Source organism: Rhopilema esculentum, chromosome 3 (assembly GCF_057945365.1).
Source record: "Rhopilema esculentum isolate cy_ngs chromosome 3, ASM5794536v1, whole genome shotgun sequence".
In the NCBI taxonomy this organism is placed as follows: Eukaryota; Metazoa; Cnidaria; class Scyphozoa; order Rhizostomeae; family Rhizostomatidae; genus Rhopilema; species Rhopilema esculentum.
In genome coordinates, this window is record NC_142817.1 from 7,122,996 (window position 1) to 7,179,608 (window position 56,613).

General features: G+C 34.7%; 1 protein-coding gene across 1 annotated transcript; it reads right to left on the minus strand.

The window, feature by feature from the left end:
* Positions 1-21,086: 21,086 nt before the first annotated feature.
* Positions 21,087-51,303, minus strand: LOC135692582 (uncharacterized). Its single transcript, XM_065210767.2, has 11 exons — positions 51,163-51,303; positions 50,910-51,062; positions 50,522-50,594; positions 37,209-37,248; positions 30,484-30,686; positions 29,477-29,511; positions 27,851-29,071; positions 26,168-26,289; positions 25,464-25,686; positions 24,905-25,133; positions 21,087-24,016 (listed from the first exon to the last, which is right to left on the minus strand). The coding sequence occupies exons 2-11, from the start codon at positions 50,936-50,938 to the stop codon at positions 22,694-22,696; spliced, it is 3,498 nt and encodes a 1,165-aa protein (XP_065066839.2). The 5' UTR covers positions 50,939-51,062; positions 51,163-51,303; the 3' UTR covers positions 21,087-22,693.
* Between the last annotated feature and the right edge of the window lie 5,310 nt (positions 51,304-56,613).

Sequence of the window (56,613 nt, forward strand, 5' to 3'; positions counted from 1 at the left end):
GCCTTAGATTTTCCTGAAAAACCGGTCCCTCAAATATTTCTCTTTACCTCTAAATATTCGAATTTTCACTACAATCTCTATTTACATTTGTTCCTTCTAGTCGTATAAAACCTAATAGACTTATTTTTAGACTAATATTTTTCGAATATTTTGTCAATTTTCCTAGGCCTACAGCCATAGGTTTCCTTAAAAGATTGGCCCCCAAAAAGTTTTTTCTTTACCTCCAAATATTCGACTTTTCAATGCAATCTCTATTTACATTTGTTCCTTCTAGTCGTATAAAACATAATAGACTTATTTTTAGACTAACATTTTTCGCAAAACTTTGTAAATTTTCCTAAGCCTATAGCCTTAGATTTCCCTCAAAAATTGGCCCCTCAAGTGTTTCTTTTTACTTCCAAAAAATTCAACAATCCTCCCTAGCATATAGCCTTAGATTTTCCTCAAAAATTGGCCACTCAAGTGTTTCTTTTCCGTTTCAAAAATTTGTCCATTTTCCAAAGCCTACAGCCTTAGGTTTCCTTAAAAAATTGGCCCCTCAAAAGTTTTTCTTTCTCTCGAGATATTCGTCTTTTCACTGCATTCCTGCATTACCTTTTTTGCTTTCTAATCACATAGAAGCTAATAAACGTATTTTTAGAATAAAACTTTTCGAAAACTTTCTTAATTTTCCTAAGCCTATAGCCTTAGATTTCCCTCAAAAATTGGCCCCTCAAGTGTTTCTTTTCAGTTTCAAAACTTTGTAAATTTTCTAAGCCTATAGCTATAGATTTCCCTCAAAAATTGGCCCCTCAAGTGTTTCTTTTTACTTCCAAAAATTCAACAATCCTCCCTAGCCTATAGCCTTAGATTTTCCTCAAAAATTGGCCACTCAAGTGTTTCTTTTCAGTTTCAAAACTTTGTAAAATTTCCTAAGCCTATAGCTATAGATTTTCCTCAAAAATTGGCCCCTCAAGTGTTTCTTTTTACTTCCAAAAAATTCGACAATTATCCCTAGCCTATAGCCTTAGATTTTCCTCAAAAATTGGCCTCTCAAATATTTCTTTTTTTTCCAAAAAATTCGACAATCCTCCCTAGCCTATAGCCTTAGATTTTCCTCAAAAATTGGCCTCTCAAAAGTTTTTCTTTTCCTTCAAATATTCGACTTTTCACTGCAATCCTGATTTACCTTTATTTCCATTTAATCTCATATCAGCTAATAAAGGTATTCTTTGATTAAAATTTTTTGAAAACTTTGTCAATTTTTCTAAACCTATAGCCTTAGATTTCCCTCAAAAATTGGCCCCTCAAGTGTTTCTTTTTACTTCCAAAAATTCAACAATCCTCCCTAGCCTATAGCCTTAGATTTTCCTCAAAAATTGGCCACTCAAGTGTTTCTTTTCCGTTTCAAAAATTTGTCCATTTTCCAAAGCCTACAGCCTTAGGTTTCCTTAAAAAATTGGCCCCTCAAAAGTTTTTCTTTCTCTCGAAATATTCGTCTTTTCACTGCATTCCTGCATTACCTTTTTTGCTTTCTAATCACATAGAAGCTAATAAACGTATTTTTAGAATAAAACTTTTCGAAAACTTTCTTAATTTTCCTAAGCCTATAGCCTTAGATTTCCCTCAAAAATTGGCCCCTCAAGTGTTTCTTTTCCTTAAAATATTCGACTTTTCACTGCAATCCTGATTTACCTTTATTTCCATTTAATCTCATATCAGCTAATAAACGTATTTTTAGAATAAAATATTTCGATAACTTTCTCAATTTTCTTAAGCCTATAGCCTTAGATTTTCCTGAAAAACCGGTCCCTCAAATATTTCTCTTTACCTCTAAATATTCGAATTTTCACTACAATCTCTATTTACATTTGTTCCTTCTAGTCGTATAAAACCTAATAGACTTATTTTTAGACTAATATTTTTCGAATATTTTGTCAATTTTCCTAGGCCTACAGCCATAGGTTTCCTTAAAAGATTGGCCCCCAAAAAGTTTTTTCTTTACCTCCAAATATTCGACTTTTCAATGCAATCTCTATTTACATTTGTTCCTTCTAGTCGTATAAAACATAATAGACTTATTTTTAGACTAACATTTTTCGCAAAACTTTGTAAATTTTCCTAAGCCTATAGCCTTAGATTTCCCTCAAAAATTGGCCCCTCAAGTGTTTCTTTTTACTTCCAAAAAATTCAACAATCCTCCCTAGCATATAGCCTTAGATTTTCCTCAAAAATTGGCCACTCAAGTGTTTCTTTTCCGTTTCAAAAATTTGTCCATTTTCCAAAGCCTACAGCCTTAGGTTTCCTTAAAAAATTGGCCCCTCAAAAGTTTTTCTTTCTCTCGAGATATTCGTCTTTTCACTGCATTCCTGCATTACCTTTTTTGCTTTCTAATCACATAGAAGCTAATAAACGTATTTTTAGAATAAAACTTTTCGAAAACTTTCTTAATTTTCCTAAGCCTATAGCCTTAGATTTCCCTCAAAAATTGGCCCCTCAAGTGTTTCTTTTCAGTTTCAAAACTTTGTAAATTTTCTAAGCCTATAGCTATAGATTTCCCTCAAAAATTGGCCCCTCAAGTGTTTCTTTTTACTTCCAAAAATTCAACAATCCTCCCTAGCCTATAGCCTTAGATTTTCCTCAAAAATTGGCCACTCAAGTGTTTCTTTTCAGTTTCAAAACTTTGTAAAATTTCCTAAGCCTATAGCTATAGATTTTCCTCAAAAATTGGCCCCTCAAGTGTTTCTTTTTACTTCCAAAAATTCAACAATCCTCCCTAGCCTATAGCCTTAGATTTTCCTCACAAATTGGCCACCCAAGTGTTTCTTTTCCGTTTCAAAAATTTGTCCATTTTCCAAAGCCTACAGCCTTAGGTTTCCTTAAAAAATTGGCCCCTCAAAAGTTTTTCTTTCTCTCGAAATATTCGTCTTTTCACTGCATTCCTGCATTACCTTTTTTGCTTTCTAATCACATAGAAGCTAATAAATGTATTTTTAGAATAAAACTTTTCGAAAACTTTCTTAATTTTCCTAAGCCTATAACCTTAGATTTTCCTGAAAAACCGGTCCCTCAAATATTTTTCTTTACCTCCAAATATTCGAATTTTCACTATAATATCTATTTACATTTGTTCCTTCCAGTCGTATAAAACCTAATAGACTTATTTTTAGTCTAACATTTTTCGAAAACTTTGTCAATTTCCTAAGACTATAGCCTTAGATTTCCCTCAAAAATTGGCCCCTCAAGTGTTTCTTTTTACTTCCAAAAATTCAACAATCCTCCCTAGCCTATAGCCTTAGATTTCCCTCAAAAATTGGCCCCTCAAGTGTTTCTTTTTACTTCCAAAAATTCAACAATCCTCCCTAGCCTATAGCCTTAGATTTTCCTCAAAAATTGGCCACTCAAGTGTTTCTTTTCAGTTTCGAAAATTTGTCCATTTTCCTTAGCCTACAGCCTTAGATTTCCTTAAAAAATTGGCCCCTCAAAAGTTTTTCTTTATCTCCAAATATTCGTCTTTTCACTGCATTCCTGCATTACCTTTTTTGCTTTCTAATCACATAGAAGCTAATAAACGTATTTTTAGAATAAAATTTTTCGAAAACTTTCTTAATTTTTCTAAGCCTATAACCTTAGATTTTCCTGAAAAACCGGTCCCTCAAATATTTCTCTTTACCTCCAAATATTCGACTTTTCACTGCAATCCTGATTTACCTTTATTTCCATTTAATCTCATATCAGCTAATAAAGGTATTCTTTGATTAAAATTTTTTGAAAACTTTGTCAATTTTCCTAAGCCTATAGCCTTAGATTTCCCTCAAAAATTGGCCCCTCAAGTGTTTCTTTTTACTTCCAAAAAATTCGACAATTTTCCTAAGCCTATAACATTAGATTTTCTTCAAAAATTGGCCCCTCAAATGTTTTTCTTTACCTACAAATATTCGACTATTCACTGCAATATTCAATTACATTTGTTCCTTTTAGTCGTATAAAAGCTAATAGACGTATTTTTAGAAAAAAGTAATCCAAAAAATTCGACAATTTTCCTAAGCCTATAACATTAGATTTTCCTCAAAAACTCGCCCCTTAAAAGTTTCTCTATACCTCCAAATATTCGACTTTTCACTGCATTCTTAATTTACATTAGTTTTTTCTAGTCGTATTAAAGATAATAGACGTAATTTTAGAAAAAAGTGTTCCAAAAAATTCGACAATCCTCCCTTGCCTATAGCCTTAGATTTTCCTCAAAAATTGGCCCCTCAAGTGTTTCTTTTTACTTCCAAAAAATTCGACAATTTTCCTAAGCCTATAACATTAGATTTTCTTCAAAAATTGGCCCCTCAAATGTTTTTCTTTACCTACAAATATTCGACTATTCACTGCAATATTCAATTACATTTGTTCCTTTTAGTCGTATAAAAGCTAATAGACGTATTTTTAGAAAAAAGTAATCCAAAAAATTCGACAATTTTCCTAAGCCTATAACATTAGATTTTCCTCAAAAACTCGCCCCTTAAAAGTTTCTCTATACCTCCAAATATTCGACTTTTCACTGCATTCTTAATTTACATTAGTTTTTTCTAGTCGTATTAAAGATAATAGACGTAATTTTAGAAAAAAGTGTTCCAAAAAATTCGACAATCCTCCCTTGCCTATAGCCTTAGATTTTCCTCAAAAATTGGCCCCTCAAGTGTTTCTTTTTACTTCCAAAAAATTCGACAATTATCCCTAGCCTATAGCCTTAGATTTTCCTCAAAAATTGGCCTCTCAAATATTTCTTTTTTTTCCAAAAAATTCGACAATCCTCCCTAGCCTATAGCCTTAGATTTTCCTCAAAAATTGGCCTCTCAAAAGTTTTTCTTTTCCTTCAAATATTCGACTTTTCACTGCAATCCTGATTTACCTTTATTTCCATTTAATCTCATATCAGCTAATAAAGGTATTCTTTGATTAAAATTTTTTGAAAACTTTGTCAATTTTTCTAAACCTATAGCCTTAGATTTCCCTCAAAAATTGGCCCCTCAAGTGTTTCTTTTTACTTCCAAAAATTCAACAATCCTCCCTAGCCTATAGCCTTAGATTTTCCTCAAAAATTGGCCACTCAAGTGTTTCTTTTCCGTTTCAAAAATTTGTCCATTTTCCAAAGCCTACAGCCTTAGGTTTCCTTAAAAAATTGGCCCCTCAAAAGTTTTTCTTTCTCTCGAAATATTCGTCTTTTCACTGCATTCCTGCATTACCTTTTTTGCTTTCTAATCACATAGAAGCTAATAAACGTATTTTTAGAATAAAACTTTTCGAAAACTTTCTTAATTTTCCTAAGCCTATAGCCTTAGATTTCCCTCAAAAATTGGCCCCTCAAGTGTTTCTTTTCCTTAAAATATTCGACTTTTCACTGCAATCCTGATTTACCTTTATTTCCATTTAATCTCATATCAGCTAATAAACGTATTTTTAGAATAAAATTTTTCGATAACTTTCTCAATTTTCTTAAGCCTATAGCCTTAGATTTTCCTGAAAAACCGGTCCCTCAAATATTTCTCTTTACCTCTAAATATTCGAATTTTCACTACAATCTCTATTTACATTTGTTCCTTCTAGTCGTATAAAACCTAATAGACTTATTTTTAGACTAATATTTTTCGAATATTTTGTCAATTTTCCTAGGCCTACAGCCATAGGTTTCCTTAAAAGATTGGCCCCCAAAAAGTTTTTTCTTTACCTCCAAATATTCGACTTTTCAATGCAATCTCTATTTACATTTGTTCCTTCTAGTCGTATAAAACATAATAGACTTATTTTTAGACTAACATTTTTCGCAAAACTTTGTAAATTTTCCTAAGCCTATAGCCTTAGATTTCCCTCAAAAATTGGCCCCTCAAGTGTTTCTTTTTACTTCCAAAAAATTCAACAATCCTCCCTAGCATATAGCCTTAGATTTTCCTCAAAAATTGGCCACTCAAGTGTTTCTTTTCCGTTTCAAAAATTTGTCCATTTTCCAAAGCCTACAGCCTTAGGTTTCCTTAAAAAATTGGCCCCTCAAAAGTTTTTCTTTCTCTCGAGATATTCGTCTTTTCACTGCATTCCTGCATTACCTTTTTTGCTTTCTAATCACATAGAAGCTAATAAACGTATTTTTAGAATAAAACTTTTCGAAAACTTTCTTAATTTTCCTAAGCCTATAGCCTTAGATTTCCCTCAAAAATTGGCCCCTCAAGTGTTTCTTTTCAGTTTCAAAACTTTGTAAATTTTCTAAGCCTATAGCTATAGATTTCCCTCAAAAATTGGCCCCTCAAGTGTTTCTTTTTACTTCCAAAAATTCAACAATCCTCCCTAGCCTATAGCCTTAGATTTTCCTCAAAAATTGGCCACTCAAGTGTTTCTTTTCAGTTTCAAAACTTTGTAAAATTTCCTAAGCCTATAGCTATAGATTTTCCTCAAAAATTGGCCCCTCAAGTGTTTCTTTTTACTTCCAAAAAATTCGACAATTATCCCTAGCCTATAGCCTTAGATTTTCCTCAAAAATTGGCCTCTCAAATATTTCTTTTTTTTCCAAAAAATTCGACAATCCTCCCTAGCCTATAGCCTTAGATTTTCCTCAAAAATTGGCCTCTCAAAAGTTTTTCTTTTCCTTCAAATATTCGACTTTTCACTGCAATCCTGATTTACCTTTATTTCCATTTAATCTCATATCAGCTAATAAAGGTATTCTTTGATTAAAATTTTTTGAAAACTTTGTCAATTTTTCTAAACCTATAGCCTTAGATTTCCCTCAAAAATTGGCCCCTCAAGTGTTTCTTTTTACTTCCAAAAATTCAACAATCCTCCCTAGCCTATAGCCTTAGATTTTCCTCAAAAATTGGCCACTCAAGTGTTTCTTTTCCGTTTCAAAAATTTGTCCATTTTCCAAAGCCTACAGCCTTAGGTTTCCTTAAAAAATTGGCCCCTCAAAAGTTTTTCTTTCTCTCGAAATATTCGTCTTTTCACTGCATTCCTGCATTACCTTTTTTGCTTTCTAATCACATAGAAGCTAATAAACGTATTTTTAGAATAAAACTTTTCGAAAACTTTCTTAATTTTCCTAAGCCTATAGCCTTAGATTTCCCTCAAAAATTGGCCCCTCAAGTGTTTCTTTTCCTTAAAATATTCGACTTTTCACTGCAATCCTGATTTACCTTTATTTCCATTTAATCTCATATCAGCTAATAAACGTATTTTTAGAATAAAATATTTCGATAACTTTCTCAATTTTCTTAAGCCTATAGCCTTAGATTTTCCTGAAAAACCGGTCCCTCAAATATTTCTCTTTACCTCTAAATATTCGAATTTTCACTACAATCTCTATTTACATTTGTTCCTTCTAGTCGTATAAAACCTAATAGACTTATTTTTAGACTAATATTTTTCGAATATTTTGTCAATTTTCCTAGGCCTACAGCCATAGGTTTCCTTAAAAGATTGGCCCCCAAAAAGTTTTTTCTTTACCTCCAAATATTCGACTTTTCAATGCAATCTCTATTTACATTTGTTCCTTCTAGTCGTATAAAACATAATAGACTTATTTTTAGACTAACATTTTTCGCAAAACTTTGTAAATTTTCCTAAGCCTATAGCCTTAGATTTCCCTCAAAAATTGGCCCCTCAAGTGTTTCTTTTTACTTCCAAAAAATTCAACAATCCTCCCTAGCATATAGCCTTAGATTTTCCTCAAAAATTGGCCACTCAAGTGTTTCTTTTCCGTTTCAAAAATTTGTCCATTTTCCAAAGCCTACAGCCTTAGGTTTCCTTAAAAAATTGGCCCCTCAAAAGTTTTTCTTTCTCTCGAGATATTCGTCTTTTCACTGCATTCCTGCATTACCTTTTTTGCTTTCTAATCACATAGAAGCTAATAAACGTATTTTTAGAATAAAACTTTTCGAAAACTTTCTTAATTTTCCTAAGCCTATAGCCTTAGATTTCCCTCAAAAATTGGCCCCTCAAGTGTTTCTTTTCAGTTTCAAAACTTTGTAAATTTTCTAAGCCTATAGCTATAGATTTCCCTCAAAAATTGGCCCCTCAAGTGTTTCTTTTTACTTCCAAAAATTCAACAATCCTCCCTAGCCTATAGCCTTAGATTTTCCTCAAAAATTGGCCACTCAAGTGTTTCTTTTCAGTTTCAAAACTTTGTAAAATTTCCTAAGCCTATAGCTATAGATTTTCCTCAAAAATTGGCCCCTCAAGTGTTTCTTTTTACTTCCAAAAATTCAACAATCCTCCCTAGCCTATAGCCTTAGATTTTCCTCACAAATTGGCCACCCAAGTGTTTCTTTTCCGTTTCAAAAATTTGTCCATTTTCCAAAGCCTACAGCCTTAGGTTTCCTTAAAAAATTGGCCCCTCAAAAGTTTTTCTTTCTCTCGAAATATTCGTCTTTTCACTGCATTCCTGCATTACCTTTTTTGCTTTCTAATCACATAGAAGCTAATAAATGTATTTTTAGAATAAAACTTTTCGAAAACTTTCTTAATTTTCCTAAGCCTATAACCTTAGATTTTCCTGAAAAACCGGTCCCTCAAATATTTTTCTTTACCTCCAAATATTCGAATTTTCACTATAATATCTATTTACATTTGTTCCTTCCAGTCGTATAAAACCTAATAGACTTATTTTTAGTCTAACATTTTTCGAAAACTTTGTCAATTTCCTAAGACTATAGCCTTAGATTTCCCTCAAAAATTGGCCCCTCAAGTGTTTCTTTTTACTTCCAAAAATTCAACAATCCTCCCTAGCCTATAGCCTTAGATTTCCCTCAAAAATTGGCCCCTCAAGTGTTTCTTTTTACTTCCAAAAATTCAACAATCCTCCCTAGCCTATAGCCTTAGATTTTCCTCAAAAATTGGCCACTCAAGTGTTTCTTTTCAGTTTCGAAAATTTGTCCATTTTCCTTAGCCTACAGCCTTAGATTTCCTTAAAAAATTGGCCCCTCAAAAGTTTTTCTTTATCTCCAAATATTCGTCTTTTCACTGCATTCCTGCATTACCTTTTTTGCTTTCTAATCACATAGAAGCTAATAAACGTATTTTTAGAATAAAACTTTTCGAAAACTTTCTTAATTTTCCTAAGCCTATAGCCTTAGATTTCCCTCAAAAATTGGCCCCTCAAGTGTTTCTTTTCAGTTTCAAAACTTTGTAAATTTTCTAAGCCTATAGCTATAGATTTCCCTCAAAAATTGGCCCCTCAAGTGTTTCTTTTTACTTCCAAAAATTCAACAATCCTCCCTAGCCTATAGCCTTAGATTTTCCTCAAAAATTGGCCACTCAAGTGTTTCTTTTCAGTTTCAAAACTTTGTAAAATTTCCTAAGCCTATAGCTATAGATTTTCCTCAAAAATTGGCCCCTCAAGTGTTTCTTTTTACTTCCAAAAATTCAACAATCCTCCCTAGCCTATAGCCTTAGATTTTCCTCACAAATTGGCCACCCAAGTGTTTCTTTTCCGTTTCAAAAATTTGTCCATTTTCCAAAGCCTACAGCCTTAGGTTTCCTTAAAAAATTGGCCCCTCAAAAGTTTTTCTTTCTCTCGAAATATTCGTCTTTTCACTGCATTCCTGCATTACCTTTTTTGCTTTCTAATCACATAGAAGCTAATAAATGTATTTTTAGAATAAAACTTTTCGAAAACTTTCTTAATTTTCCTAAGCCTATAACCTTAGATTTTCCTGAAAAACCGGTCCCTCAAATATTTTTCTTTACCTCCAAATATTCGAATTTTCACTATAATATCTATTTACATTTGTTCCTTCCAGTCGTATAAAACCTAATAGACTTATTTTTAGTCTAACATTTTTCGAAAACTTTGTCAATTTCCTAAGACTATAGCCTTAGATTTCCCTCAAAAATTGGCCCCTCAAGTGTTTCTTTTTACTTCCAAAAATTCAACAATCCTCCCTAGCCTATAGCCTTAGATTTCCCTCAAAAATTGGCCCCTCAAGTGTTTCTTTTTACTTCCAAAAATTCAACAATCCTCCCTAGCCTATAGCCTTAGATTTTCCTCAAAAATTGGCCACTCAAGTGTTTCTTTTCAGTTTCGAAAATTTGTCCATTTTCCTTAGCCTACAGCCTTAGATTTCCTTAAAAAATTGGCCCCTCAAAAGTTTTTCTTTATCTCCAAATATTCGTCTTTTCACTGCATTCCTGCATTACCTTTTTTGCTTTCTAATCACATAGAAGCTAATAAACGTATTTTTAGAATAAAATTTTTCGAAAACTTTCTTAATTTTTCTAAGCCTATAACCTTAGATTTTCCTGAAAAACCGGTCCCTCAAATATTTCTCTTTACCTCCAAATATTCGACTTTTCACTGCAATCCTGATTTACCTTTATTTCCATTTAATCTCATATCAGCTAATAAAGGTATTCTTTGATTAAAATTTTTTGAAAACTTTGTCAATTTTCCTAAGCCTATAGCCTTAGATTTCCCTCAAAAATTGGCCCCTCAAGTGTTTCTTTTTACTTCCAAAAAATTCGACAATTTTCCTAAGCCTATAACATTAGATTTTCTTCAAAAATTGGCCCCTCAAATGTTTTTCTTTACCTACAAATATTCGACTATTCACTGCAATATTCAATTACATTTGTTCCTTTTAGTCGTATAAAAGCTAATAGACGTATTTTTAGAAAAAAGTAATCCAAAAAATTCGACAATTTTCCTAAGCCTATAACATTAGATTTTCCTCAAAAACTCGCCCCTTAAAAGTTTCTCTATACCTCCAAATATTCGACTTTTCACTGCATTCTTAATTTACATTAGTTTTTTCTAGTCGTATTAAAGATAATAGACGTAATTTTAGAAAAAAGTGTTCCAAAAAATTCGACAATCCTCCCTTGCCTATAGCCTTAGATTTTCCTCAAAAATTGGCCCCTCAAGTGTTTCTTTTTACTTCCAAAAAATTCGACAATTTTCCTAAGCCTATAACATTAGATTTTCTTCAAAAATTGGCCCCTCAAATGTTTTTCTTTACCTACAAATATTCGACTATTCACTGCAATATTCAATTACATTTGTTCCTTTTAGTCGTATAAAAGCTAATAGACGTATTTTTAGAAAAAAGTAATCCAAAAAATTCGACAATTTTCCTAAGCCTATAACATTAGATTTTCCTCAAAAACTCGCCCCTTAAAAGTTTCTCTATACCTCCAAATATTCGACTTTTCACTGCATTCTTAATTTACATTAGTTTTTTCTAGTCGTATTAAAGATAATAGACGTAATTTTAGAAAAAAGTGTTCCAAAAAATTCGACAATCCTCCCTTGCCTATAGCCTTAGATTTTCCTCAAAAATTGGCCCCTCAAGTGTTTCTTTTTACTTCCAAAAAATTCGACAATTTTCCTAAGCCTATAACATTAGATTTTCTTCAAAAATTGGCCCCTCAAATGTTTTTCTTTACCTACAAATATTCGACTATTCACTGCAATATTCAATTACATTTGTTCCTTTTAGTCGTATAAAAGCTAATAGACGTATTTTTAGAAAAAAGTAATCCAAAAAATTCGACAATTTTCCTAAGCCTATAACATTAGATTTTCCTCAAAAACTCGCCCCTTAAAAGTTTCTCTATACCTCCAAATATTCGACTTTTCACTGCATTCTTAATTTACATTAGTTTTTTCTAGTCGTATTAAAGATAATAGACGTAATTTTAGAAAAAAGTGTTCCAAAAAATTCGACAATCCTCCCTTGCCTATAGCCTTAGATTTTCCTCAAAAATTGGCCCCTCAAGTGTTTCTTTTTACTTCCAAAAAATTCGACAATTATCCCTAGCCTATAGCCTTAGATTTTCCTCAAAAATTGGCCTCTCAAATATTTCTTTTTTTTCCAAAAAATTCGACAATCCTCCCTAGCCTATAGCCTTAGATTTTCCTCAAAAATTGGCCTCTCAAAAGTTTTTCTTTTCCTTCAAATATTCGACTTTTCACTGCAATCCTGATTTACCTTTATTTCCATTTAATCTCATATCAGCTAATAAAGGTATTCTTTGATTAAAATTTTTTGAAAACTTTGTCAATTTTTCTAAACCTATAGCCTTAGATTTCCCTCAAAAATTGGCCCCTCAAGTGTTTCTTTTTACTTCCAAAAATTCAACAATCCTCCCTAGCCTATAGCCTTAGATTTTCCTCAAAAATTGGCCACTCAAGTGTTTCTTTTCCGTTTCAAAAATTTGTCCATTTTCCAAAGCCTACAGCCTTAGGTTTCCTTAAAAAATTGGCCCCTCAAAAGTTTTTCTTTCTCTCGAAATATTCGTCTTTTCACTGCATTCCTGCATTACCTTTTTTGCTTTCTAATCACATAGAAGCTAATAAACGTATTTTTAGAATAAAACTTTTCGAAAACTTTCTTAATTTTCCTAAGCCTATAGCCTTAGATTTCCCTCAAAAATTGGCCCCTCAAGTGTTTCTTTTCCTTAAAATATTCGACTTTTCACTGCAATCCTGATTTACCTTTATTTCCATTTAATCTCATATCAGCTAATAAACGTATTTTTAGAATAAAATTTTTCGATAACTTTCTCAATTTTCTTAAGCCTATAGCCTTAGATTTTCCTGAAAAACCGGTCCCTCAAATATTTCTCTTTACCTCTAAATATTCGAATTTTCACTACAATCTCTATTTACATTTGTTCCTTCTAGTCGTATAAAACCTAATAGACTTATTTTTAGACTAATATTTTTCGAATATTTTGTCAATTTTCCTAGGCCTACAGCCATAGGTTTCCTTAAAAGATTGGCCCCCAAAAAGTTTTTTCTTTACCTCCAAATATTCGACTTTTCAATGCAATCTCTATTTACATTTGTTCCTTCTAGTCGTATAAAACATAATAGACTTATTTTTAGACTAACATTTTTCGCAAAACTTTGTAAATTTTCCTAAGCCTATAGCCTTAGATTTCCCTCAAAAATTGGCCCCTCAAGTGTTTCTTTTTACTTCCAAAAAATTCAACAATCCTCCCTAGCATATAGCCTTAGATTTTCCTCAAAAATTGGCCACTCAAGTGTTTCTTTTCCGTTTCAAAAATTTGTCCATTTTCCAAAGCCTACAGCCTTAGGTTTCCTTAAAAAATTGGCCCCTCAAAAGTTTTTCTTTCTCTCGAGATATTCGTCTTTTCACTGCATTCCTGCATTACCTTTTTTGCTTTCTAATCACATAGAAGCTAATAAACGTATTTTTAGAATAAAACTTTTCGAAAACTTTCTTAATTTTCCTAAGCCTATAGCCTTAGATTTCCCTCAAAAATTGGCCCCTCAAGTGTTTCTTTTCAGTTTCAAAACTTTGTAAATTTTCTAAGCCTATAGCTATAGATTTCCCTCAAAAATTGGCCCCTCAAGTGTTTCTTTTTACTTCCAAAAATTCAACAATCCTCCCTAGCCTATAGCCTTAGATTTTCCTCAAAAATTGGCCACTCAAGTGTTTCTTTTCAGTTTCAAAACTTTGTAAAATTTCCTAAGCCTATAGCTATAGATTTCCCTCAAAAATTGGCCCCTCAAGTGTTTCTTTTTACTTCCAAAAATTCAACAATCCTCCCTAGCCTATAGCCTTAGATTTTCCTCACAAATTGGCCACCCAAGTGTTTCTTTTCCGTTTCAAAAATTTGTCCATTTTCCAAAGCCTACAGCCTTAGGTTTCCTTAAAAAATTGGCCCCTCAAAAGTTTTTCTTTCTCTCGAAATATTCGTCTTTTCACTGCATTCCTGCATTACCTTTTTTGCTTTCTAATCACATAGAAGCTAATAAATGTATTTTTAGAATAAAACTTTTCGAAAACTTTCTTAATTTTCCTAAGCCTATAACCTTAGATTTTCCTGAAAAACCGGTCCCTCAAATATTTTTCTTTACCTCCAAATATTCGAATTTTCACTATAATATCTATTTACATTTGTTCCTTCCAGTCGTATAAAACCTAATAGACTTATTTTTAGTCTAACATTTTTCGAAAACTTTGTCAATTTCCTAAGACTATAGCCTTAGATTTCCCTCAAAAATTGGCCCCTCAAGTGTTTCTTTTTACTTCCAAAAATTCAACAATCCTCCCTAGCCTATAGCCTTAGATTTCCCTCAAAAATTGGCCCCTCAAGTGTTTCTTTTTACTTCCAAAAATTCAACAATCCTCCCTAGCCTATAGCCTTAGATTTTCCTCAAAAATTGGCCACTCAAGTGTTTCTTTTCAGTTTCGAAAATTTGTCCATTTTCCTTAGCCTACAGCCTTAGATTTCCTTAAAAAATTGGCCCCTCAAAAGTTTTTCTTTATCTCCAAATATTCGTCTTTTCACTGCATTCCTGCATTACCTTTTTTGCTTTCTAATCACATAGAAGCTAATAAACGTATTTTTAGAATAAAATTTTTCGAAAACTTTCTTAATTTTTCTAAGCCTATAACCTTAGATTTTCCTGAAAAACCGGTCCCTCAAATATTTCTCTTTACCTCCAAATATTCGACTTTTCACTGCAATCCTGATTTACCTTTATTTCCATTTAATCTCATATCAGCTAATAAAGGTATTCTTTGATTAAAATTTTTTGAAAACTTTGTCAATTTTCCTAAGCCTATAGCCTTAGATTTCCCTCAAAAATTGGCCCCTCAAGTGTTTCTTTTTACTTCCAAAAAATTCGACAATTTTCCTAAGCCTATAACATTAGATTTTCTTCAAAAATTGGCCCCTCAAATGTTTTTCTTTACCTACAAATATTCGACTATTCACTGCAATATTCAATTACATTTGTTCCTTTTAGTCGTATAAAAGCTAATAGACGTATTTTTAGAAAAAAGTAATCCAAAAAATTCGACAATTTTCCTAAGCCTATAACATTAGATTTTCCTCAAAAACTCGCCCCTTAAAAGTTTCTCTATACCTCCAAATATTCGACTTTTCACTGCATTCTTAATTTACATTAGTTTTTTCTAGTCGTATTAAAGATAATAGACGTAATTTTAGAAAAAAGTGTTCCAAAAAATTCGACAATCCTCCCTTGCCTATAGCCTTAGATTTTCCTCAAAAATTGGCCCCTCAAGTGTTTCTTTTTACTTCCAAAAAATTCGACAATTTTCCTAAGCCTATAACATTAGATTTTCTTCAAAAATTGGCCCCTCAAATGTTTTTCTTTACCTACAAATATTCGACTATTCACTGCAATATTCAATTACATTTGTTCCTTTTAGTCGTATAAAAGCTAATAGACGTATTTTTAGAAAAAAGTAATCCAAAAAATTCGACAATTTTCCTAAGCCTATAACATTAGATTTTCCTCAAAAACTCGCCCCTTAAAAGTTTCTCTATACCTCCAAATATTCGACTTTTCACTGCATTCTTAATTTACATTAGTTTTTTCTAGTCGTATTAAAGATAATAGACGTAATTTTAGAAAAAAGTGTTCCAAAAAATTCGACAATCCTCCCTTGCCTATAGCCTTAGATTTTCCTCAAAAATTGGCCCCTCAAGTGTTTCTTTTTACTTCCAAAAAATTCGACAATTATCCCTAGCCTATAGCCTTAGATTTTCCTCAAAAATTGGCCTCTCAAATATTTCTTTTTTTTCCAAAAAATTCGACAATCCTCCCTAGCCTATAGCCTTAGATTTTCCTCAAAAATTGGCCTCTCAAAAGTTTTTCTTTTCCTTCAAATATTCGACTTTTCACTGCAATCCTGATTTACCTTTATTTCCATTTAATCTCATATCAGCTAATAAAGGTATTCTTTGATTAAAATTTTTTGAAAACTTTGTCAATTTTTCTAAACCTATAGCCTTAGATTTCCCTCAAAAATTGGCCCCTCAAGTGTTTCTTTTTACTTCCAAAAAATTCGACAATTTTCCTAAGCCTATAACATTAGATTTTCTTCAAAAATTGGCCCCTCAAATGTTTTTCTTTACCTACAAATATTCGACTATTCACTGCAATATTCAATTACATTTGTTCCTTCTAGTCGTATAAAAGCTAATAGACGTGTTTTTAGAAAAAAAAATTTCTAAAAAATTCGACAATTTTCCCTAGCCTATAGCCTTGGATTGCTCTGAAAAAGAATCCCTCAAAAATTTCTCTTTACCTCCAAATATTCGAATTTTTACTGCAATCCTGGTGTACCTTTTTTTCTCTCTAATCTCAAAGAAGCTAATAAACGTATTTTTAGAATAAATTTTTTTAATACTTTGTCAATTTTCTTAAGCCTTTAGCCTTAGATTTCCATCAAAAATTGGCCCCTGAAAATTTTTCTTTATCTCCAAATATTCGTCTTTTCACTGCATTCCTAAACTACCTCTTTTTCTTTCTAATCACATAGAAGCTAATAAACTTATTTTTAGAATAAAATTTTTCGAAAAATGTCTTAATTTTTCTAAGCCTATAGCCTTAGATTTTCCTGAAAAACCGGTCCCTCAAATATTTCTATTTACCTGCAAATATTCGACTTTTCACTGCAATCTTCATTTACATTTGTTCTTTCTATTTGTATAAAAGCTAATAGACGTTTTTTTAGAAAATGATCGATCCTCCTAATATTCGATTTTGTTCCGAAATCTTGATTTATTTTTTATTCTTTCTAATTCCACAGAAGCTAATAAACCTGTCTTTAGAAACTAATTAATGTCAGATAAGGGAATTCTTTCAGAAAAATTGATTAAATTCTTGTTCTTTGTAATCACCCAGAAGCCAATAAACGTATTTCTAAAAGAAAACAATTTTTCTATAAAATTTGGCTTTTTTAAAAGCCTATTGCCTTTTATTTCTATCAAAAAGTGGCTGGTCTGAAATGTTACTATATCTTTAAAAAACGACCTTTTCTCTAAAAACTTGATTTAATTCTTAATCATTCTAATCCAACAGAAATCAATAAAAGAGTTTTTGGAAGAAAAAAATTTGCAAAAACATGTGAAAATGTTTTTTAAGCCTATAGCATGACATTTCCACTACTGATGACCATATAAATTTTCTCTTTATCTTCAAATTTCCACTTTTTCCCTAAAACTTGATTTCTTTCTTGCTCTTTCTAATCTCATAGAAAGAAATAAATGGCAAAAAAATAATTGCAAAACAATTCAACAATTTTCTAAAGCCTATAGCCTGAAATTTCTATCTAAAATGGCCATTTATTGCATCATATCACTTAGTGAAGTTAAACTTACTAAGTTTTAATTCGTCCAATCAATTTTGCTTCCGGGAATGAAGACAAATTTCCTAATCGAAAGGGATGCTTAATCGAACTTTTAAAGGCAATCTATCACGACGTTGATTGATTATAAGAACAAAGGAATTTTTTATTGTTTCCGGCCCCCCTTTAATTTATCGCTTTGTAAAAAATATGGCGGAGCGCTGGAATCGTGTTTAGGTTATTGTTCCAGCTATTGTTCACGTTAACCAGTCCACAACGAGACAGATTGCCTTTAAGAAGTAAAGGTGCAAAGTGACCCCATAACATTTGATGAATATGGCAAACGAGACAAATTGCTCAAAGTCAAAATTGCTCTCCATTTTATGAGAAAAATATGAAATATTATTTTGACTTCAAAAGAAAGAGATGGTAAAACACATGGACGAGGACAGTAAAAACCTGATTTTGTCTTTGTTTCTGGATTGAAAGATATGACCTGCCTACACTAAGAAGAAAGTATTCGAGAAGATTTATTGATGCAACTAACATAATAAAAGATTTGATACAAAAAAGATATTTGATCAAATAAAAGGTGCAAAGCTGTTCTCGATCGAGATGGATACAACCCAAGACGTATCTTGCAAAGATCAATGCTCTATTGTTGTCCGGTATGCATACCAGGGTCTTATTTTCGAGAGGTTGCTGATTCTTGTTCAAGCAACGCCAAACAACAGCACAACAGCACAAACCTAAAACGCTTCAACATTGGTATTAAAGATTGCATTGAAGACAGTTTTAATGGAGCAGCCAATATGTCAGGCCAATACAATGGCGTACGGGCAAAAACCAAACTAGTTGCAGACATGCATATTAATGTGTGGTGCTATGCACATACCTTAAATCTTGTCCTGGGAGACACTAAATCTGCTACCACTCCTGCGATGAGTTTATTCGCCGTTTTAAATTCAGTTGCTACCTTCTTCAGAGAGCCACACAAGCGAATGAATCAGTGGAATGACTATCTTGCAGCTAAAGTTGGAACACAAAAACTGAAGAAGTTAAACACGATTGGTAAGAAACGCTGGTGGGCAAAAGCTGGGGCCATTCAGAGGGTCTTTGGAGATTTCGATTTCATTCACACCGAACAAAACACCGTGTATATTGAATTGTTGATTATTTTATCTGGTATAGCTCACAATAACAAGTTTAACACATCTGCATCTAGGGATGATACAAGAACATTAATAGGAAAACTCTTGACATTTGAGAAGATTTTAACAGCCACTGTTTTTCATGCAATTTTCGCTATCACCACACCATTGTCAGAGTATTTTCAGATAAGAGGTCTTGACCTCTTGTAAGCTTAGAGAATGGTAGGCTCTGCAACAGAAAGATTTGAAAAAATTAGCAGAGACTTTGAGAACGTTTTAAAGATTGCCACAAACTTTTCAAAGAATGCAAACAGGAAGCTTGCGGAACTCCATGTCAACTTTGTTGTAGAGGAAAGGCTGTCTACATAAAGGATACGAAAACGAAAGTCACCTTTTGATGAGCGCACTGGTAATGCTGACGATTCTGTCTCTCGTGAACCAAATGAATCCTGAAGTCTTCAACGTAATTATGGATCAAGTATTGGAAAGCATAAAAAGTAGGTTTTTCAATCTTAGAGAGCTGTACCAAGACTTTTCATGTATAGACCCTTGCCGCTTTGAAGAATTTAAAAAAGAAGGCCTGCCTAAAGGGGCTGTGGAAAGCATTTGCAAAAGGATGGGATTGGATAGCATCGTTTTGAGGGAACAGCTCTTGGATTTCCACGAATCATTTCCAAGGCTAATGAAGACAGTTGGAGAGGATTATGGAGTCGATGACGAAAAAGGCTTTGCAAGTACTTCATCTGAGGACGAATCATTGAATGCTCTAGATTCAGATGATGATTTACGTCAAGCAGGTGGCGAGGGAAAGTCCCATTGTTGCTTTTCATGTGTTTTCAAGCTTCTATACCATTTTTACATGCAACCCTCTGCATATTCAGAGCTTTATAAAGCTCATAGATACCTGGTAGCTTTGGCTGTGACAAAAGTGGAGTGTGAAAGAAGCTTTTCCACTTCAAAATATATAAAGAACAGATTACGTAGTAGTATTTCTCAGCCAAACCTGGAGTCCTTTATGTTAATGTTCTTAGAAAAATGCCTGTTAGATGACATCTAGAATGAACACGTTATCAACATATTTGCAAATTCATCAACAGAGCTCCAACGTCTCTTACTGCTGTGATTGCATATATGAAGTTACTGCATTTAGAGACAAAGTCAAACCAATGAGTTAAAATGTTTGTTTATTTACTGTTTAGTTAGCAAATGACGTTTCTACCATGTTCTGTTAACCATGTCCTGTCAACTATGTTCTGTTAAGCATGTTCTGTTAACCAGGTTCTGTTAACCAGGTTCTGTTAACCATGTTCTGTTAACCATGTCCTGTTAACTATGTTCTGTTTAGCATGTTCTGTTAACCAGGTTCTGTTAACCATGTCCTGTTAACTATGCTCTGTTAACCAGGTTCTGTTAACCAGGTTCTGTTAACCAGGTTCTGTTAACCATGTTCTGTTAACCATGTCCTGTTAACTATGTTCTGTTAACCAGGTTCTGTTAACCAGGTTCTGTTAACCATGTCCTGTTAACCATATTCTGTTAGCCATGTTCTTTTAAGCATGTTCTGTTAACCACGTTCTGTTAACCATGTCCTGTTAACCATGTTCTGTTAAGCATTCATCCATGCACAAAATTACTTAACTTAAAAACATTTTTCCCTTACAGACTAACATTCACTAGCATTTTCCGAGGATTCTTTTATTTGCTATTATTATGGGCCGGTTTGATCAAAATGCGCCCGGCCGAAAAAATTAGCCAGTCCGCTCCTGAACAAGGGACTTTTTAGTCGGCTATACACTTTAAACGGCTCCTTCAGATAAGGTACTAGTAGTCAGACCACAGCTTTAAGCATCAATAAAAAAGTGTCTCTATATTGTCACTTGAACTCCATATACAATACATAGTATTAAGCAATTATTCTCAGTGCACAAAGCCACCATCCTGGTTTCGTGGCCGCCAAGTGTTTGAATTTAAACACGAGGATCATTGTTACGTCATTGGTATCATAAGCAATAAGAGAGAAATTTTTTACTAGACTTAGAAAAAGAAATCTTGCCTTTTTCACATTAAACTTGATGCAGCTCGCATTTATCTGCAATTTAGTCAGAAAAGTTTAACTTTATGAATCATATTCTGAGAGGCATCGAAACTATAAAGGTGAATTTCCCTCGTCCATTAAGAGAAAATTTGTTTAAATTCAGTGTTTCAACAATATTGAAGGTTTATGCTAAAAGGAAACAGGGGAAACTTCAAAGTCAACAAAAAGGGCATTAAGAGAATGTTCTTTAAAAAGGAGGTATTTTCAACATGGAGAAGGGTTGGCGGTGAATCTTCGGATACAAATTTTTCAAAATTGGCTGCAAACGATTTCAACAAAAAGTAACAGAAATCATGATGTTATTAAATGTTTTTAATGAGCAAATTTTCATCACGGTTAATTAGTGAAACTGGCTAGTGGTGAAAACTACGGAATGAAACCAGGATGGGGAACAAATGGTGGCTTTGAGCACGGAGTTATACAAGAAATACATCATTCTAAGTAAAGGCTTTAACGTGGCGGTGTACACAAACCACATGACACAGAATACATAATTCCAAACGAGCTATTGATAACTACTCATACGATACTAACGCTAAATTGAAAAAGAATTTAAACACGCTTACAAATCGAGAAGCGATCGTATCGCGTAAAAAGACGATGCAAGCGTGTATTGCATTTAAATGAAATCGTGCAATTTAAGACTAATCAGCCTCAAATTTTGCAAGTTATTTGTTAAAGTTTAAAGATATCATAAGGGCACAAATTCGAGAACAACATTTTTTTGGCAGGGTTTTCAAGGCAGAGGATCAACAATAGTTTAAGTTAGACCGATTCTTTTTAAATATCTGCAGGCAAATCTCTGAGCTACGAATATGCTGTAGGTTTAGCTAATGCTGACGAAGCTTGTCGTCATAGCCAATGAAAGCTTATCTAACATATAGGCGATTTCTATTTAAAATAAAAGGCTGCTGCTAATCTAGTGTTAAGAAAGGCAAGCGGAAAAGGTGAAACTTTGAAATAAATTTAAAGAATTCTATTCCTAATAACGAAAAATTTCTGTTTTACTTTAATATATCCTTACAACCAATTATAAACAAACTAAAACATGGCGTGCATGATATGGTATAAAGGAGATATTTGCTTGAGAATCTACACCATCGTTTGGCCGAATGACTTTTTAATAATTCGCTGGATCAATTAGAACAGTCATATATTTTCTTGAGAATATAAATATGAGTACTATTTTGACATTGCTGTTCAATCATGGGAAAACAAATATGGGGAATCTATATCGTCCCATAACTTTCTATGATGAAAATCAATTAAAGCTAATTGTCACTTCAGCTTGAGCTGTATAACTTTTTCAATCAAATCATTAAGGATTGATTGAGTGATTTCGAGTTTGATTGGCCAAATGCCGATGAATGATTGTTTGGGATTCAAGATTCATATTTCTTCATGATTGCAGCTTAAGGATGTCATTTTTAAAAGGCCGGGATTTTACAAGTGTAATCTAGTAGCAGATATGGTTGAAACGAATAAAGGGAGGGCGGGTTTTAAAATGAAATATAACTCCAATCTTGGCTAGCTAGTTGCCTTAAAATAGTTATAATTTACAGTGTTAAATCTCCATAAAAACATATTGATTAATTAAAAAAATAACAATAAATAAACTTTCACGGTTTACTTTCAACTTTCATAGACCCTGCTTGATAAAATGCCTATTTTTGAAATCATGTTGCCGATAGATACGTGCGTCAGTTTAGCACCCAATGAGGGTTTTTCCTGAAAATTTATGACGTCGTCGTTTGGTAAAATTAAAGCAATGTTGTGCAATCTTTCAATGAAATTTTTTCTTTGCTTTATCGAAATTAACTAGTTGGCACTAGTCCCTCATAGCAAAGAAAACTTTCACTAATTGGTAAAACTGAGCCACACGTATCTATCTACAAAAAATCTTAAAAGGGATACATTTATTTGTTTATATGATTTAATTAATTAAATTTGTGATTTTAATAAATACGAAAAGATTATGAACACATGATTGAGGGTAAAACTGTCATAACAGGTACAACAACTGACGAATCATTCTAGAACAAGGCAGTTCACAGCGAGCTCCATTCTAACCATCAAGATGCTCGTTAATGCTGATCCATTGATCTTGTTATAATCATCGATTATATATCAAGTTGCTCATATAGCATGAGAAGAAAAGGTGGATATCTCAATGGCTTATTTGCCTAAGAGACCTGTTGAGGAGACGCTAAAACTGCACTGCAAAAGACTGTCAGTGTGTCAATTTGATATATATATATTATAACATTATTACCCATTGAAACCATATATACAGGCGAGATGTTCCATCCTCGACTCATTGTTTATGCTATACTAAACATTCTAATATTGCTACCGTATACTAAAGACTAGCTAGGTGCCGCAGTCATTTCCTCCACCTTAGTCCTATATCCATTTGTTTTCTCGCTTGGACTTTCATTCTTTGGTTTTATAAAACTGTCAGCAGTTGGGGAGCCAGCGTTTAACGTACTGTGGTCTTTATTATTTAAGTCGTATCCTCTCCAGCTATCCTGCACACGCAGGTGCAATCTACTTTCTCCAGAGTAAGGGGGAGCAATGGACGACGAATTGCGTTCTTCAACATGCATGATAGAACGTTCGTCAGGCTCCATATGACGACCAATTGATTGTGGACCGCTGGTAGGAGCATAAGATCTTTGAGGGGAAATATTAAATCTCTCGTCACCTGAAAAAGGAGGTCTTTCATCGGGACCTCTAGGAATCCTGTCTTCGCTTACATGGTTCGGTGAATGATGTCGAGGCGATGATTCACTAGGAGGTTTTAATATGTCCTCGGCAGGACGAGCTCTTTCCTGTGCAAAACGACCACGCTCGTCAAGAATATGAACAGTTCTTTCTTCTGCAATATGCTGACCTCTCTCTTCGGGTGGATAAATTGGTCTTCCGCTGGAACTTCGATGAAACATATCAGGAGGTCCAGGAGGTAAACTCTTGGTTGGACCGTTGTTAGCATCATCTGGTAATGGTCCTAGCCTCTCTGGCTCTCCTCGCCCTGGTATTGGCAAAGGACTATCCGCTGTTCGCATGTCATTTGATGAACACATTGAATACTTTTCATCGTTTCTTGAAACCGGCAGCGGCCTTTCATGCTTCATCATATCATCTCTAGTTTCAAACACACTAGAGGCACTTTCGGAGGCATCACTTTTGAACCGCTCCCGAGCCTGCACATGGGGAGGCAATTCACCATGCGAGATCATCGTGTGTCTGGGTTGTGATGCCCAGTACATCGAAGGCACATCACCAGATGGCCTTCCAAAGTATGGTCTCTCCATAAATCTATCGGTTCGCGGCTGAAACACCATAGAGCCAGGGTGATACCTTGGTGGATGCGGAAGCCTAGGTGGGGGAGACCCTCTGTCGTGCATTCCAGGGTCATACATATCCGAAGGCATTCTTGGGAACGGGGGCATCCCCGGTCCATGAGGGGGGAAGCCCATTGTAGGTGGCCCAACAGGATACTGATGTGAAGGTACTGTGCCCATGGTTGGTCTGGAGAATGCTTCGTTCGATTGATCTGAGCGTCTTTCTTCGTCATCTACCGACGGCATCCTATCTTTGCGCGCAGTACGACTGCCACGGTTGCCAGCACGACCAAGAACGCGCCCGCCGTTCTTTTCCGTCTCGTTGATTGCCATTGCGATTGCAACCTGCAGTAGATTTTGTCATAATTAGCAACCACAGACAGCGGTACATTTATGATTCAACTACGCCATTTTGCTTTGAAACGGGAGTGAGGCACAGTTATGGTTCAGCGTTTCTCCAGGGTCACGTGCTAAGATTTCAAAGTCTGTAGGTGTCTGCTAACCTAAGCATGGGTAAATGACCTAATCTCGGTAAAAAAAACCTACCATCAACGGTGGTCTTGCTTACGGAAGCCTATCGTCTACAGTCCAGGGCCTGTACCACACATTCATGACTAGGGGACCAGCATGTGAAACATTTTTCCTCGTATCTCCCTTAATTTTTATCCTTTCATTTGATGGCCCTTTCTCAAAACGATTAGGTTATGAAGGTTCACCTTTGTACCAAAACAAATCTCCGGGTTTATTAATTTGAAAATTCGGGCTAATTTAAATTTCGCGAGCACTGGAAGACATTTTAGCATAGACATCAGCTTAAAATTCAGCGAATTGCTAGCAACTTTTTGCTCCAATCTTTAGCATAGACATCTCCAATTCATTTAATCATTGAAGCATAAACATTTGATAATATTTTGATAGATTTTTATCAGTTATTCACTATATGAACTTTAGCTTTGAAGAAAAAGTTAAAGAGATATTGTAATAAGATATCAAAATTAAAATGGCAGTGAAGGGCAAAGTGAGGTAGGATAGGGTACTCTGTTTCATTGTATTTAGACCTGTTGTAATTTTTGAGCTTATTTGTAATTATTTAGACCTATTAAAATTATTTGTTTTGCATATTAGGTACATAGACTGTTGACTAGCATTGTGGAATGGGCTACCGTGCTTAAATAAATTACGATGAATTTCCATATGTGATACAATGTTATGAATTCAATAAAAGGGATATACCTCCAAAGGTGGCAATACGGTGTCACTGCCAGTTGTTTTCCGTCTGCGTTTTCGAATAGGCTCTTCGATATTGACAAAATGTGTATCTTTAGCATGCTTCCTGAGGTTGTCAGCCCTGATGAACTGCGCTTTGCACAAATGACATTTGAAGGGTTTTTCTCCTGTATGTCTTGTGAGGTGACGTTGCAAGTCTATTTGCTGTGTAAATCCACGACCGCAAACATTACATCTAGAACAGAGTATTCAGTTCAGTTATTAGAAAAAGTAAACGATGAGTACATGAAATGGTAGCATAACAACAGATCGGAATTTCGACATTCAGGCAACAGGCTTGGTTAACTGTGTGTCACAGAGGGGTGAAAAGAATTTGTCACCGGTGTTTATTCAAATATTAGACACATTTAGCGACAGTATATAATTGACATATATGCTTGCTTCCTTAGGCCTAATTTTTGTATTTACCCGACCAATGAGATTCTGAAGCTGCTTAAAAATGCTACCTTTTAAGAATTTTAAGAAATTCTGAATACTTTGGCATTCAGCTAAAATTGTAACCTACTTGTATGGTTTAATTCCAGTATGAACAAGAACGTGTCGCTGAAGCTTGCTTTTGAATGGGAATATCTTAGCACAAAGCGGACATCGATAAACCTGCTTAGAATGGCGCCATGATGGATCATTTGGAGGCGATGTGTCCCCTTGAAAGGCTTCTGCTGGTCTCTCGAATGACGGGAGCTCGGCTGAATTTTTTCTTTTCGTTTGAATAAATGACGGTCGCATATCTGAAGAAAAATTAAATAATGTATAAAATGGGCTGAGACTTAAAAAGTAGTAGGAATTTCGGTATATGCCAAAAAATTTCAAGTCCAGTAGTGACAAATAAAGATATGATCAATGTAAAGTCAATTATAAAAGTGCGTAAGATATGATCCACATGTCAAGGCAACTTTGCATAAAGTTTAAGAGTTAAAAGTACACTTTGAAACGGTAAAATATCTAAAATATCCAGATCATTAATATTAAAAGTAACTGATTATGTTGGGATGTTTTTTTTAAAGTTAGCGATAACTCTATTCTCTCATATAAGCACTTTGCCTCATCTGTCAACGTTGAGAGTAAGTCTTAAGTTGTTTGTTAGATACGTAACAACATGTCTATTGTATAGTCCAGCCAATGGGAATTTAAATGGACATCGAAATATGTCGGGACATAGTACCTTTAAAGCTTAAAATCTAATAATACTTAAAAAGGTAGATCACTGACCTTGTGGAGTTATGTTTTCGCTGCCTCTTAGTGCAGGGTCACTTGAACTCTGTTTAGCCCTGGGCGACGAAACATCACAATCCGCACCAGAGATTGAACGGATCGGAGACTCGGGTTCTGCACTGTTTGAGCAAAGCAAGAATAATCGTTTTAGAACAAATGGCCTAGGCTTCAACACAGGTTTGAAGATGGTGGGGCCAAGGAAAAATTAAATGCTGATGAAAAGATTTGGCAGAAGGCTTTTATTTTGCAACAAAGTTTGGCCCTATCTATGATGCAAGTTAGGAGTGAATGGGGTACAGCTTTTCCTTCCTCATAAATTCAGCTTCAAACTAAATATGACTTCCTTCCATTATTCCTAAAATCCTAATTTTCAGCCTTTTCTAAAATTCCATATCTACTCGCCTCCTCATTACCCCAGATATATTCTGTCATGTTCCCTCAATTCATAATTCCTCCTCTCATTTAATTGTTCATATCTCGCTCGTTCCCTCACTGACTCATTCTAACCCTGTGTCACCCAAACTATTTCTCCCTCATTCCCTCTGTCCCTTATCTCGCCTTCTGTCTTCCATATAATCCGTCTTCCTTTTTCTCTGTTTTCCCCTCCCTCCAGCTTTCTCTCTTTCCAGCATCACTCCCACCCGCTTCCCTCTCTCCATCTTCCCGTCTCTCCATCACCCTATCCTATGTAGAGCAACGAGACGGTGGCAATTGAAGAAAGCGAGATCGTGTAACTGTGTCAACATTAAATCTTTACTTAAATATAAGTTTTCTAAGCACCGGCAAACCAGAGCACGTGGTACGAATACCACCGATTCAATTACTAACACTCAAAGGACGTATTCACACGGTCACGTGATACTTTTGCTAAATTGCGTCCACAGCCCCCTTTAAATGAAATTTTTGTCGTCGGAAAACTTTGAAATATTTAGTTTTGACCTTTGTTCACCGAATTTGTCAATAAAATGACAGGGTAGAAAAGGTGGCAAAAATCCCTTAATGCGTTTACACGGGTTCTCAACACTATAAAGGATTTTCTACTATAGAAAATTGGTTCTGCATTGTAAACCTAGCATATTGCAATTATAACTAGCTTTGGACATTTTGTAAATCATTTCGGCAAGCGTGTATGCCAAGAGGCATTCATCTATTCACTCGTCATCAAACATTGGAAGCATGATTCACTGGTAACGTGTGGTGCATTGTGTTCAGATCAAAAAGTTTTACGGTTATGTTTGCATTGAGAAAGCTTGCGTTCTTAGATATCTGGCGCTTGGGATAATATTTAAGGAAATCTTGCGTCTAAGGTTTACAACGGCATTGTTTTGGGTAAATGATTACGCAACTTCATAACTGTATTCTTTGAAGGAAATCTTGAAACTGAACCTTTTATTGAAGTTCCAGTAGAGAAATTTTAAGTTTACGGATCTAGATTCAGTATTAGAGATCTTTTGACGATGAATTGATAGCTTTGTTCCACAATACCAAAGAAGGATAATTTATTTTCATCTTTGAACTGCAAAGCGCTTTAACCTTAAATTGTAAACAACTCTGCATGTTCATTGGGTTTAGAAGCTTACTTTCTAATCTATGCCATGCCTTTTAGAATGGTACAACATTACTTAACTCATGAAAACGATAACCAAGGAAATATTAACTATTTAAAACTGTATCTATTACCTTTGCTTTGAAGTGTCATCGTCTGGATACTGAAAAGTTCCAGGCTCGTACTCTTGTGAAGGTGAAACGATTTGCTCTCCACTCTGATTTGAAGAACTTATGAGACTTTCAGAAGGCGACGGTGTTGAGCCAACACTTCTAGAACTTCCAACTTGGCTATTCGACTCCTGCATTTCTAGCCGACTTGAAGGTGATGGCAATATATTATTCTCCTTTGAGCATATTCTTTGTGCTTCGCTGTTGTTTGCAGATTGACTTTCTTCAGTCATCTGGGAAGCTGTCTCCTCTTCTTCATTACCCTCATCCTTCTGTTCTTTTTCAGCCGGATCTTTGCCATCTGCTTCGGTTTCTTGAACCTCGTCGTTTCGTGATCCATCCTTGTCATCTGAAGACTGCGCCCGGACTTGGTCGGGTTGATCAAGACTGTTTGGAACCTTAGTTGGTGTCCACTCTTTGGAAACCTTCTCTCTATCTGGTTCAGCTGAGGCACTGTTTCCAGGTTGGGACGGGCCTTTTCCATACATTGATTTGTTGTATTCTTCTATTGGTATCGTATATAGGTCCGGTGGATAATGGGCGGGTACGGTATATGCAGATGAACAACAGACTTTCCCGCTTGCCTGCGTTGTCTGTATATTTGAATATCTTGAATATGGGTGAGGATAAGACATATTATAGGGCGGTGTGTACAGATTTGAATGAACATATGAGCCATAAGGACTCGGAAGCTCTCCTGAACCTCGGAACGGTGAAGGGTGTTTTTTAGAGAAAGACCATGGCTCTCTAGAGTCTCGTTCGTAATTCTTTATTCCTGCTCTATCCCTATAATGGTTCTCAGCCTCTACATCATTTCCATGGTTTGGTATCGGCCTTTCCGTATTTCTAGGAAGAAAACCGGGCACTCCAAGGTGCGGATACATTGTTGGACTATCAAATGCGTAGCTTGGAATCCTTTCAAGGTATGGCATATTTCGACTGGTTGTCTGAGAATCATCGGACTCTTTTTGTTTCAGTGGAGAAATAGGCTCTCTTCCAAAACCTTTGCTTCCAGACCGGGTATCAGTTATATCACTTTCGTTACCAAAACGTCTATCTGAGTTCGGTTCAACAACTATTATCGGGTTTTCACTATCTACAACTCTCAAATCGTCATGTGGGACAACTGAGTTTTCAAACTCAGCCATGTTTAGTTTGCGGGCCATTCCTTTGCGATCATGTTTTCTAAAGAAATATAATGTTATTAGCGACTGCGTTGATACAAAACGGGCAAAAAAAGTGAAAAGAGACTTTTTAAGAAATCTTATTAAATACTTTATGGTTTATTTATCGGCTTTTTGATACTGAAAACAAACATTTATAGAATCTATGGCACATAGTGCAATGATAAACAGCAAAAAGTAAAGTTTACTGAGTATTCATTAAACGAAAAACAATCATGGCATGGAAAGGCAAAATTGAATTTAAGAATAAAAATGGTTTCTTAATAAGTCAACCAATACGCCATACTGTTTCCAAAGAACTGATACAAGCTACCTTTTTTAATTAAACCCATGTCTTACAAGAAAATTAAAAAGACGACAGAAGATTCTGATTGGACCATGTAAATAAAACACGAAATTAACTTACTTTTTGTGGTAATCCTGCATTAGATCATTCTCGATCTGAAAATAAGTAAATATGTTAAATTAAAGGCAATCTGTCTCGTTGTTGATTGGTTAACGAGAACAATAGCTAGAACAATAGCCTAAACACGATTCCAGCGCTCCGCCATATTTTTTACAATGCGATAAATTAAAGGGGGACTGGAAACAATAAAAATCCCTTTGTTTTTATAACCAATCAACGTCGCTGAAAACATTGCCTAGATCGCCTTTAATTAAGCTGCTTAAAACATTGATTTTGCTGCTGAGAAATTTTTACAGATTCGTACTAAAGGGTCTAAAACTGAAAAATATTTAACAAAATATGACTTCTGACCAAACATCTACTCGAAAGACAAAACAAACTTTTCTTGAAACACAATTACGTCTATTTACCTTTACTCCAAGAATTTTAACCTTTGCTAGCAAAAATATACTAAAAATTACTTCGCAACGCAACTCCATTTTATGCTGTCAATAGGACCGTGTATGAGCTCTTGGCACTTATACTTGGCACTTGGTATTTTAAGCTGGGTAAATAAATAGCAGAAGGGGCTGTTGTGAAATCATGCATTTTTTATCATCTTGCTGTTTTTCATTTTAATTGAAGTTCTTCTCGAAATTATGTTTTACAAATTTTCCTGAGAGTTTCAAAAGCTTTAATGCAGCTCATTCTTGACCCAAAATTTTTTTTGTTGCTTGGTAGATATTTTCAGTTTAATTGTTTCTTTGTTAATTGCTAGGTCTAGTTAACTTCATCTTTTCCTCTCAATACAATTTGCCTACTTTTTATAAATCCTACATTGGCCTATACAATGTCTACTGCTAATACGTTCTTCCATTCATGGTCATTCGTGAATATTCTTTCATTTCCTTCAGTTCAAATCTTTTACGATCCGATATCTTTTCTATACCCTTTCTTTTAGCAGATTCGCAAGCATTCGTATGCAATAATGCTCAACCGCATTAAATCGTAAGATGTTTTTCTTTTACCTTTGATTCCTTGTTTGACATTCCTCTTTCTTTCTCTTCATTTTCAGCTTCCATTTCATCGTTATTCCATTGGTGATTTTTACCAACTGGACCTGTTCGACAAGGCCTTTCGATTTTGTGACTGATGTAAAGGGTAAGATTAGTAAACATCTCTTTACAATACCCACATTGATGAAGGTCCGAGTCTCCATCTTCACCCTCGTCTGCAAAGATAAAACATTCCTGCATTAAAAAGCAGATAATTTGGAATTTTCCACATCTACTATCAAAATCTCGTCTTCCGCTCTGACTGATCTGTTCTAAAATGTCCAATTTCAGAGGTTGGATCCACTCACAATTTTCATCAAACAGACCGGAATGCATATTTTGGCCGAACATGCAGTTATTGATGCAACATTGACGTAGTGGCTTGCGCAATCTAACAACGATACAATATAACTTGCTAAAAACACAGGTACCCAAAAACATGATCCGAAATTTGGTTCTTGAATGAATAAAGGAAAATCAGAATGTGGATATTTTAATTAGCTTAGTAGAATTGGGCTACCAGTATCACTCAGAATGAATATTTTTGCAAATGTACTTATATTATTTATCAATGCTCTGAATATAGCTGAAGATCAAAGCCACTTCTGGGCAAATTGAGATACGTATACCTTAAGAATGTTCTATTGAAGTGCTATATTCAATTTCAGCACTGCATTTAATTAGGGGCGCTTAATCAGAGGGAGCACTTATTCGAGGATTGCACTTGATCAAGGCGGCCTCAATCAAGGACGAACTCCAACCATGAATTGCACTCGACAGGAACTGTGGAAGAGTGGAGGCAATAATTTTCAAATATCTAGCTAAAAAACATAAACAATATTTTGCCTCGTGCATGTTTAGCCCCTCCTCCAAAAAAATCTCTTTAGCACAGCCCAACCACCCCCCCCCCCCCCCCAATCCACAATTTGCTGTGTGGTCTCTGGCGCTATATCGACCATGCTAGTAACAGCAGAGTCATTTTTATCTACGCATAGGTAACACATGCTGTTATGTTTTAAATTTTCTTTCTTTTTTGTTATTTTCGGCTTATTAAATGCCTCTTCTTTTCACATTTTGCAAGACAGTGGGAGATTAAGATCATTCTTTGTGCCGCTTGTAGAAGGATTTGAATTAGTGTAAAAGATTTGAGAGTGGTTATAGTATCAAGAAAGTAATTTTGAAAGCAAAGTTTCAAAAGTGTAAGCGAGTATAAATGAGTCTTCTCGATACAAATTGATAGATTTAAATGATAAAAACTTTTGAAACTTTAAGATGCAAATAGCATTGCAGCTTTAGTTCACTGCTAGTGCCATTTAGAAAAACAAGTTTAATTGCCAGCTAGTCCACTTCGAACCAATTTTCTCAATTCAAAATAAATGCATTTATAAATGGCCTTGAGTTGCAGCTGCTAACCAAAGGCATCAATTAGTTCAACGTTTTCTGATGCACATTTACATATATCAATTTCTGAACATTTTAAGCAAATTTGAAGGTAGGTAGTAACAAAAGGTAACAGCAGCGGGATGCAAGCTTTGTTAGCAAAAGGCTCGCGCAATTGTGATAACAAAAGACCATGTGCTTGGCAGTAGCGAAGCAACACAAGTAAGCGTTGAACAGAGAATAGTGCATGCTTGACTGAAAAGAAAAATACTAACTGGTTGTGATGGCGAGGAACCCATTCAAAAATAAGGCTTATCAGAGATAAATAGTCATTATATTGTTGGTGCTTATGAAATATTACCACTAGCCATTTGGTAGTATAAAAACATATTCATATGCACATTAGCTGTGGCTTTTCATTGTAAGCCATTTCAAAACATTACAAGGTGAATCACATACTTGCTGTATTTATGAAGGGTTTGTCGGTTGCCAATCACATAACGGATTTCTGCTTACCAAAGTTAGGTCTCAGTCAGGGAATTGGAGGGGGTGGGGTGGGCGGGGGTGGTTAGGGGAGACTGAGAATTGAAGGAAACTAGCCATTTTCTTGCTTGGAGCCAGTGTCAGTCAGGGAAGGGCCCGGGGAGGGAATAGCCAACAGGGGTTTTAGGGGCTGAAGCCCTCATTTCAGTGCATATTAGAACAACGTATCAAGAACCTTTTATTATTGAAGCAAATAAGCTTTGCTATAGGGGCCAAGAATTTACGACCATGCGTTGCACTAGGTGAGGGGGAAGGGATGCGCCGAATTAAAGCTTTTTTCTGGGACTAAGTGATAGGGGGAAGAAAAATGTATTTTAGATTGTCCCATGCATTTAGCAATGCCTCCTGAAGACACAACAGAATGTCTTAGAATAACGAGAACGACAATGGCAAAGCTTTGAGGAGGACGATGAGAGACTGGAGGTTGCAGAGAAAGATGGGGGTGTCCTTATCCTTATCATTTTTATACAGAATCTCTTGTGAAAAAGACCAAAATATGGTTCAACAAACTCACTTGTTTGCTGGACGAAATTGATCTATGGTGCATTTAACTTTATTGCAAAAAGCTAAAGACATTTAACTTTATTCCAAGAAGCTCATCTACACGAAGACAAGCCGAAAAAGTGCGTCTTACAAGGGCTGCATTGTACAAGGATCATAGCTATTTTATGAGACTTGCTATCAAAAAGTTTTCAACAATTTGCTAATTGAAAGATATTAAAAAGTCTTGCAATTAAAGCAAAATTATCAGGCATCGGATATCAAAGTGCATCGTTAGTAAAAATAATCAATAGGGGACGAGGCACTGTTGGTTTTATTTCTCTATTGTAAACAGTAATGCGTCGATAAGGAATTGTTATATTTTCACAGCTGTGAGAACTTAAAAAAGATTACCTAAAAATCCTATATATTTGATCCCTTCACCATCAGATTTCGCCCTTTTTAATTTTTAGGGCTACATAGATGCATTTGAAAACAATTCCTTTTTTGTTTTGGCAATCTAAATAATGCCTCTTGCTGTGAAAGTGGTGCGGTGAAAGTAACTTTCAGTGGAATATTGCATCTACAGTCGAGATTGTTCCTACTGAAATTGGAGACTAAAATGTCCAGAAATTGAAAATGCAAGCATTACCCATGATGCTTCACGCACGAATGATGACGTAGTCAGTTTCTAGTTCACACCTGCTCTCCATACGAAAAGCTTTTTTAAGGCCGCCATTCTCCAAACCTGCATTCTGAATCAACCACAGTAAATTGCAACGCAAGAGTTTATTGTTTATCCTGATTACCTTTTGGGAAGCGTACTTAAGAACCAAAATATCTGATGGGAAAAATAACTTTCCCGCACTCTTTATTAAAAATAACTTTGTTAAAATTAACTTTGATGCATCGAAAAAAGTATCAAAGAATTAAAATTTATGAGTATCAAAATCATTCAATTAAAATCTCATAAACCTTTTGTGGAAATCCCATCTGTTTAACTGAAAGTTCCTGAAAATCTTTTTATTTTCATGAAAATCTCGTACACTATTGGCAGGAGTGAATTGCCTCTCGCTGTGGCTGAAGGAAATGCCAACATCTAGGCTATTATTAATACCCATTAAGAACTCTGTTACGAAAATTTTGATTCATTGACAAATAATTGGAGGTACAAAAACCCTTTTTCGCTTTCTATTAGCTTTTGAAGTCAAATATGGTTTTTAAAATATTTCAAAATTTTCTGGGCAGGGATTTACAGAAAGGACTTCAGGCCTATTTGCATAAAACCTGTGACAAATCTATAAATAGGTGTTGTTAAAACTGCTAAAATCAAAACATTTTTTGTGCATCGCCCGCAACGTAGGGAGCCACAGGCAAATCACTTGATTCTTGAAAATCATTACAAGCTTTGGCAAATCGTAAACAAGGAGGTTGTTTGGCTGCCATCAAACATGCACATGGGATACCCGAAGCCCCGCTCAAAGAAACCGTCAGTTTTAAAGAACAGCATTCAACAATGATGTTCTGAGAAAGTTGAATTTGTTTCGCTACCCTGTTCAGTGACTGCGGTATTTTTCGATAAAATTCGACGTTGTTTAGAAGGGTCCAAAAGCTTTACCGAAGTCTTCAAAATTGGGAAATGTTGTTTGCGTTTGACCAGCTTGCCAAACATTTAAACGAGAAATCTTATTAATATTACACTTACGCGTGGGTATTGTGAAGCTTTTGCGCAACAAAAAGTCATGTGATCCATTAATATTCTTGTTATGTTGTTATTGATGAAATGTTTGATGCGTTAGGCCAAAGCCATAAGTTTGACATGTTGAGCATTGGTCAGAACTAAAACTATATAATATGAATGACTACATTGAGATAACTTTCGAAATACCTAACAAAAAACAAATAACAAGAGAAAGCGATATTGTGCACAACTGAAGTTCATACTGTGTTGATTCTGCAGTATTTAGATGCCATAGCATGTCAAGAGACACTTCTTTCCCAAGAATTGGGGTATACAAGCCGCCATCTTGCTTCTTCAGTGGGCAAATATTGACTGTCCAGGTCAACAAAATTGCAAACAGACAAAAAAAACCTACGCGTTACAATGTATTAAGAATTGGTATTTAGTTAGGGGAAAGCAGGGTTACCCAGGGTGCAGTTCTCAGACAAGATCTTAATAGTTTGGGTTTAAACTTTGATTGAAAAGTTTTGACTGCATTAGACAGACAGACTTTAAGTTATTGGACATTTCTTGAAGACAAGATAAGAAAAAGAAGAAACTTTAGCCATGGTGTTCCACATTAAAGGACAATTGAAGTTATTCAGATTTTAAAAAAAGAAAAAGATTTCAAAATTATTTTAATAACCGAAAATTGGTTTAGTGAATGCAGATTTTTCACAAATTAACTCATTATGATTATATTACATTTTGTAACTTTTTGCATCAATGAGGTAACAAATTTTCAAGTATTTTTACTTTTAAGTTGATATTAGGCTACGATTTTATATATAGAGTTGGCATAATAAAAATCCATTTTTTAACATTGTGGATCCTCGAATTGAAAGAAATAAACAGTGACAATAAAGGGTTGAAAATAAAATTTATCCATAACATAAGACTTTTTGGGCTATACATATTGCGATGAAGATAGAAAATAAGAACTTTCGAGGTCACGAAAAAGCTTTAGGATAATGCGGCCTTTGTTTTCATAAAGATTGATCAAAAATAGTCAATCGAGATAAGCTCATTCTGAGAATTTGTAGAATGTTCTAACTTATCACGTAACGATCAGGTGAGTGGCATTTTTTGACCATTCAGTAATTAACAGTTCAACAACCAAAAACAAATTACGACATATCGATGATTTTTACCGCAATTTTTGCCATTATTTTGCAGAATACGCACATACTTCGGTAATTCAAAAACCTTAATTAGTCTTAACATATAAATTTTTTATTGTCTGCTTAGCTCTAGATGCGTGCAAATTCTTAAACTGATTTGCTGTTAAGACCATTATTGCACTATAGCAGTGTATTATGGACAGTATAATATGTTTTTTCTTTGTATGTGACCTACAAGCAAGCGAAGCATTAGGCAGAAAAATGATATGTCATTTGCCAGAAGTACGTCGAAGCACCATGACGACATAAGGAGAAGAGTAAAGTGTCATGTGTGTGAAGTAGGTCAAATGAAATTAATGTTATTGCTGCTCGGTTTGAAGTTGTTTTAGTGAAACCAAACTTAATTCTCTCCAAAAAAAATCCAGAATAGAGCTGCAAGAATAACTACAAATAGTTCTTTCGATGCTCTTGCTGTCCCACTGCTCCAATATTTTGGATGGCCCTCAATTAAAGATCTTATCAAAAAAGAAACAGCAACGCTGACCTATAAGGCATTGAACTCTCTTGCTCCTCGATATTTAGGAGAATTTTTCAGCAAATGCTCAGAGGGCAGTGTTCGCAATCTTCGCTCTACCGAAAAAAACTTGCAGATACCTCTTTTAAGAACATGCACAGGCCAAAAAGCATTTTCTTATCGTGGAGCAAAATTATGGTATAAGCTGAATAAGGAAACTAAATTGGCACCGTCCCCTGCTACCTTTCTATATGAGATGGCCTGTGCATGTTCTATATGAGAGGTACATTTTATTCTTATGCTATTTTGATTTGAACTTATTGTACATTGTAATTCTCTTTAATTTAGTCTTTTCTGTTTTTGCACAGGTCGATTTGTAAAACAATCTTTTGGTGGTACAAAACTTGAGAATGGCTTTGAAAAAAGCAAACATTAAGTAAACTAAAGCTTTTCGTCTGACACTCTTCAGAGTTTAAAACGTCAGAACATAGATTGAAAACTCTACGCTAGGAAATATATATTCCCAGTTCTGCTTAAACGGCTTCAAGCACTTTCTGGCAGACCGGTAAATTTAAATTTTTACTAATTTACTAGTTTAAATACAAGATGAATGCATAAGAATTACTTGTAACAGAAATGCTTTTAATATTATCATGTAAATTTTTTCAAAACGCCAATTTTTAAGGCAAACTTGAAACTATCTATTTTTTCCTTTCTATCAAAGCTACGAAATTTTATGCTTTTCTAAACAACAAAAAATTTTGGACTTCCCAGAATTTGTTCACAACGAGCTTTAGAATCTAATTTTATTTCAGAAATGAATCCTTCGGTAAAAAAAGTCATATCAAAAGATAGTTAGCAAATGTGTCCAGTCTCAAACAAAAAACTTTAAGAATCTTTTCTAGAACAATTTTAATTTTCTAAAAATTAATCTACATACCTGATGACAACGATAAACAAGCATTATTCTTTTCAGAAATCTGAAAAAAGAAAGATACAATGAATCATCAAAAATAAAAGGACAAAAATGAGAAAACTGAAACTTGAAAGAAAAAAGTTTTGATGCCAACTATTGACATCAAAAGGAAAATCAATTTTTATTAGTTTCAAGCCTATTATCTCAGTCTTTTCGCACTTAAAGATTCCATACTCTTACATTCCATTCTCAGAACTATAGCATCAAATTGTTTCTTTTTCTTTTTGTTTATCTTTTCTTTCGAAAAAAATTATCTCTTGGTTTTTACATTTCAGAGTCATCTAACGTGATATCGACATAGTCGTACCAATAGTTTCAAAATGAGGTTTGATAACAGTAAGAGGTGAAGCAAGCCAACTGGAAATTTGATCAAATACAGGGGAAGAAACATTCCACATTGCATTGTAAGCTTCAAGCTATTTGAATATCATTGATTGGACTAATAAAAAGGAAAGAGCTTTATCATATCATTGAAATTAGAGAATCCGATGAGATACAACAACATCTAGACTCTAAAGCAGTCCCAGTTGGGTCTGAATGCATTCATCAAAAGTTCATCTTCTTAAGCTCCAACTACAATTTCCCATATGCAGGGCGACCCAGGATCCTAATTCGTGACTCTGTGGTTTTTGGGATATAAAATGATCGGCTACTACAAAGATTGTGTTTAAAATGAATGAAGGTATTCCACGACTTAGTTGAAAATCCATTCAACAAGGCTGCATTTTTTCATAACACCGCGAAATTGGTGCTCAGATTTAATCATTCTATTCTCAGCCTTAATCCCGTCACGAAAAGCATCAGAGGCAAATGCAGCCTTCTATTTTACACAGTAAATAACTGCATTATTGTATCCGCTTTTTCCTCCATATCAAACAATGCTTTTGCATTGCCACATCGTGCTTAGAGTTACCACAAAAATGCCTTTCCAAAGCTTATATTGTCCACGCAGTTACAGTAAGCAGATGCTAGAAAAAGGAGGAAAATCTTCGTCCAATTTAGCAATACTTTGGTGCCGAATGTTACATTGTGATTACATATCCAGACTTTTCATACCTCTCAATCGATAAGTCTCAGTTTAAACACCACGGACTTGCCTATTCTAAACATATCTTTTAATCCGTAACCCAGAACGGAATAGTGTAATACAGTATTTTAAATAACATTGCAAGTTAAGGAACCTAACAAACACTAATACCAATTATGAGCTCGAGAGACTCAATGATGAGAACGGTCGGGGAACATGAACAAGTGATGGGCCACTGTAAATCTAGTACAATGGTAGCGGCCTAGGTCAGTGTAAATAGAAACAGCGCATTGCAGATAGGCCAAACAACGCAGATGTACAGTGTCATTGCCTTTGTTCCTACGTAGACTTATTTGGTAACACAAAGAAAACGGGTCTGCTTTCGGAGAAAGTTTACACTCACGCCAACTAGCGTGAGCAACGTGTCGCTACGAGGAATCCCTTAAACTCTCAAGCCTTCAGGGGGTCGCCTTGAGTCTTTTTGTGAGAATCGAAAAATTAGATGCTCACATAGTCTTTGAAACGTAACGGTCCTTTGAGAAGAAGCATTGAAACTTAACTTTTTTAGAAGATACTGTCCGTTTGAAACCCATTGCTTATTTCTACATGGTTTTATAGCAACTCAGAATAAAAACTGCTGTGTTAAAATGCAAATATCCGTACATTTTTCTTTACAAGAGCGCTGCTGCTCCTTAGCTTTTAAGACATCTTTAAGAAATGTCAAGAAGCCTTTGACAAACAATTGTATTTTTTCAACAGATATAACCATTATTCTGTTCGCTTAATAGTTACAAAATAAAATCAATTTGTACCAAGGATTTCGAAATTGCATGTTTCTTAATTTAAAATTTTGTGGATCTTGCTTGATAAACTCTAGATCGCAAATCTGAAAACAAGCCTGAAGTAATTGATGCATACATTTAAAAAAGACTCTGTAGAATTGATGGGAATTTTAAAACGGATAGAATTATCAGAAAGAACATATCTGGTCTTATTTTTTTGGCACAAAAATGATACACTCGCACTTTTATTAGCTTTCGTTCAAGAATTCCCCAAAAAGCGAATGTTACATTCTCCTTGTTACTGGATGTCAATCATGTCCTCGAAAGCATACTAGGAAATCATGTTGACTGCCAGTTTTAAATCAAATAAAAATTTTAGCTGAGGTCTAATTAAATGTGGATTAGAAGGCAGTGGCCCTCTCTATGGAAATTATTCGTTAACTTCTATTTAATCTATTGCTTTTTGTTTCCTTTTTGTCATATACTGATTTTCGTTTATTTTATTTGCTTCTTGGGTAACCTGAAATTCAAGGTCACACCCTTTTTTCAATCAAATGTTTGGAAACCAGAATCCGTTAAACGTTGCATAGTAGTAGAAAAATACCACTCCTTTCTTAAGCATCACATTTTTTGGCCTAAGTAGATAAAATTACTTGTTTGTAACATTGGAAAATTTTCAACCCCCCTTTTCTGAATTTACGAGGACCTTAATCAATTACATTAACATTTCAAATTACAATGATAGAACAAAAGTAGGAGTTTATCCTAATGTTATCGGTAGACTTGAAGCTGCACCTTGTTGATATATTTTCAAAATGTAAAGCCAGAGTATTGCGTGATCCTTTCAAATAAGTTAATGTTATTTACAAGAAACAATGTGTCGCTGCAAGCAACGTTTAAACAAAAAATCAGGCAATGGAGAAACGTTTAAGACATAACACAAACCAACACAGTTAGGCGTAAATGAAAGCCATTAAAAGTAAACTATATATGACAAAAATGAAAGGAAAATTGGTTTGTCTTAACTTATTAATAAAATTTGTTTACTTCCCGATGAAACTCAGTTAACTCGCATGCACCTTGCAAATATTAAAATCACCTTTTTGATGTTTATGCTTTGAAACAAACACCGCATTTGATAGGTTAAAAGGTGCTCTATACTGCCCTGAAACCATGGAGATCTAAGATGGTAAATCTTATATAACATCACTTTTTTATGAGTATGTCGCAAAACGTGTACACAGAAAATGCGTTTGCAAAGGATATCTAGCTTTTAGACAACAGACTACAATCTGACCATTAAAAATCACAAAGAGAAGCAAAACTTTTTAAGGCACAGAAAACAGTTATTTGGATCGACTTTTCGAGATGAAACTTATAAAAATGATAAAACATTAACTCAATTTGTAATTTTAGAAGTAATTCTTGGGCCAGTATAAAAATCTTTAATGTGCAATTTCAAATTTGCAGTTTAGAAAAAAAGTATTATAAATGCAGCGGACATTACCATGCACAGCTCCATGGTTCAAAATATTGGAAGATAAAAATATAGTTATCTTCTTCTTTCATTTTATACATATTACAAACTGTGATTGTATGATCATTCGCATTGAACTGCATAGAATAATTAAGAGAGTACACTATAACTGTGACATCTTCGGATCCAGCAAGGATCATTTCTGAGCACAATTCTATTTATAGCCTTCTTGGCATCTTCGTTACTCAGTCCCTACTGTAACAGTAAATGTCTGGTCCAATATTTCATTGTTTATGCTATCAAATCATTGATTGCCAACTTTTAATGTAGCTCTATTTATTTAGATATTAAAAAGCAAACCATTTCGAAACTCTCTTTACAATAGATTAGAAATCTATGGAATGCAATGATCAGAGCAGTTGAGTTGCTAGCCAAAATATCCAAAACTGGGAATTTTTAAGAGGAAAGTTGCAGAAATGGTTCGGGATGAGAATCAATGGTGAGTATGCATGGAAAAAGTTTTAGATAAAACCATTAGGTCAATAATAAAGAGCCTGAGCTGCTGTCGTTTGAAGGTGAAAGATAGGAAAAAATAAAGGGTATTGGAACAAACATACAATGACATTTAAATTTATATTTGCGAACTGAATTAACCATAGAGAGGAGAGGAGGTAAAGAAGTTCAGGTCTCTTAACATTTTTGAATCGCTAGTTGGTGTTGACGATCGTTCTGAAATGGCATCATGGCAGAGAATAGTCGAGGAGTACCACAGTCAAAGATTCTGTCAACCTTTTTAGTTTCTAGACAGCCTGTTATTAAGACTTCGCGTTGCATTTGCAAATAATGTGTGATCTAAATTGAAATTTACAGTTAAAAACACTGCGTAAGAGTCTTTGAAGACAAATATAAAAGTATAGTTGAAAACGGCTAAGAATTTCAGTCAGTGATTCATCTTGTATAAGGTGGACAAAATTGGCCGCATGAAGAACAGACTGTTGCTGTTCTAGCAGCCCTTGGTCTGCTCAAAATATATGATGTCACTTTGCTGATTTACCCTAGTGAAGCTTAATGACGATGGATGATGAGCATAGTGATGAAGAAACCCCCGGAAAAGGTCGAGTTAGTGGCAAATCTCGTGCCTTGGTGTTCTTGATGATGGAAGATCAAGCATCGCATGCTTTTGTTCAAGACGTATTCATAATTGATGACCGCAAAGCCAAGAGCTTATCAGAGAAGAAACCTACGTAAAATTATTGGTTGACCTTACGACCTAGGTGAATAACAGCAAAAGTGAATCACGAAATCGGGAAACGGCTTGGCGAGGCCTTTAAGGCATATGCCTAAAAATCAAGGCACCTTGCATTAGGTGGCAATGGTATTCATTGGCTTACAGGTACCACCTGATGCTTACAAACAATTAATTAGACAAAGTACATTTTTTGAAAAAGGGATTCTCTCTTGGATTTCTCACGCCTCAGGGAGAACAGAATCCTTCAATGTTGAATATAATATTAGGAAGACCAATTCATCGTCAACTATCGTTAGAAGCTTTCGAGGACTTGATTAGAAATTCTAAGGTCCGATACTTGCATTAATGCACTTTAAATAAAAACTGTCCATTTTTTGATGACAATAGAACGTAAAATAGTAAAGGTAATTGCGGAGAGCAACCGAAAATCAATTGCCAAGGAAGTTAGCAAAGCCGATTTTTGAACTAAGTAGATAGCAAAATGCACAACTCTGTCTTCCTAAACATACTGTGTCTAAGAATGGTGATAACTTCTTCGTAAAACGATCACTTCAAGTCCATAATTAGGAAAGATATGAATTTCAGGTACAATTTATATAAGTTGTTATGTACACTTGTTTTATTTAAGCCATATACGGCAGGTCCTAAAATCATAACTTTTTATACATATACATATTCTTTTATAATGTGGGTGTGGTGTTTTCTCTGCATTCACAAAATGGGCTTGGCAATACAATGAATATCCAGCAGCTGCCACCTTGATGCCAATAACGTATTGGGCAAGATCCTAAATATGAAGTATCTGAACCAAAGAAATCTATCGAAAGGAAACCCTTTGAAATAGTTTTGCCACATCTATGCTAAATCTGCCTTTTTCCTTCCATGCATCTTCAAAGCTTTACCAAAACCGATCTTGCTTCCCAGGTTTAAAGGACCAAATCTTTGCAGCCGAATGGAAAACGAAATTGGGGAAGTTAGGCATATCTATTGCAATCTCATATATTTGCTGATTGTTGTTGGAGCTAAACAGCTTTTATCCATCTGTTTTTATTCTTTGAAATCAAATCTTCGAAGATGTACCAAATAATAGCTTCTTGCAGACATACAAATTGTGGTTGTCTGTCTTTTTGCTTCTTCACACAGCTTAACACCAAGAAGGCCTAACATCTAACTTTAGTTAAGCGTCAAAATATCAAATGGGGTGGTTAAAATAACTAGTCAAAACTTGTTTGGAAGAATTTTGCAGCTACAAACAGTGAGGCTTGTTAATTTTTCTACTGTCTTCAAATGCCAGTGACACTTTTCTGTCAAGAAATTTCACTTCGGTCTTATGTTCACATGGAAGTCACAGTGATGGATTTTCATGCAATTTGTGAGCTCAAGCTTTTTCTAAATTCAGCTGTTTCTTAATTTTTTCTCTCAGCAGTAAAGTTTATTGATTCTTTCTGACTTTACTCAGTTCTTTTAGCATTTTTCTTTAAGAAATGGTGTAATACACTAGACAGGGAGTCCTTTTGCATCGAGAAAAAATTTTCTAAAGATATTACAAAATTCTAAATGCTTTAATGGAAATTTATTTAGAGTGTTTTTATGAATTTATGCAAGTAATTTTATTTTAGTGTAATTATGGCTTACAGTGGGGAGAGTGAATATCTAGAGCAGAGTATGTTAAACATAGATGAAAGCCTTAAATTTAAGATTTTGCCTGCTAATAACTTCAAAAAAGCTTTTAGTTTTTTCCTGAAAAAATGACAACAAAAGTTAATATTTTTAGGTATTAAAATTTAAGATTCTTGTTTTTTATTATCCATTTTCTGCTCCATATTATTTTCCATACTTTACATGATATCCATACTCTACTAGAGTAGATACTAGAGAAAATGCTGGAAACTGGAGGATAACTCTTCACGATGAGCAATTAACAAAGCATACATCGAAGCCAGTGAGTGATAGGATTCAACTGTAGTAGATTGATTTCGTTTGTGACATGTGGTAGATAGGCTTGAAAATTAACAATCTTTCATAGAAGACAGATAAGTGAACTTGGACCCAAATTATTTGTAGATAACATTTGATGCTTGATTACAATATTGCTCATAGACAGACCTGTTGGTTGACAAAGCAAAACAAAAGATTTTTCCACCAGTAAAGATTCAAGATTAAACTAACAAAATATGCGAAGTGGTGTTTCAGAAGCGACATGCTTGACTGCCTGTTATTCTTTAGGCAGAGACTAAATCTGGGTGCTCACATAAATAAGTTTATACTGGAATCTTTAAGTAGCAACCATATTCTTTAGGAAACATTAACATCGTAAGAGATTGGTTTAAAGTATCTGAAGGTACTACAAGGCTCAACAACCAGAACAATTCTGTTCAATTGGGCTGATTTTGTTAAATTGATGATATTGTGATGTCACTGCAAAAATTACGACCCTGCACATAACAAACCAAACGGCAAGCAAAAATTATTAAAAATGGCCACAGCTGGTGCAAAAATAGAAACAAAGTTTACCAGGATAGGGGGTCTGATATAATAGGAAATTCCTTTGCAGAACAATAAACGCTTTTTTTGAATGTCATCAGGAGGATTGTCGACAGCTTTGGGAAGATTTAGAGCCCGTTTAAAAAAACTATGATTGCCTGAATAGCTTGATATGTTTTGTTCCTTCTTAACTGCATCACGTTCTTCAAAGGCAAAGCTTCATTAGAATCGACTTCACTGGAATCTTTTTCAAATTGAACCGACTTCATCAAGTATACTGCGCCAGTGTGGAGACAGGTTTCATCAAGAGACATGAGACAAAAGCCATAGGACTCTGTTTAGCTTCACGGCACAGGGGTTTCAGAGTAGAAGTAGAAGATGCGATACAATGTTGAGACTCAAACCAAACACATAGAATGCTTTCTTTTTTAGTTTGTAAGATTCAAGGGAACAATTTAGATTTTGAAAATGAGCAAAAGAGTATTGGGGTAATTCTTGGCCTTTGATAAATTCAAGTGCAATATTTTCTAGTTCCAGATACCGCGTTTAAACTTTGTACTTTTATCAATCATTGTAATATGTTGAAATTCACGCATGGCGGTGAAAAACTGGTGCAAATTGGACTTGTTTTTTAAGGAACTTTACTAGAACTAAAATACACGGTTAGCGGTTTTCCGCCATTATGTCTTTAACATTCGTCTCCAGTTCTCTCTGTTTGCTGTTATCACTTGCAGGACGTTCAATGTCTTTTTAGCAGGATTTGACTCAATGTTAAGTTTTATGTTAATCAGTGACAACATAAAGCCTTAAGAAACCTTTGGTTGCTCATGATAAGACTTATATCTTAGTACTGGAGGAAAATCAAAGATATGATTTTGCATTAATCTATTCACAACTTTCTATAATTTTACCGGCCCGGCTCATCTTACATCATACCAGAGTGTTTGTGCCTTACGAGTTTAACACGCCTATATTACAGGTCCTTGCATATCTAAACGATAACTCTATGCAGTCTAAGGTCAAGAATGGTGGTAGATGTTATTGTTAACTAGATATGCTTAAGAATTTGCATGTGACAACTAAATCATCGTATTGCATCATGGCTCAGTACAAAAGATTTTGAAATAGCAGCCCATAACTCATCTATTTAAGCGATTCTCGGAAAATTTCCCTTAGATTATTAAATTAAGTTTCAGACTTTAGCTAGGATGATTTTCACTCTTTTCTATATCTTCTAAAGACCTCTTTCTATTTAGAAAAGTTACTAGCTATAAAAGTTTCTAGTTATTGAAAAGACGAATAATTTTTAGAATATTTCAAATTTGATTTGTACCAACCCTAAAATTAACAACCAATATGATATGAAGGTAACTCTTTTGGGCCTAGTTTTTGGGCCAAGAAATATCATTATAACAATTATGTTAGAAAAGATATTTGAAGAATTGTTGAATCACCAGAGAAAGCAGGGAAGAATATTTACTGATACCCGAATTTTGGCAATGCATCAAATAAAACACGGTTTATTCCTCTGAATTTTGATGTCAAAATTTGCCCTTAATAATCAGTTATCCCTAATAGGCCCTAATAATCCTATCGATTTTTACAAAAAAAATATTCCAATTGCATTCCACAAACGATAAGTCATCCTGGAAAGAAATGACTTTTAAAGTAATTTTTAGTCATATATTTCTTGATATTTCTTGTTTATTTACAATAGAAATGGCCTGCCTTTCAGAATGTGAGACAACAAAATTGGAAACGTCTTTGTAAAAGACAGAGTGGTATTGATCCCCTTTGACACTTTTTGCCAATTCTTCATGTCAAACCTCGTGCCAGTAACTATGGTTTAAAGATTTGTGAACGGACGGTTTTTAAAGAAAATTCGGTGTATTTGAAACTCAAAATAGGGCAATAGACAAAAGGCACATAACAACGTTAAGACATTTTCAGAAGAAGAAGAATCGAAAAGAAGTTCAACCTTTGCTTCAACTTAGGGTAGGAGTCTAAGCTTAACATTGTCAAATTTGGCTTCTGTCTGCGTCTTTGCTTCTAAAACCTTTTATCCTGTATATTTTTTTGTTTACGGCCTATTTCAATGATACACAGTGCGACTAAAGTATGTATTTGGCTGCCATTATTATTTTAGAGGAACCCTTGTTATGATACTTTATTTGGTACTAAAGACAAAAATGTTCACTATTTTGTTTCTTGTCTGTTTCTTTTTGCTTTTAAACAAAACATATCAGAGTTAATTTTAACGCTTTTACTCATTATGTCGTTGTCGCTAAGAGTTTTCGTTAAATTTTTTGTATGAATACAACGTGGCTCATTTTTCAAGCCATTCAAACAACTAATCCATTTTGGTCAGTTAGGCCTAAAATCGATTGTCAAGTTAAGTGAAAGTTAACCAATTTAAACTTTGATGATTTTAACCATTTGGAGTTAAAGTTAATTATTTAGAAACGTATTAACGTGGGCACTACATACTACAGAGATTTTTATCATTTCAAAATGACCCAACAATTGATTCCAACATTATGGTTAATAACATTGCATAACTGAGCGCTTAGATTTTCAAAATTTGATGCTCACAACAGCCTTTCTTACAAACGATTTTATCTGACTCAGTGTACATATTCTTGCGACCTAAATATGCTTGACACTGTAAAAGAAGCTCAACACTCAAAGTCTTAATACTGGATGAAACTACTTTCGAAATGTGAGTGATTTTAGGAATCCAAAAATTGGAATATACTGAGAGAAGAACATTCAATGTTATTTGACAAGCTTTTAAAAACGGTAAAAAGCAAAAATCCAGGCAAAAGTTCCAAGACTGATTTGAAGAATAAATGATTAGTGATGATCAAGATGGAGTGTCATAAAGTGTGTGAAACAAACACGATGAAGAAATAGAAGAAAATTTTAAACATTCGTTTTATGAGAAGCTGAAAATTTCTAACGTTAGCTTTTTTCCAGCCAATCCAACAATTGCTTTAAAAATACTTTAAACAGAAAAGAAATTCATTTTTTTTTTAATTTAGAAATTCATTTTAAGGTCTTATGTGAATGATATATATATACTGTACAATGCAATGAAATTGAATATTTCTTTTTTCATTGCTCAAAAATGAATAAAAATTGCACTGAATATATTTCAATGTTTAGTTTAAAGATAACTTGTACTGACTAGTAAAAGAGCATATTTATCTTAAACACAAAAAAACTAAAAAACTTATCAAAGTAAATTAAAAAATAAAAGACTAGATTCCTGCCTATCATTCTACAATTTTGTGAATCTCTTTGACAAAATTATTGTTCAAAATAGGAATACCACTGAATTAAAAAAATTACCAACCATCATGTTGGATATTGCCATGCAGAACATAAATCATAAATGTTAAGTTTATGAGCATAAATTTCAGCTATATCAATGTAAACAATAGTAGGGCCTATTTGTAAGAGTTCTAATATATTTGAATGCTTCTTTAACTAGAACTTGCATGCTGGAGCCTTTATATCATTTGAAATGGAAATAAAACAAATTTAAATGAAAAAGAAAAAACATTAAATTAAACCCATGTGAGTTCTGATTCTAACTGACACTGTTTTAAGTGTATAATTTTACTGTACAAAAGTTTAGAAAATTATGGTATTAAAAATAAAATTGTTTAATTATGGTATGAATCATCTAAATTACGCTTGAATTGATAGGGACTTTGCTTTCATTCTTTGCCTGAGTGAAATACACTTTTAATTCTAATTGGAAGAATATAAAATTTTGATATAAAGCTTGCCAAAAGTGAAGTTGTTTAGATTGACCAGGCGTCCCTTTTATGAAAGAAATTTGTATGTCACGCCCTATGATACAAAGCATTTGTTATGGGATTCAAGCAAGCAGTTTTTATACTGACTGTTGATGATCTACCTGCTTAACATATTCTTCCCAGCAAAAATTTTATTACTCATTTAGAATTTTGTTTAGCTAATTTGTCCAGCCTACGAAACCGACAGGCTGTGAAAAGCTGTATTTCCAGTGAATTTGGCAGATGCAATTTAGTTATATTTGGCATTTTAGGTAACTGAGCCAATTTTAATGCCTCAGAAAACTAGCTGAAGAATCATGCTTTCAGATTGTTGATTCATAAAGACCCTGATGTCATATAACTTCGGTCTAACACACTGGTCTTACTCAGACAAGACAAGCTCTACTGTCTGTAGAAACAGTGTATACGGCATGGGAAAACAAATATTTTAACCATGCACAAACAGGCACCAAAGACAAGGCGAAATTAGCTTAAAAACCGGTCATGTTCTCGTGCGAAGATTTTCGACGCCAAATGAGGTCAAATCGGGCCATCCCAACCTAAGCAATTCCTTTGTTGGTGGTTTAATTCGCCTAAAAAAGTTACTGTACACAAAATGCTTCGTGACTGCTCGTCCGATCAGGACATGCGCATGCAAGCTCGTTAACCGCAAAAATACCTTGGACTCTACAACCTGGGCTTGGCGATGGATAAAAGTTTAAGTATAGAGAAGTGAATACCTTCAAGCTAAAAATATCAAGCCAGACACCTTTGATTGGACCGATGCCTCAACTATAACTCTATCACCCTTAGAAACTTTCTGACATTTCTTGGCTTAGTTTGCTTCTCGATTAAATCAGCGAAGTTTTTTACGGGGTTAGGCAGTGTGATGTAGCTTCTTGGCATATGACCGAGCAATATGTTTATCTGGTGCTTACGTTAAGCGATGCTATTGATGAGATTTTTGAGAAAACCCTTGATGACTGAGGAAAGGTATCAGCCGAGGTATACAAGAGGAGTACAACGGTGAAAGCATCAGATCTTTAGGTGCCCATCCAGTGTCCAATACGTGTTACTCGTTGACAATAGCGCCCTAATCTTAGAACATGGGCAGATTTAACGTCCTGATCAATTGGCACACGTACATAGGAGGACTCAACTGCCGGTTTGTTTTCAAACATTGCCATCAACATGAAAATTAAAACTTTCTGTTTAATTTTACAGAAAATATCAAGGTACACAGAATTTCACTAAAATTCCCCCGCCAACAATGTAACTTTCACGAAACTAATATTAAGTATCGCCACTATGCCTTAAGCATTGTCCAAGGGAAGAGGAAATTACAACTCATAATGTGGGAAATTATAACTGCCTTTACTTTGATAGGACATATAAAGAAACAAAAAAGTTGAAATGAACTATTAAACCCCTTTTAGTCTCGTTGTCTTTTTTACATGTTTGTCAATTATAGAAACTGTCAAAGAAGGTAATTAAATGATACGTTCATACGCTAGATATTTCTTTAACTGGTCATGAAATATCATTCCTGAATGTCAAAAACTAAATGTTTTGAAATTAATCAACTGAAGATAAGAAAACATATTTCCTAATTATGGGGCTCTTTTGACCATTCATTCGAACAAGAAACCTGATTGTCTTTCCAGAACTATGGAGCATTAATTAATTCAGTTTCCTATTACTCTGATAAAATTCAATTCCAAATTTAAAACAGTCACGTACATCAACGTGTCAAAGAAATAAAGCTTCATACCCTATTTTTCTCAAAAACGTGACTGACTGACTAAGTGGGTAGCGATGAAAAACTTTTCGCTTATTTTTTCAAATGAAAGCATGCTATGGACCTGGATAAAACAGCTGCAACTGTTCAAATTGATGATAAGATATTCAAGCAGTTATGGAAGATTGTCACGAGAACTATGAAACATGGCTTGTGATGAACTGCATTAGCGTGTTACCCTTCTACTACCACATTAATCTTACCCATGCAAAGATCAAGAATCGTTGTAGAGGCTTTGGGTTATTAACAATTTGCGTTTTCTGCATAACGAGTCCATAATTAAAATGGAAAATGTAAATACATTACAAATTATAGCGATCCACAAAGTACATGGTCATCGCTGGCCATCAGTCTTTGGAGTGTAGCCGGCCAAGTTTCCATTGGCCTAGCATGTAACTTTGGGTGTTGCTATTCCACAGCAATTCGGGGTATTTTCGAAAAAAAGAATCGATACTAACGTTTATAATGGCGAAAGTAACTTATAAACAACATTTAAAGTTGTGTAAGTAGCACGATTGACCTAGAAAACGATTTCGTGACCGATGCCGAACGAGAAATTAACAGCTTCGCGAGTCAGCTTTGATATCACACAAAGGGTTAAAACCAAGAGTTCGCTTGCAAATCTCAAAACATACAAAGTAACATATGGAACCTTACCAGTAGAATTCTGTCTCCTTTTCTTGAGCTTTTTACTTTGGAAAGCTTTGCTATAATGTTGTCTAAACTGCGCCTATGGTAAACAAGAGAGACAGTGTTATATCATGCGCGGAAGACCTACTTGTAAGTGTATAAACCCGTTGTCTTCCAAGTAATGGAATACTTCAAGCAGCATTTGTTAAATTCAATGCCCAAATTAACTTCAATATTTCAAAGTAAATGATACTAAAATGATGTATCAACATATTGAGCTTACATTCTTTCGCTGGACACGAGAATCCTTGAAAGAAGAAACTTACAAATCCTGGAATACTTCTACGAGCTTTGTATGCAGACACCGGTAAACCGGCCTAACACTGACACCGTGAGTCTTAAAATCATTCCTTACCCCTTCTTGCCATCGAGGAAGCTAGTCATCTTTCCAAGGTTGTTCTCGAACTTCCATTCGGGCTACCAGTTAGCATAACTTTGCCATGGCTAACGTGTTGTTTTCTGGTAAACTTTTCCAACTCACTCCAAGCAACATGGGCTGAGTTACTTTCTATAAAGCGCACAAAACAGCAAGTATTATAATCAACACAATGATTGCGTCAAGAAATTCGTGATCAACATGACAGCTGAATAACAAAAGAGAAACAAACCTTAAACAATAGAACAATAGGAAGTCGAAAAACCAACATAATATGATAACAATAGAACAATACCACACACTTCAGAATAACATGACAGGTTACAACAATGTAAAGAATCGGTGGATCATTTGTTTTGCTCTGTTGACCGATTAATAAACAACAAAACATGTCCTTTTTATTGGCTCTATTTTAAAACTAGCCAATCAGTGTGCCGCTTGAAAGACCCTCGTATTTTACATACGGGAACCTAAAGTACAACTTTGCTGTCAATGCTCTATTATTGATTTGGCGCCAGGACAAGCCGCAATACAAGAAAAGGTCGAAATCAGCCAATGATCGCTCAAACAGTTACGTCACGAAAGAAAGTGCTTTTTTGCGATGTTGCCGTTAGGAAGGCTCCCTAGCAACGGCAAAATGGCTTTTGGGTGGAAAATTTCTATCTTCTTGATAAAAAAGCCTTGTTAGCACCTCTATTGTAAACAATATTTAACTGATGATTGTCATAAACATTTTTTGTGAATTTTTGAAAATTAGATATTTGAGGCGGGATTGTTTTGAAATTTCACACATGGAGACAAGGCATCATTACACGATATAAAACTAATTTGTAGTTATTAATTGCGTGTTTAATTTTGACTTTAAAACAGTAACTGGAAAATTAACAATTTCTAACATGCCTCTTCGATTTGCAGGTGCCTAAACAGTTATGTCACTAGGCAAAAGACATAAATACTCCTGCTCTGCTATCATTAAATATTTAAACATCTTTAAAATGGAATGTTTCTGTTACTTTACTCTTGTGATATTCAGCTACTCGACCATAATGGTCAGAGCCCATATTCCCTACCATTACATACAAATTTGCGTTAATAAGCATTTAATTTGAGGCTACCTTGAATCCTTTCTTTCCACAAAGCCCTAAAAAATATGCTGGTTTAAAAACTGGCATGCTTGCTAGCCATGACAATCCACTTTGCCTAGTTTCTTTGATTGGGTGCACGGGATAGGGTTGAGAATCATAGACAATTCGAAGGGATATTAGCTGAGGGGGGGCAAACCCCTTTTATATAAAGAAGAGGACAATAACTTATTGCCTAAAACAATTGAAAGCTACTGAGCCTGGAGGGGCAATCGCCAACTAGTTAGTACATTAACAAAAGGCCCTGTGGAAAAGAAATTCCAGCTGTCAGCCAGAGATATGATGTGCTTCGAAAGAGTAGGAGCTCTTTAGAGATTTTTTGAGCAGGGCCTTCGGGCATGAACCCATAAAGGGTAGTAAGGTATTTGCCTAGAAGATTGTTGTGGCATGTTTTCTGCATGTATGGCTTGAGTGTAAAGTCCTCGTTGACGAAGATACTTGATTGTTTTTTCGACAATCCCTTGTTCCAGAGAGGAATTTTTTGCTCCCACATCCCCGAACACGACATTTGTGGCGATCCTGTTGTTGGGATCGTATTGTATTCGAAAAAGATTAATCAAGAACACCTGGGAAGCAATTACAAATTTCACGTTCAAATAACAAACAAATCTCCAAGAAAATAAAGCCCTCATTCCGCCCCTCTATTCAATCAAGTGACGTCACAAGTCTGACTAAGTGAAGACAGCGTAATCATCATCATCATCGTCATCATCATCATAATTGTTCATTGTTATTATATTGTTACTATCCCTGACAAATTAGAGCTTTTACAACTTGTTTAAAGTTATTAAAAGCAACAACAAAAACAAAAATACAAGATTCACCTTTTAAAGCAGCAATGTTTACAATGTTTAAGATTATTTTTAATAAAACATTGAACTAAAGATTAAAAACAAAACATCAGCAACTAGCACAAAAGCACTTACTGGACAGAAGAAATTCTGGAAATTTAAATAGGCGAGTCACAAATGCCAATTTTCCAAAAACAATTTCAATGAAAAGAAACTTAAGGCGGAGACTTGAGGTGCAAAATGGATACCATTATTTTTTTTAATGCCTTGAGATGCTAGATGAGTGAAGATGCTAGTATGGTTCGCGGACGACATGTCCAAGGGGTGCAGTGGCGTACCCAAGAGGGGAATGGGGGGTCCGGACCCCCCACTTTTCTAAAGTATGGTCCTTGAGATTTGTCCAAAAACGTTTCCCCGCATTTGCGAGTGTTTGAGGGGCGTGGTCCAAAAAAATTCTGGGGGTTGTGCCCCAGACCCCCCACCACCACCTTGGTGTATTTCTTATTTGTTTCTTACTTTTGTAATCGAATTTTCTGTGCATAATACATACTTGTTTTATAAAAAACCTAGCTCGAGGACTAGTTCTTGAAGTTTCTTATTTTTGGACCTCTTTTGTTCGAAATTTTGAACTAACAGTTTGTCAATTTAACTGCATATTTAGTGTCATGCAAATTGCGAAGTGAGCTTGCCTTTTTTGTTTGGTTTCAAACAAGCATTACACAACAAAAAGCTCGATAGCTAACTTTATAACACAATTCATCTGATGTTTACCTCCAAATGAATGTAAAAGGCTTCATAATTCTTGATTTTTCCAGTAATAAAAATCTTCAAAATCTAAAACTTCGTTAGGGATTTTGACTATAGTACTAACGGTTCTTTAATTTTTCCCGCCTTCTACATGCAGGTTACTTATAAAGAAAAGAGTGTAGTGTCCGGACATAACATGTGCTTGATAAGGTAATTAAATCTTCTGTATGAGATGTTGTACTTATACCTGCAGTGTAAGATTTGTTATGATATTGTCGCTTTTGGTAAGGTTTTTATTGCAACTGTTATTTGAATGGTGTTTTGCTTATTGCTTTCTGTTGTTCTGCTGCTATTCTTTATTTTTTTATTTTTGCTGGTATTTTATTGCTTGAGTTTTGTTGAATCTTAGTCTGTCTTGCTCTTTATTTTGCTCTTATCTTTCGGGCAAATCTCAGTCAGTTTTTTATAAATGTTGTTCTTATAATACAAATATTGTATGTGTTTGATATCCAGCACCTTGCTTTCGAATGTTTAATTTAATTTTCTATGTATAAGGAGCGTGGCCCTTCAGCAAGCTGACAAAAAATCATAGAATTTTAGAAAATTGGATAAAATTAAAAAAAAATTCAATATATATAAACTTTTAAAAACAATTTTACAGTCTAACGTATTATTAACGATACATAGAAAACCAAATTGCAAATATATATTGACAATTAAACAAGACATTGTTTAATACTGTTTACAGGAGGATACTTGCTCACACTCTGTTGAGAGGCCACTCCAAGTTTTTGGAAAATTGCTGTCCATTTTTGGAGTTTTTCTTTCGTAACCTCAGGCAGGTGATGTATTCTCAAGATTACTAGAGGTCAACTGAAATATTATGTGAAAATAATTTATATCTGAGTATACCCATTAAATGTTTTAAGGACCACAATACTAGATTCATTAATAACAAGCCCATTTATGAATTTGACAAGCAAATGTGCACAGCTAAATCATGCGAAATAATTGTCATTGTCATTGAAAAGGCTTGGAACATCACACATGGACATCACGTAATCATCTTTAATTACAAACTAGCAGAACAACAAAGCAAAATGAAGCTGCTTTAGAGAAATACCAGTTTGATCTTCTTGCATGTTATGTCTGACAATAATTACTTGAAACCAAGGGATGCCAGAAGGCAGGGGCGTCGAGAGGGTGGGTTAGGAGAAGCAAAAGGTCTGGGTCCCGTGCTCCGTAATAAAGTAACAAGATCTATTTAAAATGCAAAAAGATACTATTTCAGCTTTTTATATCGAATCAACGCCTGTAGGTTTAACGCAGAGAAATGTCCACATCTCCTTGATTCATGTAAGATGATTCATGCATTACATCCAGTAGCGGCGCTACGGGGAGGGGAAGATTGGGTGGGGGACCCGCCCCCCCCCCTTTATCAGAAGAATCAATTTTGTATTTCGTTTAAATTCAAAGAGAGAATGTTGGGGGAGGAGTAATATTTTGACAGCCTAAATTTTATGATGTCATCTAATGATTTTCAAACTGCCTTTACACAACCAGAATTGTTCCCCTTCGGAAAATATTAGCTTCCCTGTTGGTCGAAATTTGTTTTTGCCCCCTCCCCCCCCCCCCCCAGAGCTTGTTGGCTGGCGCTGCCATTGATTATATCACATATGCTACCATCTCACTAGCTTGAGAATTTACAGCATTTTCAACTACTTAATAACAAAATATAAAGAAGGCAATGTCATCGAAAAACCAATACTAGTATGAACAGTACAGTAATACATTAGCAGAGAAACTACGACAGTAGAAGTTCCTTTTACTGACGCTAACTTTTACGTACGTATGGTGGTGAGAAGTCTGTCTCAAAATCGAACCCTTGGAGGCCGAATATTGATGCTGGAGGAATTAGTGCCCTGTAAAGAAAAAAGAAACTATGATATATAATGGAAAACATCACTCATTATCAGGTACCATCTTCTATCAGAAGGTTGGCTACCATGACCCTCCAACTATCCCTTTCCTCAGAATATCAAAATCTGAGTTTTGGTTTGTTGTCATGGTCACAGATAAAACTAAAAGGCTAATAGTAGAGATGGGCCCCCAGAACCACCTCTACAGTGTTTTTAAAGGGACACCATCCCTCTTGAAACATGATATATAATGGGGCACTATGATATATAATGGAAAACAGCAACCCCGAAAACGAATTCAATTTAAACATGAATGTTCAAAGCAAGATAAATCCTTTTTCTAAAGCGTATCAATCAGGGCCCATAGCACATATCAAACCTATTCCTTAAACTCTACTCAAATTTTTCTTTAGCGATACATACGGTGAATAGACTAAAATCAAGTAGAAGTTTTTTGGTAAAGAGAAGCTTCTCCAGTGGAAATAATTATTGAGAACAGATTGATTTTTATTGATTACTTATCAAGGCATTTTTTACAATTAAGAAGCAAGCATAATCCGAGGGTACCGAATGGTCCCCTGGTTCCCGATTCCCCGCTATGTTTTTAAACCGGTTCCGATTTCTAATCATCAATTTCCAAATCCCGGCGTTATCCATTACCGAATCCCGCTCACAAAACTTGCCAGTTCCCGATTCCTGACTCCAAAAAATTGGCAATTCCTGCTTCGCAGACAAACATATTCGGTACCCTCTATCACACATGTAGAACTCTCTAGGTCTTATTAAACTAGGTAGCCAATAAACCTTCAGTATTGGATGATTCATTTTTTAATTTCTAAATTTGTTAAGCAGTAAGCCTACTTTTTGAGATGAATCATACCCATTTTTGCCACTGATGCCCAGTATTGTTAAAAAAAGATGCTGAATGAATGGCAACACTAACCAATCCAGTTTATGCTCCTCTGATAATCCGCTCTTAGTGGGATGATATTTTATTAACTTAACATTTAAACGCATAACAGAATTGAATAACAGTCAATTTCCTGTTCTAATGTTTATTTTTTCATTCCAATAACTTGAGAAT

What these genes read in the sequence shown, in the direction of transcription:
- LOC135692582 (XM_065210767.2), bottom strand. Translation starts at nt 50,938, where the DNA reads ATGACTAGCTTCCTCGATGGCAAGAAGGG. An exon ending in ATGCAGGATTACCACAAAAA is followed by an intron (nt 29,072 to 29,476) that starts GTAAGTTAATTT and finishes ATATTTCTTTAG; the next exon opens with AAAACATGATCGCAAAGGAA. An exon ending in ACTGGAATTAAACCATACAA is followed by an intron (nt 25,134 to 25,463) that starts GTAGGTTACAAT and finishes ACTCTGTTCTAG; the next exon opens with ATGTAATGTTTGCGGTCGTG.